This window comes from Phalangium opilio, unplaced genomic scaffold (assembly GCF_054372755.1).
Source record: "Phalangium opilio isolate 3A_F unplaced genomic scaffold, DU_Popi_V2 ptg000073l_1, whole genome shotgun sequence".
NCBI classification, from domain to species: domain Eukaryota; kingdom Metazoa; phylum Arthropoda; class Arachnida; order Opiliones; family Phalangiidae; genus Phalangium; species Phalangium opilio.
In genome coordinates this window covers 1,092,574-1,164,662 of record NW_028324183.1, presented here as the reverse complement: position 1 = coordinate 1,164,662, position 72,089 = coordinate 1,092,574, and the positions used below count along the sequence as shown (strand labels likewise).

The 72,089-nt window shown below is 42.2% G+C and overlaps 11 non-coding genes across 11 annotated transcripts; all 11 read right to left on the bottom strand.

The window, feature by feature from the left end:
• Window positions 1–35,719: 35,719 nt before the first annotated feature.
• TRNAS-GCU (transfer RNA serine (anticodon GCU)) lies at window positions 35,720–35,792 on the bottom strand. The gene has a single exon. It is a non-coding gene; the product is annotated as a tRNA-Ser (tRNA).
• A 75-nt stretch (window positions 35,793–35,867) lies between these two features.
• TRNAS-GCU (transfer RNA serine (anticodon GCU)) lies at window positions 35,868–35,940 on the bottom strand. Its single transcript has one exon. It is a non-coding gene; the product is annotated as a tRNA-Ser (tRNA).
• Window positions 35,941–36,389: 449 nt separating this feature from the next.
• Window positions 36,390–36,462, bottom strand: TRNAS-GCU (transfer RNA serine (anticodon GCU)). The gene has a single exon. It is a non-coding gene; the product is annotated as a tRNA-Ser (tRNA).
• A 75-nt stretch (window positions 36,463–36,537) lies between these two features.
• On the bottom strand, window positions 36,538–36,610 carry TRNAS-GCU (transfer RNA serine (anticodon GCU)). Its single transcript has one exon. It is a non-coding gene; the product is annotated as a tRNA-Ser (tRNA).
• A 449-nt stretch (window positions 36,611–37,059) lies between these two features.
• Window positions 37,060–37,132, bottom strand: TRNAS-GCU (transfer RNA serine (anticodon GCU)). The gene has a single exon. It is a non-coding gene; the product is annotated as a tRNA-Ser (tRNA).
• A 652-nt stretch (window positions 37,133–37,784) lies between these two features.
• On the bottom strand, window positions 37,785–37,857 carry TRNAS-GCU (transfer RNA serine (anticodon GCU)). Its single transcript has one exon. It is a non-coding gene; the product is annotated as a tRNA-Ser (tRNA).
• A 26,343-nt stretch (window positions 37,858–64,200) lies between these two features.
• Window positions 64,201–64,273, bottom strand: TRNAY-GUA (transfer RNA tyrosine (anticodon GUA)). Its single transcript has one exon. It is a non-coding gene; the product is annotated as a tRNA-Tyr (tRNA).
• A 2,127-nt stretch (window positions 64,274–66,400) lies between these two features.
• Window positions 66,401–66,473, bottom strand: TRNAS-GCU (transfer RNA serine (anticodon GCU)). The gene has a single exon. It is a non-coding gene; the product is annotated as a tRNA-Ser (tRNA).
• Window positions 66,474–67,280: 807 nt separating this feature from the next.
• Window positions 67,281–67,353, bottom strand: TRNAI-AAU (transfer RNA isoleucine (anticodon AAU)). The gene has a single exon. It is a non-coding gene; the product is annotated as a tRNA-Ile (tRNA).
• A 3,112-nt stretch (window positions 67,354–70,465) lies between these two features.
• TRNAK-UUU (transfer RNA lysine (anticodon UUU)) lies at window positions 70,466–70,538 on the bottom strand. The gene has a single exon. It is a non-coding gene; the product is annotated as a tRNA-Lys (tRNA).
• A 1,238-nt stretch (window positions 70,539–71,776) lies between these two features.
• Window positions 71,777–71,849, bottom strand: TRNAI-AAU (transfer RNA isoleucine (anticodon AAU)). Its single transcript has one exon. It is a non-coding gene; the product is annotated as a tRNA-Ile (tRNA).
• Window positions 71,850–72,089: the final 240 nt, after the last annotated feature.

The following is a 72,089-nucleotide window of genomic DNA, read 5'->3' as shown; positions in this document are numbered from 1 at the left end:
TCCCTTAGAGGTTTCTACGTCAGAGTCGGCTAATTAAACTTAAATTTATGTTAATTAGAAAGGCAAAAAGACGTTGGAAAAAAGGAAAAGTGAAAAAACGGGCTGCGTTTCGGGACGTTTAATGGCGTGGTTAATTAACGGTTAGTCGTAGAGAGACGCGACTAGCACCATCGGAATCAGGAGGTTTTAATCATTCAGAATAAGTGTATTGAATTTAATTAATTAAGTTAATTTCGATGGGAAATTAAAAACAACAGAAAATTGAAATTGCGAAAATTTCTCTCTCATTTCGCGTTTCAACCGCGGGAGATGAAAAAAAAAGATTACGTTGGAATTTTTACTCACCAGTTGTTTGGACGCGGCTAACCAGACAGCACTATCAAGCGCAGGGAGGAATAAGGGCGACTAATGTGTTCACTTTTAAGTTGAGTTGACGTTGTACCTCTACCTTGAAGAGGCATTACAATGGAACGGGTTTCGCCATCTATATGTAGAAAAATGAACTGCATTAGGGTTAATTAAAACTTTGTAGTTTCAAAGAGTTAATTGCATAGTTAATTTTGCCTATGTAAGCTATATTCTATTTTGTAATTAAAATAATTAAACATTGTAGTTTTAAATTCATATAATATTTGAGCTTGTATTGTATAGATGTCGCCACACTATTAACGCAGAGGAATTTTTTGAAATTTGAGATCAGGAAAGCCTTATTTTGCTTCTAATTACGTTAACTATCATTCAAATTTAATGACAATTACAGATAATAATCTCCATTAAGTCGTCTATTTAAATCTGCGTCCAAATTAGCTCTATCTTTTACGGTTTAAAAGATATAGCGGATTTAAGAACATTTTGCTTAATTACTCGGCCCCTGTTTGTCGTAGCTCTAAGTTTTAAATATCCTTGGAAAGGGGACAAATTGGACTATAACATACGCAAAGGACATCCCGCTATCTCTTGTAGAACCAGAGTTAAAAGGTGTTATGTAAAATAAGTCCGTGTTAATCCTATGGAGCGAATGTTTTTGAATATTTTCGGTAATTTCTTGGCCCCTGATTGGTGGAACCTTACGTTTTTAGTATGCTTAGATGGGGGACAATTAGGAATATAACATACTCAAAGGACATCCCCGTATCTCTAATAGAACCAGAGTTACGAGCCTCGAAAGTTGAGTGTGACGCAAATCCTGTGGAGGAGACGAACATTTTGCTTAATTACTGGGCCAAGTTAGAGAATAGAGACGCGAGGCCAAGAGGGAGAAAGGGGAGTCCAGTCCTTACCCGATGGAGGTGGAGGAGGCTTCCTTCCTCGAGTTGGGCGGAGACGCGCAGCAGTTTATATTGGGTGGCCTTCAGTCGCTCTTTCAGACCTCGATCACTTTTCTTCGGATCTTCGATCAGCCTGTAACCGCGCGCGCTTTCCACTAATAAACCGAAACCAGACACGACTACGTCATTAAATTAATCAAATGTATTTATTAGAACATAAATCCGCTTAATTAAATACACAATCCGTTAGTAAACAAGTAAACAGAGTCAATCAAATACTGTTATATGATTCTGATGCCGTTACTCCACCCCAACTGCCCCAATTCCCGGGCTACCTTCGAATCCTGGCCCTCCTCTCGTTCTTGGCCGATTCCAAGCGGATTCTTCGCTCAGCGTCCTCCACCTACCAACGAGACGGACAGACGTCGCTTTAGACCGCGGCGGACGGTAAAACTGACCACTTGATGGACTCGGTGGCGCCAAGAACCGAGACGATTGGAAGCGGGCGACATCGCTTCTTTATTGACTGAAAGAAATTTTGTAAAAGAGGTGAAAATAATCACGGGTCAATCTACAAACCTTTATCGGTGGAAGCGGCGCTTGATCTAGTTCCCATTATAATATCTGGCAAATCGTCATCGCTGTCCAACTGGCAAATCGTCATCGCTGTCTAACTGGCAAATCGTCATCGCTGTCCAACTGGCAAATCGTCATCGCTGTCCAACTGGCAAATCGTCATCGCTGTCCAACTGGCAAATCGTCATCGCTGTCCCAATCGACGCTTGATCTAGTTTCCATTATAATCTCTGGCAAATCGTCATCGCTGTCCCAATCGACGCTTGACCTAGTTTCCATTATAATCTCTGGCAAATCGTCATCGCTGTCCAAATCGACGCTTGATCAAGTTTCCATTATAATCTCTGGCAAATCGTCATCGCTGTCCAAATCGACGCTTGATCTAGTTTCCATTATAATCTCTGGCAAATCGTCATCGCTGTCCCAATCGACGCTTGATCTAGTTTCCATTATAATCTCTGGCAAATCGTCATCGCTGTCCCAATCGACGCTTGATCTAGTTTCCATTATAATCTCTGGCAAATGGTCATCGCTGTCCAAATCGACGCTTGATCTAGTTTCCATTATAATCTCTGGCAAATCGTCATCGCTGTCCAAATCGACGCTCAATTTCTCAGTCAAAATGATCGGTTCAATCTCAGCTTTGGCATCACCAACTTATTGGCGCCTCTCGATGGAGCCGAGAGCGACTTCTTGGACCGACGATGATGACCAGAAAAATTTCTCTAAAGCTAATAAAGAAAACACAATTCATTAAAAGAGAGACGCGAATCATTAAAATGTCGCTATTCTTATCTTAATTACAATTAAAATGAAAGAAATTTTAGCAAGTGCTACTTTGAAGGTTCCTTTTTTAAGGGAAACCTCATTGGAAGGCTGCGGCGGCTCCTCCACATTGAGCTTGATCGACCTCAGAGAGCGCCGACTAGAATCTCCGGAGGAATGACCGAGAAAGTGAATATCGTCATTCAAAGAAGTATAACTGGCGGGGGCGGAGGCGGCGACTTCTTGGACCGACGATGATGACCAGACAAATTTCTAATTAAGCAAAATGTTCATAAACACTCGCTCAACAGGATTAAGACGGACTTATTTTACAAAACACCCATTAACTCTGGTTCTGTTAGAGATACCCGGATGTCCTTTGAGTATGTCATAGTCCTATTTGTCCCCCATCTAAGCATACTAAAAACATAGGGCTACGACAAACAGGGGCCGAGGAATTAAGCAAAATGTTCATAAACATTCACTCAATTGAATTAAGACGGACTTATTTCACACAACACCCATTAACTCTAGTTCAATTATAGATACCCGGATGTCCTTTGAGTATGTCATAGTCCTATTTGTCCCCTTTCCAAGGATACTTAAAACATAAGGCTACGACAAACGAGGTATTTTATAGGGTTTCATAGATCACTCGGGGTTAGATGCAAGTTTAGAAGTGGCGCATGCGTATTTCAGTGAAAAACAATTCAAAGTTAGAAGATGATATAATTTCACCTGACTGACGGTGTTATCACCAAACCGGTGGATCCACACACCGTTTGGTTTTGATTCAGGGTGACCAGTGTCCGGCCTCTTGATTACCATCCCAGGCCACCAGGAATCTATTGCAAACGATGTGTCCATGCCCAGAGTCCGGAGTCTAAAGTAAATAAATAAATAAATAAATAAATGAATAAATAAATAAGTAAATAAATAAGTAAATAAATAAATAAGTAAATGAATAAATGAATAAATAAGTAAATAAATAAATGAATAAGTAAATAAGTAAATAAATAAATGAATAAATAAATCAGTAAATAAATAAATAAGTAAATAAATAAATGAATAAATAAATAAGTAAATAAATAAATGAATAAATAAATAAATAAGTAAATAAATAAGTAAATAAATAAATAAATAAATGAATAAATAAGTAAGTAAATAAATAAGTAAATAAATAAATAAGTTAATAAATAAAAGAAATAAATAAAATCATTAATGGAGAAAACAATCCCCTTTAATAATAATAATAATATTGTCGCTCTTAATTCACTCTTAGTAATTTAAGTAATCAAATAAATTAAACATTTTAATTAATAGTTAATTGCCAGAGGAGTCGGAAAAATAACTCAGTTAGGGAAAAAGAACTGACCACAGTCATAAACGAACGACAAGTTTGATGCTTACAAACTTTAACACTAAACTAAAGACACAAACACGAGCCAAATATATAAGGCAAAGAAAATCCACGAATTGCATAAAGTATAATTTACATTACTGGTTTTCAGGAAGTCTGCTTTTAATCAGTTCTAAGGAAAAGGAAAAAGGTGGGCGCCCAAGGATACAAGATAAAATAGTACGCCCCTCTTTTTTCTTACTTATCTTTCAGAGGAAACCAAGGCTAGAATTTATACCTTATCTTTTTAGTTTCCTCAACACGCCAATATTACACTTTCACTCCCACTTTATCATAGGTTAATAATTTTCTCTATAAGTTTCTAAGAAGGACCTACTGTCGCCTAAGCTTAATATCTCGGCCCCTGTTAGTCGTAGTCCTATGTTCTTAGTATGGTTGGATGGGGGACAACTAGGACTATGATATACTCAAAGGACATCCCCGTATCTCTAATAGAACCAGAGTTAATAGGTGTTATGTAAAATAAGTACGTCTTAATTCAATGGAGCGAATGTTTATTAACATTTTGCTTAATTACTTGGCCCCTGTTTGTCGTATGGCTACGTTTATAGTATGGTTGGAAAGGGGGCAAATAGGACTATTACATACTCAAAGGACATCCCCGTATCTCTAATAGACACAAAGTTACGAGCCTCGAAAGTTGGATGTGACGCAAATCCTGTGGAGGAGACGAACATTTTGCTTAATATCTCGTCCCATGTTTGACGCAACCCCAAGGTTTTGGTATAGTAGGATGTGGGGCAAATAGGACTATAACATACTCAAAGGACATCCCACTAACTCTAGTACAATCAGAGTTATAGGCCTCGAAGGTTGAGTGAACCGCGCCTTTCCTATGGAGGGAGTTAAGTTTGTTTACGTTTTCCTTAATTACTCTGCCCCTGTTTGTCATAGCCCTACGTTCTTAGTATGGTTGGATGGGGGACAAATGGGACTATGACATACTCAAAGGACATCCCCGTATCTCTAATAAAAACAAAGTTACGAGCCTCGAAAGTTGGATGTGACGCAAATCCTGTGGAGGAGACGAACATTTTGCTTAATATCTCGGCCCCTGTTTGTCGTAGCCTTATGTTTTTAGTATCGTTGGGGGGAGAGGGGGAGAGAGAGAGGGGGGAGAGAGAAAAGGAGAGAGAGGGGGGAGAGAGAGGGGGGAAACGATTCCGCGGATGAGGAATCACTAATTTCCCGCTCAAGTTTGGCGACAGACCGCCCGCCCAAACTATCAAAGCAAAGCGCGACACCGGATCTACTTTTCCCGGATGACTTTTAGCATTCGCATCAAATAGGTCCGTTTTGGGAGGAAGGCTTAGGCGCTCCTCCTCCTCAAGGTTCGACTCGGAGACACTGGCCGAAAGAAATTGGCGGTAACCGCATCGGCCCGCTCCTGGGGGGCCTTTCCTAACTTGATGACCATTGGGCGCGTCCTTGATTTAGAGACGGCGTCGGGGGCGGCGCTCATTTGGGAAACCGCTCGAGTTTTTGGCACTTTAGGAGTTGACGAGTGGCCGAAATATTCAGCTTGACCTATATTTTTCGGCCGTTTCTCGGCTCGACGCCTTTCCTTCGACGCGACATTGAAAATTGAGCCGCCGTCGTCATCTTCGGATTGTTGAAGAGGCGTGACTTGATGGACTCGGTGGCGCCAAGAACCGAGACGATTGGAAGCGGGCGACATCGCTTCTCTCTTGACTGAAAGAAATTTTGTAAAAGAGGTGAAAATAATCACGGCTCAATCTACAAACCTTTATCGGTGTCCGAAGCGGCGCTTGATCTAGTTTCCATTGTAATCTCTGGCAAATCGTCATCGCTGTCCCAATCGACGCTTGATCTAGTTTCCATTATAATCTCTGGCAAATGGTCATCGCTGTCCCAATCGACGCTTGATCTAGTTTCCATTATAATCTCTGGCAAATGGTCATCGCTTTCCCAATCGACGCTTGATCTAGTTTCCATTATAATCTCTGGCAAATCGTCATCGCTGTCCAAATCGACGCTTGATCTAGTTTCCATTATAATCTCTGGCAAATGGTCATCGCTGTCCAAATCGACGCTTGATCTAGTTTCCATTATAATCTCTGGCAAATGGTCATCGCTGTCCAAATCGACGCTTGATCTAGTTTCCATTATAATCTCTGGCAAATGGTCATCGCTGTTATAGGCCTCAAAGGTTGAGTGAACCGCGCCTTTCCTATGGAGGGAGTTAAGTTTGTTTACGTTTTCCTTAATTACTCTGCCCCTGTTTGTCATAGCCCTACGTTCTTAGTATGGTTGGATGAAGGACAAATGGGACTATAACATACTCAAAGGACATCCCCGTATCTCTAATAGACACAAAGTTACGAGCCTCGAAAGTTGGATGTGACGCAAATCCTGTGGAGGAGACGAACATTTTGCTTAATATCTCGGCCCCTGTTTGTCGTAGCCCTATGTTTTTAGTATCGTTGGATGGGGGACGAATTGTACTATGACACACTCAAAGGACATCACCGTATATCTAGTAGAAACAAAGTTACGAGCCTTTAAAGTTGGGTGTGACGCAAATCCTGTGGAGGAGACGAACATTTCGCTTATTTACTGGGCCAAGTAAGAGATTAGAGACGCGAGGCCAAGAGGGAGAAAGGGGAGTCCAGTCCTTACCCGATGGAGGTGGAGGAGGCTTCCTTCCTCGAGTTGGGCGGAGACGCGCTCCAGTTTATATTGGGTGGCCTTCAGTCTTGCTTTCAGACGTCGATCACTTTTCTTCGGATCTTCGATCAGCCAGTAACCGCGCGCGCTTTCCACTAATTAACCGAAACCACACACGACTACGTCATTAAGTTAATCAAATGTATTTATTAGAACATAAACCCGCTTAATTAAATACACAATCCGTTAGTAAACAAGTAAACAGAGTCTATTGAATACTGTTATCTGATTCTCATGCCGTTACTCCACCCCAACTGCCCTGATTCCCGGGCTACTTTCGAATCCTGGCCCTCCTCTCGTTCTTGGCCGATTCCAAGCGGATTCTTCGCTCAGCGTCCTTTACCTACCAACGAGACGGACAGACGTCGCTTTAGACCGCGGCGGACGGTAAAACTGACCACCGATTTTTCCGGATGTTGAATATAAGTCTCCCGGATTATTTTTTCATCGGCTGGAATTGCAACGTCATGGGTGTCGTCTCGCAGATGACCATGAAACATCAAGTCGTGATGGCTGACGCCAAAGACGCCTTCCAGACGTTGTAACTGGCCAATGTGTCGGTCTACAGCGGGCGAGGGTCAGATTGTAGGCGGGGTTTATATTCCCGCGACAAGATGTTTTTTTTCTAGTTTGAACTGCAGTGGCACTTAAGGCGCCACTTCGGGACTATTTGACATTATACATAAAATTAGTATAAAAAATAGAAAATGGGTTAAGCATCCTTTCGCCCAAAGAAAAGTCGTCTGCTGCGGCTCTCTTGTTCCCAATCCGCTGAGTCTTGAGCAGGCGGCGAGGAGGGCCTCTTGGCCTCGGCAGCAGTCTTCCCTCGCCGCTAATTCTCGCGATGGCGAAGTCCATGGGCTGCGTCAAAACGTTATGTTGCGTTCCGAACAGTCTCCCATGGTTCTCGCGAGATTGCTTGACGGGCAAAATTAAAATCACACGAAGTCACATCGGTGATTCCATGCACGCGTAAAAATGCGGCAACGTCTGGTCGAGACCGGAGAGTCTTATGCGGATATTGTTTTGAAGGATGAAAGTAAATGTCCATTTCCGGACCTCCAGGCTTAGGATTCTTCCTCAGCACTATCTCACGTTTCCATCCTTTACGAAAAGGATTGACGAATCTCATGGGATGGACGGGAACAGGGTTGGACAATTCCGTATCGTCTTCCTCGGATTCACTGAAATCGTCAGGGTGAGATAAAGGAATGAATGAATGAATGATTTATTGACCCTTGAAAAATTACAATCCCTTTTGTAACAGGGAGGAACCCTCTTATTTGGGTTCACAGGTCCGGAAAAAATTTAAATAAAGGAGAGGGTAGAGGGAGAGACTTCTCCCTCGAGCTCCTATCAGGAGAGGAAGGAGGAGAGGTTGAAGGGAGAGACTTCTCCCTCGAGCTCCTATCAGGAGAGGAAGGTGGAGAAAGGTCTGGCGGCATCCGATTCACTCGGAAGACCGCGGGAGGATCTGAGAATAAGGCGAATGCGTCTGGCTCAGATTCCTCAGGTAGTTCAGAGACTTCTGGGAAGGACTCTGGAACTTCTTCCGACGGGGAATAAGAGGATCCACTAGTGGATGAAGATGAGGTTTGATTTCTCCTCGTTTCTTCTCCAGACGACTCAGTTTGCGCTTCTTGGTCTTTCAACAGTCGTTGTCTTCGTTCTCGTCGAGTCTCACGACGTTCGTCACCAGTACTGACTCCAGCGTCCTGAAGTACAGGTATGAACTTTGACGAGGTAGAACTTGAAGAGGAACTGCTTGAAGTTGAGGATGACTGGCTTCCGTCCGGTTGGCAGACATCTTTATTTGACCAATACAGCTTTAAATGAGCGATATTCTCGATTCCTTTCTTTTCTCCGGTTTCTGGGTCTTCTAATTGATATCGCAATCTGTCGATCTTCTTAGCGATTTTGTAGGGACCATCCCAATTGGGACATAGTTTAGCGGCGACATCACGTGCCGCTTGAGACAAGGGATGCCTCTCCTTCCAGACAAGCGCACCAACGGGAAATTCAATTCCTTCCCGCCTTTGATCGTAGTAGCGCTTCTGGTGTGCTTGCGCTTTCTTGGCAAGTTCTTTAGACAAAGCAAGTTGCTTTGCTAAAGCTGAGAGCGATGCGGACCTTTCAACAAAGTCCGCTACTGGCATACCCACGTCCAAGTCCCAAGGAAATCTCGGTTCCCTACCCATGTTAAGGTAGAAAGGAGTTCTTCCTGTTATGGTATGTGTAGTCGAGTTGATGGCGAACTGGATAAATGGTAAGTTCTCGTCCCATCTTCGGTGATCTCGAACATCGAAATGATTTCGCCCAGAACTCTGTTTGTGCGTTCCACGATGTTACTCTGAGGATGATACGGAGTGATGTATCGTGGTTTTACTTTGAACATCTTGAGAATGTCCTTCCAAAGTTGAGATGTGTCCCATTGTCGCTTACGACGGCTTTCGGACATCCGTAGCGAACTATCATGGAGACGAGTTTCTTCGCACACGTTCTGGCGGTGATGTACTTCATCGTGCACAGTTCGACAAATTTGGTAGCATAGTCCGTGAAAACCAGGAGGTATTTGTGATGGTGACGGCTTCTTGGTAGAGGTCCCATTATGTCCACTCCCAGCAAATCAAAAGGCTCAGTAATGGCCGTAGGCTGCATGAGACCTGGACGTTTTCTATTGCGGGCCTTGTGCATCTGACACAAAGGACATCCGCGGACGTACTCGGTAACGTCCTGCCGGAACGATGGCCACCAGTATCTGGCTCGTACCTTGTCGCAGGTACGATCTCGACCTCGATGTCCAGACAGAGGGTGGTCGTGGAATAGCGGATGGCGTCCCGCCGGAACCGCTGTGGCAAATAGATCTTCGCTGGTTGTATACCATAGGCCTTTCGATACAGGACATCGTTCTTCAGTTCTAGTACCGATGTCTTTGAGGATTATCTCCTGATAACTGGACTATGATGTCATTGGTTTTTTGTTCATCTTGTTGGGCTTTCCGCACTTCTTCCAGCGTGAAGGAGTGGTACAATGCGTGATTGGCGGGAGGAGCTAATCCGCTACTGGTTGAGGACGAGGTCGACGTCATTGACGAGGATTCCGCTGGACTGGAATCTTCTGACGAGGACGGTGAAGTCATGTCTTCCAATGACATGGCTAATAGAGAGACAGGCGCTCTTGATAATGCGTCCGCAACCTTGTTCTCAACTCCCTTCTTGTGTATGATCTTGAAGTCATACGTCTGTAGGTACATTGCCCAACGAACAAGTCGAGAATTTGGTTCCTTCAAGGTGAATAACCACTGGAGAGCTTTGTGATCGGTGATCACAGTGAACGGTATGTTCTCCAAGTATGGCCTGAACTTTACAACTCCCCAATAGATGGCAAAACATTCCTTTTCCGTCGTGGTATATCTTCTCTGGACGTCGGTCAGCTGTTTACTGGCATAGGCAATAGGTACCTCGACGTCATCTTGGATTTGCGACAGGAAAGCTCCAAGTCCGGCGTCGCTAGCATCCGTTGTCAGGATACACGGCAACTTAGGGTTGTAAGCCGCTAAAGGAGGCGCCATACAGATCGCATCCTTGATGGCCTGGAACGCTTCCTGCTGTTCTTCCTTCCACTGGAACGGAACGTCTTTCTTTTTCAGATGATTTAACGGGGCAACGATCTTGGAATACTGCGGGATGAATCGTGAGTGCCATCCCGCCATGCCCAGAAATCTTTGGATTTCTTTCACGTTCTTGGGGACGGGAAAGTTTACTATAGCCCTAGTCTTGGAGGGATCAATATGAATCCCTCGTTCATTAACTATATGCCCTAACACGGTCGCTTCGCTTTGCGCAAAGCGACATTTCTTCGTCTGAAGCGTAAGTCCTGCTTCAGACAGTCGGTGAAAGACATATTCCAACGCTTGCAACTGGTCTGCCCAAGTACTGGATGGAATGACGATGTCGTCCAGATAGACACATATGGAAAAGTGATGTCCATCCCTGAAGACTTCATCGATGAGTCGTTGAAACGACGACGGCGCATTGCATAGACCGAACGGAAGTACTTCGAATTCGTACTTTCCCGCATGCGTGATGAAAGCGGTCTTCGCTTTCGCTTGCGGATGGACATCTATCTGCCAATTGCCGCTCTTTAAGTCCAGTGCTGTGATGAACTTCGGGGCTACCATTTTTCCTAATAGTTCTTCTATTCGCGGTAGCGGATACGGATCTTTCACGGTCACTTTATTTAAAGCGCGATAGTCTACGCAGAAACATATCTTTCCGCATTTCTGGTGGACAAGTACCACAGGCGACGCGTAAGGACTAACGGATGGCTTCACGATTCAGTCGCGGATCATTTCGTGAAGATGATCTTCAATTTTCCGTTTTTTCTCGTCGCTAACACGATACGCGCGTTGACTAACGGGAACATCGGTAGTAGTGTGTATCTCGTGATAAACTAAGCTAGTACGTCCCGCTTTTTCCGAAAATAGTTTTGGAAATCGAAGTAATATAGTTTTTAAGTCTTACTTCTGTTTAGGACTCAGTGTAGGCGACGCGACAGCTTGTTCAATATCCTCTATAATCTGAGGTGTTATAGTCCTTAACCCCTGGAGATTTAACACAAATGGAAACGTTGTTCCGTCAATCTGACACGTTTTTGTACCAAAATCCAAAATCGCCCGATGTTTATGCAGGAAATTTTTTCCCAGAATAAAATCGTTCGGTAGTGAGGGAACTACGTGAAATTCCTGCTTTAGTTTCAACTGTCCTAAGCGGAAGTCTATTCGCGCGCGTCCCTTTGTGAAGGTATAACGTCCATCGCCTAAAACTATGCATTGAGTCTCTTCTTCTTCCGGATGCACTAAGTCTGGTTTCAAAGTTCTGACTAAATTTCGCCACTGATATAAGCTGATAAAACATGCATCAGCGCCTGAATCTAGTCTAGTCGCGAAAGTCCCATGCGAATACACGTCTTCTATGGCCACGGGAGGATCAACCTCACAGCGACGCACATCCATAGAGCCAATTTCCATAAGGGGCTTTATTTTCTTCGCGCGGCGGGAAGACGTTCCCCTTTTGGTCTTCCCGCTTTCGCGTTTTCCGAAGCCGGCTTAACCTGCGTAGGAGTCTTTGATCTATTGGCATTACTTTGGTGTCGCAACCTTTGATGTCGCAACCTTTGATGTCGCACCTCCCCCCGGCGGTGGGAGAATTTCTTCTCCCACTGGATTTACGCGGGGTAGACTTTGCACTGTCTCTAGGATAGAATGAGCTAGAGGGGGTCGCTCGTAAAATTTCTTCTGTTACGCGGCCCTTCTTTATAAAACTGCGCATTGTCCTTATGTTGTCGTTGACGACATGGATGCGTATTTCGGGGAGGATATTTCGCTAGCAAATACCGACCAGTTCAGAGTCAGTATACTGAACGCGTAGGTTCTGATTCATCGCGGTGATACTCGCGATGTACGCGTCAAAAGACACACCGGAGGGTTGTATAAACTGCGCTATTTCAAGGCGGAGGGATTCCTCCGCTCTACCCGAAAAGAAATAGTCTCTAAACGCGCCTTTTACTGGACGCCACATTAGTGTCTGATTTGGCCTATTCAAGTCTCTAAACCAGATTAATGCACGACCCCTTAATATTTGGGGTAGAAGCGCGATAATGTCATCTCCTGTCATGCTGTGATAATCAGCGAATTCCGGCGCGCTTTCACCTTCGACACCACTAAATTTCAAGTGAGGGGCGGTTTTGGCCTACTTTTGGGGGCTGGTCTAGTGCCTACATTTGCTAACGTAGTTGCTAGAGTTTGAATAGTTTGTAGCCAAGTATTTGACGCTGCACCTTGCGGTGGCGGCGGTGGAGGTGGGATTCCTCCAGCCGCTTGTCCTTGCGAAGGACTAGTACCGAGGCTTGGAGGGGGAGTGATCCCCCTCGGGGGAGTATGGGATCCCGGTAACTGCGCGTTAATCGCGGCGATTAAAGCATGCGGATCGGCAGGATTCATGACGCGACAGTTAATTAGTCAAGCAATGGCACAAGTAATTGTCACAAGTACGCTTTAAAGCACAAATGGTAATGTCAGTCTTAACGGGTCCTGGCAAGCTCGCCACTTTATGTAACCGTAAAATTTAAATGTAGGAAAGGGGGCCTAATTTCACGGCTCACAAAGAAATTAAATTAAAACTAGAAAGTTCCCAGGTCACCCGTTTAAAGGACTTATTGTCCATGACTAACTTATATTTACCAAATGATCCATGGCGAAGTAAAGACAGACTTAGAGTTGAATGCAAATGAACTTTTATTAAACGTTCGAGACAAATACCCGGACTAGACTGCCCCTGACAGATTGTAGGCGGGGGTTTTTATTCCCGCCACAAGATGTTTTTTTTCTAGTTTGGACTGCAGTGGCGCTTAAGGCGCCACTTTGGGACTATTTGACATTATACATAAAATTAGTATAAAAAATAGAAAATGGGTTAAGCAGACGACGCGGTTTTTCCCCAGGCAAGGAGGTGCTTGGTGTGGACGGTTACAGTATTAACTCGTACTGAGAAAATAAAAGCTGTTACAGTGAACGTTTACGTCATGATAAACTTTTGGAACATGACATACATTTATTTGTCTATATTTTAACGTACATGAACTTACAATATTAAAACCAGTGATAAACATTGAGTAAAGTTAGTCGTGACTTAAAATTTTGTACCGTTTAGTCTAGAGGGGAAAACTAATTTACAACAATCGCAAGTCCTTTATGAAAAAGAACCTTAACGTCTCGATTTCATTTCGTTAACAAGAAATAAGATGCATGGTGGTATATTATTCACATCAGTTTCTTAATGTGATTCTATAATTGTAATACAAATTGGTTTGAAACTGAACCTTGCCAACAGCATTTAATCTTTATTATATTTTAATTACGACTGATAATTCACTCGTTCACTGCTAAGCTCACTGGTACGTTCACTAGCCTAGAATGCCCTTTCTATTTGCCAGACATTATCATTTTATCTAATTTCAAGTCAATGTTTTATATGTATTGGAATTTTTAAGCATTTGAAAAATTGCTTCCAAATCGGTTACAATTAAATTTTAGAATTATTATTTTCCATAGCGCGAATAGATAGTTTTCTTTATTTACATGCAATAGTCAACTTTAAGAGATTAGGATCGTAAATCCTAACTGTAACTCGAGTAGTCCAGATTAATAAAATTATATTTAATTTACAGCTTTAAACATTTCACGCGATAGATATTATCAAAACTGCACATGAGCAGAGCAAGTATTTCAACGGTAGATCCCTTAAACCAGATTGTAGTATTAGCGTTGTAAACTCTACACGTGAGTCTGTAGTAAATTTCTATTGTTATCGTAGTTAAGAATGTTAAATTTAACTTTAATATCGGTGTACCAAGCTAACTTTATACATAAATACTTATCAGTAGGCTAACCCATGAGGAAAAACACCATTAAACTTTATCTTTAAACAGGTCAGATCAAAGAACTACAACTCAACAAACGTTTAAGCTAAGTATCTACGATTAGATATTTAGACTAAGCCTCTGTGGCTTAATCACAGGTGGGTCCTCCTTTTCAATTCATAGAGGGGAGGCTAGCCTGTTCTGCCACAACTAAATGTGAACATTCTATACTTACTATTAGTGTTAACCTTGGCTAAATTTATGAGCCTTAGTGTGTTTTATTGGAGATATAAAATATATCGGTGTAAATAATAAATCACATTCTTTCACACAAATAATAATAGTCTACAACTTTGAAACGTCAAGTTATTGCATATTTAGAAATATTTACAGATGCCCTGGAGTTTAAAGTAAATTTACCTTCATTTAAGGATGCGAAATACTCCACTTTATTTTATAAAGAACCCAAACATTAAATTAAAATTATTAAGTCTTAGACTGTGTGCCACAAAATACAAATTTTTCAAGTCGAAATGCCTCAAAGCTCTGCTTTTGTGTATTCAGATAAAGCCAATTATGAGGCTTCCTGAAGATTAAGTTTTCAACGTGGTAGATAAATTTAAGTTTAACCTTGTTATCAATATAAAGGCCAACGCAATTGTCCGGCAAATACGTCACCTTGAAGTTTCCAAAATGTAAAATCGAGTTGCTCCCACGAGCCTAGAGGGTTATCTAATATTAAATAATGGGTATCGTGAAATACCTTTCATATTAAATTACCTATTATTTGTAAAGCACATTGAAATAAATTAAGAATATAAGAACGCAAAGCACGTGTTGACTTTTCTATCACATATCTTATATAAACATTTGTTGATCATAATAGAGTATATATAACAGCTAGGATATAATCTACTTCAAATTTAAATTTCCGCAAGGTTTTATAAAAGTACAACGATAAAATTATTGAAGAAAACCGGTAACGATAAGATTTAATGTCTAAATTAAGTGAAACAACTATGTATAACATTTTTTCTTTTTAAAGTTAATGAAAAACTGAATTGTCTCAAGATACAGATATTCAAATTTTCAAATTTAAAGAGGCGGATATAAATTACAAATAACTTGAGAAGTATGAACTATGTATGTAATATTACTTAATGTAATAGTGTAATATAACTGAACTGTACGTTTCAGTTTTTTTTGTTAAGAAATAGCAGGTTTCGGATAAAAGATATGAATGGAATCATAATCCAAAATCTGATCGAGATCCCGTCAATAAAAAGGGATCATAAAATGACATTGATTTAGTGACCAGATTAGTGAATTCAGATTAAAACACGTCGGCATATTTTATCGACGCTCGAAAAGACATTCATGTATCTTCTTTCGCTTCGACAAGCGAGTGAAATTGATGATTATTTCGCAAACCAGCACGACCGATGACAAAGAGAGTCCCCAAAGAATGATCATGAAACATTCTGTTAGAAATCCAATAGACAGTGGTCCATATTCTTGAAGCTGAGATTTTCCTTGAAGCATTTTTCCCACGCGCCAAACCCTCAGTCTTTCTCTTGGTTCCGTTAGTCTCGACTCAACAAATCTTAAAATTCTGAAAGAGCATGGAAATTATTTTTATACACACAGTAAGTTTCATGGTTTCGAATATTGGATTCTTCCTGAGTTGAAATTTATGCTACGTGAAGTGAAAATTATGTTTTTAATATTACAGCCGAACGACAAGAATAACATTCCTTCAGTGCGTTTTCGTGTATACTATTTTGACTCTTACTTGTTGGCATCGCATTACTATAGATTGAATTGTTCAATTAATTTAACTCACAGATAGTCCACTCGTTTGAGAACTTTGTCAGGAAGCCGTTTGTTGAAATAAAAATATTCATATGTTTCTGCATAAGCCTTTTTCCCAATGTGTGTTTTTCGGTTCAGTTTTTCTAATTGTTCTTTGTTTTCCCACAGAGTTTTAGATATCGACTCATCACCGACAAAGAGTGCTCCACTCCCATTAACGAAAAGGTCATAAATATCCTCGTAATAGTGGAAGTAAATTCCATTCTTTTTCATACGGTGTGAAAGCCGGGAATATTCTACAGTTACTTTGTCCTTGAAAAACATCACGAGAAAACCAAAGGCATTATTTTGACGTTTTGGTAAAGCGTGTATGATAGGCCTAAGTATTAATTCGACGTTAGTTTAAAGTTAATTTAAGAAAATACTTAATGCAAATGGAACGGCCTATGAGTTACTCAAATTAACTGACGCTCTAGCGGGATGAAGTGATTTACAGAGTGAGGAAATAGGTTTGGATAGTGTGAAAACACTTATGTGTTGTAAAACGAGATACCTAAAATAGTACTAGTTCATTTGATCGCCGCTTTTGTCTCAAGAATCCCGCGGCATTTTCCGTAGGAAAAATATGATCACTTGTTCAGCCACCATTTACTGTGAAGATTTTTTTTCTTCATAGCTAAATCGAGTGTACTGTGGTTCTGGTAACTGATAATCGCCTTATTCATAGTTTAGAGACTTAGAGGGCACAATTTAAAATTACGCAGCGTCTATGCCGTATTCTTTGAGTTTTTATTAGTTTCCTTCACTTTTCGAAACTAAGGCTCCCATTTTAGTTAAATTGTAGTTGAATTTAAGCCAATTTATGTTCTCCACAAACAAACAGGTATCGTTTACGAGTGATCTTTGTCCGAAAACGGAATGCAAAGCATCAGACAATTACACCAGAAAATACTGGCACAAGGGTCTCGTAGCATTGCACCTCCGAAAATGGCGCTAGGTTTCGTTGCCTTAAATTGAGTGACCGCCAAAGCGGCGGCGTTACTACAATACAGGTCACAAATATGGACAATTCTCTTCAGTAGGTCGAGATACATTGGAAAGTGCATATTTTATCGCAGAAATGCATATGCAACCTCTTTGAGTCTGTAGGCCTTCGCAAATAAGAACCCACACCCTCTCGTAATTTTGAAAAACACAAATCACGAAAAATAATATTTTCTTATAAGCTAGGTGTGGATTTTAATTAATTAAACTAGGTTAGCGATCAAAGGTAATTAAACTAGGCTAGCGATCAAAGGTAATTAAACTAGGTTAGCGATCAAAGGTAATTAAACTAGGTTAGCGATCAAAGGTAATTAAACTAGGTTAGCGATCAAAGGTAATTAAACTAGGTTAGCGATCAAAGGCGATCACAGGTAATTAAACTAGGTTAGCGATCACAAGTAATTAAACTAGGTCAGCGATCAAAGGTAATTAAACTAGGTCAGCGATCAAAGGCGATCACAGGTAATTAAACTAGGTTAGCGATCACAAGTAATTAAACTAGGTTAGCGATCACAAGTAATTAAACTAGGGCAGCGATCAAAGGTAATTAAACTAGGTCAGCGATCAAAGGTAATTAAACTAGGTCAGCGATCAAAGGTAATTAAACTAGGTCAGCGATCAAAGGTAATTAAACTAGGTCAGCGATCAAAGGTAATTAAACTAGGTCAGCGATCAAAGGTAATTAAACTAGGTCAGCGATCAAAGGTAATTAAACTAGGTCAGCGATCAAAGGTAATTAAACTAGGTTAGCGATCACAAGTAATTAAACTAGGTCAGCGATCAAAGGTAATTAAACTAGGTCAGCGATCAAAAGTAATTAAACTAGGTCAGCGATCAAAGGTAATTAAACTAGGTCAGCGATCAAAGGTAATTAAACTAGGTCAGCGATCAAAGGCGATCACAGGTAATTAAACTAGGTCAGCGATCAAAGGTAATTAAACTTGGTCAGCGATCAAAGGTAATTAAACTAGGTCAGCGATCAAAGGTAATTAAACTAGGTCAGCGATCAAAGGTAATTAAACTAGGTCAGCGATCAAGGTAATTAAACTAGGTTAGCGATCAAAGGTAATTAAACTAGGTCAGCGATCAAAGGTAATTAAACTAGGCCAGCGATCAAAGGTAATTAAACTAGGTCAGCGATCAAAGGTAATTAAACTACGTTAGCGATCAAAGTTAATTAAACTACGTTAGCGATCAAAGGTAATTAAATTAGGTTAGCGACCAAAGGTAATTAAAATAGGATAGCGATCAAAGGTAATAATTTAGGTTAGCGACCAAAGGTAATTAAAATAGGTTAGCGATCAAAGGTAATTAAATTAGGTTAGCGAGTAAAGGTAATTAAATTAGGTTAGCGATCAAAGGTAATTAAATTCGGTTAGCGATCAAAGGTAATTAAACTAGGTCACGTATGGTTATAAGGCACAATTTCAAGAGCACAAGTCTGACATTAAATCACAGGTTTATGGGATCTGTTTGTGCACGGGTCTAAGACACATGTATAAGCACAGGTCTAGGTTGACTCGTACGCCAAAATTTTCCCTTTTGGGAGAGAAACGGGTATTGGCTGAAAATGAACGCTCTATCTCTAAATGGACCACAAAACGGCCCCTTCCACTGTAATAACAAACCCTTTCTTGCATAGCATCAGGAGAAGCGATGAAGATCATGAATATGGGAACAGTAAAGGCAATTCTTCATAAACATATTGGAAAAAGACTGTTTCCGTTCCTTTTTTAATTATTTTTCTAAAGCAAAGGTGCTACATCTACATCGTTTTCCGGTTCTTTTAGACATCCAGCGTTCATGGGCTGAAGAAGTCAAGAATCTCGTGATGAAAGAGAGGAGCTCGAGATTTCTAACAGTCTTAAGAAAGGGGGAAAAACAAACACCCATCCATGAAGTTAAAAGTAGTTCTTAGACCAGCAGAGACGTACGTTTTACCAGATATTGTAATTTTTTACTTCCTAGGCAGATTAAATCATAACTTGGTAAAAAGTTGTTTCGAAGTCTTGTATCAATTATATTATAGCTATACTTACTCTTAGCAGGGAGTCCAACCAAATGTTTTTCAATATCATGGGTATTAGTTTAGGTTGCTTTAGGAGGTCATCGATATTGTTGACGTATTTTGAATTGTCAGTTAGCAATTCGCTCTTGAGTGCAGAGGAATACAATTTTAAGAATAACATGGAAAAGAATAGCCAGCCACATTTTAAAAAAATGGATCGGTTGTCAAAGCCATTAGTATCTGTAAAATTTTAGATTTAATCAACAAGTTCCTTTACGACTTAACTAGAAACAGTAAGGGATTTATAAACCAGGAAATAAATTCAGTCCAATTAATCGCGAGATTTCTTCCACGGTATAGGTTTGTCGAAGATACCATCAATTCTGACGCCGAGCTAATGAATACTTTGAAACATTCCCTCAAACCGTTGAGAGCCCAAATTGAAGAAAATAAATAATCACAGCCGTGTCTGTGTCGTGTCTGAGTATTTAGAAATTTATTTCTCTAATATGAATCTGTTGCTTTATTATCTTCTGCTTCAGAGTAAGTAAAAGGAGGCAATATATCTAGGCGTTATGGTAAACCTTTCTGCTTTCTCTCACATTTTAATTTTTCGGAGCTTGCTCAGTATGAACCCTATCATATTAGCCATTAAGAAGATGTTAGCAATGTTACATTTATCAATATAATTGTATTTTCCAAGTTTCTAACACTTAAAACTCCTGTCTATTTAGCTTAGCCTAGGCCTATATCATTTCTATACTTACGAGTCTTCGCACTTGAGGGTGCTCTATTGCAGTCCCTGTGCTCCCTTTTGTGTGGATACTGGATAGGCCGAATTAGAGATAAGCTAAACCTAGTCAAGGAGATATAGAGCTAGTCAAGTTAATAAGTTAGTAGTGAGAGTGCTTTGTTAGGTGGAACAACTTGGAGTACCCGTTATTTGAACATCTCCTTTTCGACGAGGTTGAGGGTTGGGTATTCTCGGCCCATAAGCAAACACAAGTTTAGTTCTCGGGTATTACCGTTTATGTAGTCTAGACATGCTTTGCTTGTTAAGAACATAAACCAGAACACAGTACGGCTCTTCATACCTCGGTAAGTGCAAAATTTGTGATTTTGAAGAATCCCTATGGCGCTAAACTAAAATGACTTTGGCATTGAAAATATATAGTTATATCATATAATACTAACATAGCATAATTAAGTCTCTATATATCTGTATAACTAAAGGAATTACTAACGACCAGAGCAAAATAAACTAAGAACTTAAGTACTAAAAGTTCATTCTTGAGTTCTCTACTCCTACCTTGTAAGCCTGCTTTTTAGTGTAATCGGTTACAACCTATATGTTTTCCAGAGTTCAATTGAAGTACTATTTATTCCCGTAATGCAACCCTAGATCTTTTTAAATACCGGATGGACGTGCATCTTTTTTATTGAAAAACTATATGTTAACTCAGATCTGCTATAACGAATTAAACTAGGAAGAAAATGTTATGAAGGACCTGGGACCAATCCATCACTGTCTCGGAATGGAATTTCACCAAGATCTAAAACAAAATACCTTCCGGATTTCCCAAGCTAAGTATGCAGAAACGGTCCTGAAACATTTTTAACATGCAAGACTCCAAAGCAATAGCGACTCCAATGGATGCCATCAACAAGATGCAAAATCCAGAACACCCAGTAGCAGAAGACATCAGTCGTATTCCGAATCAATCTCTGGTCGGCTCTCTCATGTACCTGGTTGTGTCTTCACGACCGGATATGACGTATTCAGTCAGCGCATTGAGGCAGTTAAACACAAGTTATGACGAAACTCATTGGATTGCCGGGAATAGAGTTACGAGATACCTGAAGGGAACTCTTCATCATGGGTTGCTTTATCGGAAGACCGGATTGCCAATCCAGAGTTTCGTTGACGCAGACTATGGTGGCTGTCCGAAAGATAGAAAGTCATATACTGGATCTCTTCAAACTAGCCGACGCTGCAGTATCCTGGGAAGCACGGAAACAGCGAACCGTTGCCTTGTCCAGTACAGAAGCAGAATATATGGCAATGTCCGACGCAACCAAAGAAGCCATATATCTCAAAGGACTTCTCAACGAACTTGGAATATCAGTTCAGGCGATCGAGCTGTACAACGACAACCAGGGTGCCCATAAACTCGTTAAGAATACTGTTTTTCATGCCAGAACTAAGCTTATTGATATCCGGCACCACTTCATTCGAGACACCTACGACCAGGGACATATAGCCTTGCGGTATCTACCAACAGAGGAAATGCCAGCTGACATCTGTACGAAGAGCCTGTTCCGTCTGAAGCACCTCTTCTGCGTCAAAGCCCTGGGACTGGAAATAATTAAATGACCACCCCCTGGATAGAAGATTGAAACCACCGATCTTAAGAGGGACTGTTGCAATTTAGAGATAATAACGGTTGTTTTTTTATCTATATCCAAGATGTCTGTTGTCAGTTGCCGGTCAGTGTTCAGTCAGTAGTGTTCCCGGAAATTAACTTAAATGCTTTAAATAAATTAATAAAGAGTTTGTACCCAGTTAGTCCCAGAGTCGTTCTTGCGTCAAACAACAACAGAAAATAATAAAATTCTGCTAAAACAATGAAATTAAGTTTGTTTTTTAAATTTTAAATATGCTGTTAAGTTTACACTTATTGTCCTTTAAGACAGTACTATTTTGGTAAGTATTACTCAAGGCTTCCCACTTCGATTTCTTACGAAAGATTTTTTGCTGTTTTGCCCATCCATGTATTAAAGTATAAGTGATATAATATTAATTTAATGTAATGGTCTACACAATATTTCGCATGCCCATACCAATGGTTGTCGATATTATTTACGTATATATTAATCACTTCTGGTAACGTGGATGGTATTATAACTCCTAGATATTTTTACCAACTATTCATGCTGAAAAAAAAGACTGTACAACCCAGCCTATATAGCGATATATTTGTTCTGTGGCCAGCCCCTTGATTTGGCATCATTTGCAATACATTAGTTCCAGAAATGTTTAAAACATATATTCCCATATATTTTTCCACTAACTGAATTATCTAAAGGTGGGTGATAAAGTGGATCTTTAAAATAAGTTTAACATGGATAGTTCTTAAATTAGGTTTATTCACACGAAACAATTCGCGTAGTACACGGTCAAAACAATCAAAATTAACACTGACAATCTTATCGTTCACAATCTCTTATGAAAACTCTTTCTCAGTAGGAGTTTTTACAATAGCGTCTAAAACAGTTTTCTTTTATCTTTATAAAAATCAATAAAACATTTGTCTAATAAGCCAAGACATTCAGTTTTGCTGATTAGCTTTTCTATAATATAATGTTTTATCTCAATTTTCTACATCCTCCCACCAAATGAGTTTAAACTCATTTTTCCTAAGTTTCAACTAATCTGTAATACTTCCATAGGATATAATAGCTGCAGACCTCGCTTAATAATATGCCCATTAACAGTTTTGATAGAACATGCCCGAATCTTTTCGTCACGTCCTGGATTCGTCCCATTTTCCATAAGTGTCTGGGTAACTCTTTGTCTTTAATGATGATTAAGTCTTCGACATTGGCCTCAGATTGCTCATTTTTGGATATTGTGACTTTTTGTGCTGTACGAAGGTCGAGCGGGTTCAAAAACGGTTGATCAGCTCCTGTCTGTACTTCCATTGCTTAGTCGGGTCTTTTCTATGGGATGTGACTTCTAATAATTTAAACTTCTTGTGTTTTTGAAACTTGAAGAGAAGGCCTAGGAGGTTAACGTTTAGCGTAGACCCAGCGTGGTGACAGTCATTCAAGGATGGTGAACAAATTGCATGCGACGATGCGTCGAAAAATACTCTGGTTTTGGTTGTAGTCCGATCTCTTTCAACTACCTCACGATGAGGTGGGTAAAACGTTCGTCCTGGTAAACCTTCTCCGTAGGCCGGTTCGGCAACTCCAGCATCCAGGCATCCTTTTATGTTTTCATCGGGGCTAGTATCATATGATTCACTATAAGAAATATCCGACATTTTCCTTCTATCTAGGCCTACACGTAAGATATGCTGGCGGCAAAGTATCTATTGACCGTTTAAAATTGAAACAGGAGCAAAAACATTTTTGTGGAACGCATATAGTGTATTAGGAAGTCGTCTTTAATGGGAAATCCTGAACTAAAAAAAGGCCATAATAATAAAAATGTTTTATCCGTTTTTGTAGTTAATAGAAATTTTTGTTTTTAATTATATTTCGAACCGGGAACACCACACAAATTCATATGAAAACGAGTTTCATCTCAGTACAGCATTGCCTAAATAGACGGTTTAATTTTAAAGTTTCTCCTTTTAGCGACAAACAATTTTCAACGTTGAACACGACTCAAATTCAAATAAAAATGACGTACTGTACATCTCAGTACAGCATTGCCTAAATAGATGGTTTCATTTAAAACTCTATCCTTTTAGAGACACTCCACCCGTAGACGAAAGCAAAGTAAAATGTAACAAAAATTTATTTATTTCCCTCAAGCAAACGGAGACATTTCTCTAGAGCATCGAGGGAATTTTAAATGTTATGAAAGTTCACTTGCAAAAACGGTTTTTACGCTCATTTAATGTACTTTTTCTTCCAACAAGCAAACGGAAACGTTTTTCTAGAGCTTCGAGGGAATTTTAAATGATCTGTAAGTTCACTTGCAAGAACGGTTTTCACACTCATTGTACGTATTTTTTCTTCACCCAAGCGAAACGAAAAGTTTTTTAGATCGTCGACTTAATTTTAAATGTTCTGTAAGTTCACTTGCAAGCAAACGGAAATATTCATCTAAAGCGTCGAGGAAATTTTAAATGTTCTGTATTGTCACTTCCGAGAATCTTTTTACTCTCATTAAACGTACTTTTTTGTTCCACCAAGCAATCGAAAGCATTTTTATAGAGCGTCAAGCAGGAGTTCATAATAACCCGAAGTACGAAACTGGTTAAAAAGCCCGTAACAACAAAGTTTCGCCTTAAAGCTCAGCGGATTCATACACCGCTTAGCTCCCAAAGAAATAGTTACCCCATTTTTTAGCGCCCACGCGCATTAACTTACACACTTCCGGTTTAGCACTATTTTTATCTTGTGATTTTGAGAGCGAAAATGGCTCGCGTCTGCTTCTGTCGGAACAGTGTAAATTAAGCCTAGGCTAAGAAGTTAGCTTTTAGTCGGGGTTTCTAGTTTAACATTTAAACTATCGTCAATAATGTTTTGTTGTGATATGTGTGATTGAGAATTCCGTGGTTAAATTAAAACGGTTTGGAAAAATTTATTCGCAGTATTTTTAATATAAGAATTGCAACGTGTTTCTACGTCCACCATATCCCTATTTTTCTTTTCGACGGAAATCCAGCCAACGGAAGTTTTGGAACGAAAACCAAGGAGCATAGATACCACTACGATATACTGTATGGTTGTATGTCCATAAACAGGCTAATCCTTTCTATGCGCAACGACAGAATCTTGTTGTTCGCAATTTTTACCATTAGCTCTATGGCCAGTTTCATACTCCCCCCGAAGGGGGGTTATTATGAACTCCTGCGTCAAGGGAATTTTAAATGTTCTGTAAATTTACTTGCAAGAAAGGTTTCACACTTATTTAATGTACTTTTTCTTCCACCAAGTAAAAGGAAACATTTTCTAGGGCGTCGAGGGAATATTAAATGTTCTGTATGATCACTTGGAAGAACGGTTTTCACACTCATTTAATGTACTTTTCTTTTCACCTTGCAAACGGAAACATTTTTCTAGAGCGTGAGAGAATTAAAAAGATCAGTAAGTTCAATTGCAAGAACGGTTTTCACACCCATTTTAAAGTCCTTTTTTCCACCAAGCAAACGGAAACATTTTTCTAGAGCGTCAAGCAAATTTTAGAGAAAATTTTCACTCCAATTGAGGTACAAAGGTCAATAGCTACGTCAAGCAAAACCTTCCATAGAATTTGCAAATTTAATCGGATGAAAGACTTCTTTTCGTTATTAAATGATAATTTTCAAGTTTAAATAATTGATTGAATTGATTTTTGGTGGAATGTTCTGACTTACAAATTTTTAACTATTTTCTTTTCAGTACACCTCCAACCCGTGGTCTCTAATGCTACCAAAACCTTCCCATGACCAGTTCTGTCATCACTTGAGTTGACGCAAATCTATTAGTCTCATCTGCGTCATCTACATCGACTTGACTCATCGCTAGATAAAAGATTTTTAAACTGAGAAAACACCTAAGAAAACGCTGCCAGTCGGTGCTTCTTTGTGCTCCCTTACTTCTTTCTTCAAATTTTCAATTTCCTTCAGAACACTGATGTCAGCTTGCGAGGACTCTTTCTACGGAGGCGTTTGAAATATTACGAGCCTGATTGCCTTTCGATGGTCGTTAATGATTGATTGTCTTTGAAAGAGCGCATTCCAACGAATTGACGAAACCGATTCTCGGCACGATCTTGAGCGCGAACGCGTTCGAAGCGCTGTAACAGATCCAAATTTAGCATTCACTATTTTCGTTTTCTATGTGATCGAGACGGGTGCGTTCTGAACGTTCTTTTTGACTGACTCTCGCCCGGCCAATAATGTCTTCACGTATTAGTTGAAGAAGTTCTAGCGTACTAGGGGAGTTCGTTAGAGAGTAGTTCTGAATGGCTCAAACTTTCCGTAGACTTGGTAACAGACGAGAGATCAGCGAAGCCAGGAGAAGCGTCGAGACAAGACCTGGGGAAGCTGGTTAGATCAAAGAGTCTCATTTCGTGGGTATGAAGAGGGTCGGAAGTTGTTTTGAAAAAAAAAGGATGAAAACTGAAAAAAAAACTATATTTTCAGGAACCAACATATAATAACGATGGCTTATATCCAAAGCCAAATGAACGGATTGCAACCACCTGTTTTAGGGAGTTTCACAGCTGATCGAGAATATGAAAACACTGAAATTCCAAGGAAAAAGGACACTATTGTAGTTCCAATGTCTTTTCATTACAAGAAACGACATGGGTTTTTTTGTCGTTTCTGGAGGGTCCACTTCCAAGAAAGCAAAGTGGCCGATTTGCTTGGCATGTTCAAGATAACCAAGAACTTCAACATAGTGAAAGGTGGGTTGCAAAAAAGGTGTAGGTTATATGTAATTTGCAAGAATTTTCGAGGTCATTACAATATCCCGACTAGCATATTGTTGGAAATGTTTATGTTTCCCGCTTTAATAGCCATTGGCTCTACCGACTAGCGTTATAGTAATGAAATTCAACGAACTAGGGTATGTGAGATGTTAATTTTCCTCTTAATTTATAGAATTGAAAGAATTCAATGTTTAAGCGTATTAATTATAATATAATGTAAAACTTAACAGTTTTCGAAGAAACAGGAAGTGAACTCCCAGAGAATTTCGAAGAAGGTTGTCAACTTTGATTGAAGCATTGTTTTGGTACGGTCTTCAAGAAGCGAGACTAAAGCCACTGCCAGGATAGACGTGATCACAATAAGCCAAGTAGTTGCATCGAAGCCTTGAATCAGTAAACGTTCAGCATCGTGGTTATTAAGAGCACTCAAGGTCGTCATTATATAATCTTGTGAAGTACTTGCGAGAGGTGATATGTGGACTGATTTGCAAGTGATTTCCCTGGGAACGTAATAGCTCACAGAAAAATCGGTAACCTGTGGTAAAAAAAGGTCTATTTTTAAAATAGTAATATTAATAATAATAATTATTATAAAAATAATACTTATGTTTGTTCAAACAAACACCTAAGGATATGGCATGCAAATATTTTCGCCGGAGGTAGGTGTTTAGTGCTGAGGAGTATTTCGGGTGGAAATTCGAATAGACCTTAAAATACTCGACAAGTGTTAAGAGGGATGCCTCAAAACCAATCACTAGAGAGATCTGAAATCAATGATTGGGGGTGGCTTTTCCAAAGTATAATAAAATTTAAAGGTCCGCAGATAGCTTTACAGTCGTTGGGTAAGTTGAATGACTTATGACGGTACTTTCGTATAATAATATTAAACTTGAAATTGTAACGACTTTTTATATTAATTAACCAACGTTTCCCTATCCCTTTAAAATATGTTCATCATCTCTTTAAAATATTTATTTCCCTGATTATTCATAGTTCCTGAAATATAAATTCCCCTTTGACCCTTAACGCTGGTCGGTGGCTGACAAAGAAAAGGTCATCTGCCCTTAGCTTGATTTGTTTAGGCCAGGAGAAAAGCGATGCTACATCCAAATTATTAAACCCGTGAAGTTACCCCCCATGTTTATCTACTGGGTTCATAGCGTCTCCCGAAAAGCATATTATTCTTAAACACCGTATTGAGAGTTAGCAAGTGTATTTGTGTAAAGTGTATTTAGTACAGTCGAGATACAGTTTGACCTCAAACAAATTGCAAGAGAATTGTTCTTTTTTGATTATTAATGAAACAAATGCGCTGATTTAGAAAAAAATTTTTTTTCGGTGTAACTCGCTTCCTTTCCCCACTTTTACCCCCCTTTTGGGGGTAAAAATGACTAATTAATTAATAACTTCTGTTCTAATTATCCGATTACCATTTTATGATAACAGAATTGTAGCTATTGTTATCCTCAACAAAACATGTACAGACATTGGTTTACGATTAAACAGCGGTTATTTAGATATTCAGGGTTGAGTAACACCCCCTAAACAAAGTTTTGTCCGAAGAGAAAATACTGACTATATATGAGCCCCTAAACATCGCGGTTAGATGAAGACGTAAATCTAGGGTGATTTTCCGATGATGCTTGCGTTTTTCTCATTGGCCATGGCTATATCACGTGGTATGCTAAAAACCATAAAAAGTATTTTCCCACGAGTGTGAAATTTTAGTTTTATTTTCAAAGTAATGGCTGAAAATAATAGTCGAGTATTAGTAGTTTTAACCTTAAAATGGATCGCAATATTTGTGTTTTTTGCAATTTGCATGTCGTGACTGATTCAATTTCTAGTTGCTTGACAGAGAAAGGCATACTCAGTATTATAAATGCTTGTAAGATGAGAAATGCACCTAATTATGATTTAGAAGTGGGACAAAAAATTCACAATAACTGCCGGTCAAATTTTACGAATCCCGTGAAAATAAAACAAACCCAGAAAATGGCTTCCGCTTCGTCGCGCAAAGAATTACGCTCTACAATTAGTCATTTCGTTTTCAAAGAAAACTGCTTGTTTTGGGGTCAACGGGTCTCGAAAACGGATCTCGTTGGGTGATTTCGCCAGCGAACACATGTTGTTTACGCACGCCTTTTTGGGATGCGATACCACTTCAAGATTTTTTGGTATTGGTAAAGCAGATTGATTAAAACTCATAAAAAATAATAAAACTTTTGAAAGCCCAAGCCAAAATATTTCAGACAAATAATTTAAATCATAGGGAAATAATTGGAGCTGGGGAAAAAGCCATGATAGAAGTATATCATGGTCGCTCTGACGAAAACATTAATGAGCTAAGATATCGTTTGTTTTCCGAAAAAGTTAGAAAATTTAAAAATGAAGTTAAACCAGAAGCATTACCACCAACAAATGACAAGTTCAAAACTGGCTAGGGTGCAAATTGAATCCTACTGAATGGGGATGGAAAAATGAAAATTACAAGCTATAGTCTGTCAAACGAAAGAAGAGCCCTGAGAAATTTGTCCAAATTGGTGTCGCCACCGTCGACCCCATAGTACTTTATCAACTTGTTTTGTTTTGTCAGTAGTCGTCTTTAGTATAGTCTGCTATAAACAGATAGGCTTAATCGCAATAGAACCAATACATTTTGCAATATATTTTTAATATGTTTATGTTTCATGGTTTTTTACGGTCATCGAGCCTTAAAGAATATAAAACAAAATTAACGACAAGACACCAGTTTTATCTTTGTTGAACTAGCATTGCAATATATTTTAATGACATAAGTTAAAGTACTTGTCCATAAGTAGTTCAGCATCAAAGTGTCTTCAGTCCACGTCTTCATCGGAGTCCTCGCTGTCTTCTTCAATTGTGGTTTCGATGATAAGATCACTTTCGCAATACTCATGCATTATATTTTCGACGTGCTCTATTGCCTTACGCCAATTTTCTGGTGTCAAACGTTCACTTGTACCCATATCAGATCAATCGGATTAAACTGGCAATGGTACGGTGGAATCCTCACTACCGTGTGACCTCTACTTTTAGCAACCTCGTCAATTTCGTACTTCATTGTTCTGGACCTGTGACGCTTTATTATTTCATGAAGTTCAAGTCGAGAATATAATGCATGAGTATTGGGAAAAAGATTCCATCATCGAAACCACAATTGAACCTCTTAAAGTTAATATGCAAGAAGATAGCGAAGACTGATGAAGACGTGGACTGAAGACGCTTTGATGCTGAACTACTTAGACTTATGGACAAGTACTTTAACTTATGTCATTAAAATATATTGCAATGCTAGTTCAACAAAGATAAAACTGGTGTCTTGTCGTTAACTTTGTTTTATATTCTTTAATACTCGATGATCGTAAAAAACCATGAAACATAAACATATTAAGTATATATTGCAAAATGTATTGGTGCGATTAAGCCTATCTGTTTACAGCAGACTATATTGCAGACGACTATTAACAAAACAAAACAATTTGATAAAGTACTATGGGGTCGATGGTGGCGACATCAATTTGGACAAATTTCTCAGGGCTCTTCTTTCATTTGACAGACTGTAGTCCCCATCAAAATGAATCATCCTCCAGCTTCAGAGTACTTTTTAAAAAAATACGTTGTGGATGCAAGACAGGTTGCTTAAACAATCGATGTTTTTGTAATAAAAACAAATATGGAATGTACTGTCGCATGCAGTAATTGCAAAGGCATTTGCCAAAACACTTTAGTTATTGATATGTAAGTTAGTTTACTTCATTGAAATTAAAATATAACTATAATAACCAGTTTTATCATTTAATTCTTCGTGCAAATTTCATTCACTTAGATTTTTTGTTTAGGGGGTGTTACTCAACCCTGAATATCAAAATAACCGCTGCTTAATCGTAAACCAATGTCTGTACATGTTTTGTGGAGGATAATAATAGCTACAATTCTGTTATCGTAAAATGGTAATCGGATAATTAGAACAGAAGTTATTAATTAATTAGTCATTTTTACCCCCACCGACCAGCGTTAAGGCCTTTACAAAAGGGTCAAAGGGGAATTTATATTTCAGGAACTATGAATAATCAGGGAAATAAATATTTTAAAGAGATTATGAACATATTTTAAAGGGATAGGGAAACGTTGGTTATTTAATATAAAAAGTCGTTACAATTTCAAGTTTAATATTATTATACGTAAGTACCGTCCTAAGTCATTCAACTTACTCAACGACTGTAAAGCTATCTGCGGACCCTAAAATTTTATTATACTTTGGAAAAGCCACCCCCAATCATTGATTTCAGATCTCTCTAGTGATTGGTTTTGAGCCATGTCTTGCAATAACTTTTCAAGCAACGAACTCATGACGCAGGAAGTCCAATTAAATGCCTTCAGAGATTTTCTTATCAAGAAAAAGGGTCCGATAATTTGGTTTCCAAGAATGCCCTCCCAAAAATGCACATTAAGGATTAAGGTACCATCCCTAAATAGCTTCGTCAGAGAACAGTAACTTTCTAAAAAATGATGGATCGGCTTCAATTTGTTCACGCAAAGGTTTTGCCGTCTTAGGTAATCCTCGTAAACATTGACAGTTTTTTGGTGAAACATAGAGTAGTTTTGATAAATTTACCTAAAATTTGTCTTATCATTTTTAATATTTTGAAATGTTTTTCAAAAAACTCGTTTTCTGTCAGTAAAATGTAACCTAAATGACTAATTTCGTGTCGGTGATTTATACAATTTCCCGTGTATTCCTATGGGATTTTAGGAATTGTAAATTATCGAATTCGTATCGATGAAATGTAATATAAATGATCAATAACGTTTCGATGGATTTTTACTTCTAACACGATATGCGGTGTTACATTAACGTTTTACGTTTTCCACAAATTTTTGATTACGCGGCCGATCCTTTTAATAAAAATAGTAAGTATTACCCGTACAAAAATTTTAAGCTGTAATTCATCTGCATACGCGCTTTTTTATCGCTACCACGCTGTAATATGTATACATTAAGGCTAAATTTTCAGCAGGTCGAAAAACGCGAAAATTTCACAGCAATTCCAGAACTGCAAATTGTCTGCCGTTTCTACATTTTCTGTTTATTAACTGTTAATTGTCTATACTGACAGAAATATGCAGCGCGATTCTGCAAACGCGATGCAAAAGTAGAAATAACAGCTGCTAGTTTAAAACTGTAATTTGACCACAGTTATAGACATGTTACAGGTCTGCAAAAGTGATGAAAAAGTAGACATACCAGCTACTAGTTTAAAACTGCAACTTGACCACATTTATAGACATGTTACAGGCCTGCAAATGTGATGCAAAAGTAGAATTCCAGCTGCCAATTTAAAACTGCAATTTGACTATATTTATTGACATGTTACAGGTCTGCAAAAGTGATGGAAAAGTAGAAATCCAGCTGCCTTTTTAAAACTGTAATTTGATGATATTTATAGACATTTTACAGGTCTACAAAACTTATGGAAAAGTAGAAATACCAGATGCTAGTTTAGAACTGTAATTTGACTACATTTATAGACATGTTACGAGTCTGAAAAAGGATCAAAAAGTAGAATTCTAGATGTCAATTTAAAACTGTAATTTGACCATTTTTATAGACATGTTTTAGGTCTGCAAAAGTGATGGAAAAGTTTAAATCTAGCTTAAAATTTAAAACTGTAGCTATTCCACCCTTATAGACATATTGCTGGTATTCAATTCAAGAAAAATATCCTACTTTTGAATACCTGAAATATGGGTCTAAATTTGGTCAAATTACAGTTTCAAATTAGCAGCTGGATGTCTACTTTTCCATCACTCTTTCAGACCTGTAACATGTCTATAAATGTGTTCAAATTGCAGTATTAAATTAGCAGCTGGATTTCTACTTTTCTAACACTTTTGCAGACCTGTAACATGTCTATAAATGTGGTCAAATTGCAGTTTTAAATTAGCAGCTGGATTTCTACTTTTGTATCACTTTTGCAGGCCTGTAACATGTCTATAAAAATGGTCAAATTACAGTTCTAAACTAGCAGTTGCATTTCTACTTTTCCATCACTTTTGCAGACCTGAAACATGTCTATAAAAATGGTCAAATTACAGTTCTAAATTAGCAGCTGGATTTCTACATTTCCATCACTTATGCAGACCTGTAACATGTCTATAAGAACGAACAAATTACACTTTTAAACAGCAGCTGGTAATTCTACTTTTGCATAGCGTTTGCAGAATTGCGCTGCATATTTCTGCCAGGCTTGACAGTTAACAGTTAACAAAATGAAATTGTAAAAACGGTAGTCAATTTGCAGTTCTATAAATGCTGTGAATTTTTCCCGTTTTTTGAGCTGCAGAAAATCTAGCCTTAATGTATACATATTACAGCGTGGTAGCGATAAAATAGCGTGTATTCAGATGAATTACAGCAAAATATTTTTGTAAGGGATGAGTACAAGTTGGGAATCCAAAATAAACCTCTCCAAGTCGAGACGCAATTTAGAGGCTATTTTTAAATATTTAAATAAATATATTTGATATTTATTAATTTAATCGTCATTAATTTACCTTAATTCTAGTTAAATCGTTTTAAGAAACTTTATTCCTAAAATCATATTAAACATAGCTATTGTTGACGTTTGAACTCAAGCGTAAGCCTCTTAAACAATTTTTGGAAATTATGGGTAGATATGGCGACTGATGCACAATAATTGATAAGAAAACCCGCAATGACCCTGCAAAGCATCTGAAACGCGCCTTCAATGATCCTGCAAAGTATCTGAAACGCGCCTGCAATGATCCTGCAAAGTATCTGAAACGCGCCTGCAATGATCCTGCAAATTTTCTGAAACGCGCCAGGAATGACCCTACAAAGTATCTGAAACGCACCTGCTATGATCCTACAAAGTATCTGAAACGCACTTGCAATGATCCTACAAAGAATCTGAAACGCACCTGCAACTACCCTACAAAGTATCTGAAACGCGCCTGCAATTATTCTAAAAAGTATCTGAAACGCACCTGCAATGATCCTGCAAAGTATCTGAAACGCGCCTGCAATGATCCTGCGAAGTATCTGAAACACATCTGCAATTACCCTACAAAGTATCTGAAACGCGCCTGCAATTATTCTAAAAAGTATCTGAAACGCACCTGCAATGATCCTGCAAAGTATCTCAAAAGCACCTGCAATGATCCTGCGAAGTATCTGATACACATCTGCAATTATCCTACAAAGTATCTGAAACGCGCCTGCAATGATCCTGCAAAGTATCTGAAACGCGACTACAATTATCCCACATTGTATCTGAAACGCGCCTGCAACTTTCCTACAAAGTATCTGAAACGCGTCTGCAATTATCCTACAAAGTATCTGAAACGCGCCTGCAACTACCCTACAAAGTATCTGAAACGCGCCTGCAACTACCCTACAAAGTATCTGAAACGCGCCTGCAACTACCCTACAAAGTATCTGAAACGCGAGAGAGTAAGGATAGCCTTATAACCCAGGTTTTACCCCCCTTCTTTCCCCCCTTTCAGGGGGGGGGGTAAAACCTGGGTTATAAAGCCATCCCTGGGGTGGGGGGGAGATGGGGGGGAATTGATGACGTCACGTGATGGTGTTGGAGGAGGGGGGGAAATGGGGGTTGAATTGATGACTTCACGTGATGTTGGCGGGAAATTTGAATTGATGAGCCACCCCTTTAGGGGGGAAATTGATGACGTCACGTGATGGTGTTGGGGGGGAGATGGGGGGATTGATGACGTCACGTGATGGTGTTGGCGGGAAATTTGAATTGGTGGTGGTTTTCTTGATGACGTCACGGCTAATTTTTGATGACGTCACGTGGCTGGTACCTATAGGGATAGGCTTATTCTATGATAGATCCTGAAAAAGATAGGCTTATGCTAGGCTTATTCTATGGTAGATCCTGGTAGGCTTATGCTAGGCTATTCTATGGAATATCTTGAAAGATAGACTTATGCTAGGCTTTTTCTATGTTAGATCCTGGGTGGTTTATGCAATTATAGATGTTGAAATATAGGTTTATGATAGGCTTATTCTATGGTAATCTTGAAAGATAGGCTTATGCTATATTAGATCATGAAAAAGATAGACTTATTATATGGTAGATCCTGGCAGGCTTATGCTGTATTAGATTCTTTGGTAAATGCTACAAAAATATACTCTTATGCTAGGTTATTCTATGGTAGATCCTAGGCGTTTTACAATAGCTTCGTACATGCATTTTATAACTTGATCATTCAAAAGGTTGTAGTGAAATTTCATAAAACTAAATTTCTCGTTCAGTTTCCCTGCCACGGCCTTTGTTAGAGTGAAGACGCTACCCTCGTTGAATACTATCTTCCCCTACATAAAGGTTACTTTTATTTTCAAGTTTAAGTAACGACAATTACCCAATTCGCCAGTTTCCAACCCTGAATAGATCTCCGTCCACTTCTCCATAAATTCCTTCAAAACGTCTTCCAAGATGCTAACAATGGTTCCAACCATCCTTTTTATTGTCAAAAGTAGGCTTAGCTCGTATCACCCCGAAAACGGCATAACATTCATGCCCATAGTCTAACGAGTGCATTTGCGCGGTTTTCTTCAGAGTACGGGTTGATATTTAGCCTGAGGGTATATTGACTGATGCTTGTCTTTTTTTATTGTCCTTTATTGGCTACATACAAGGTGGTTTAGGACCTTAAAAGGGGGCGTGGCTAAAGCGTAAGGAATGGAATTTATCCTAATCGGCATTTTATTTATAGGTAAACACGACCAGACGAGTTTTAATGACGTCACGTGTCTAAATCTTAGGCTTATGCTATAGTAATTCTTGAAACATAGGCTTTTGCTAGGTTTATTCTTGGTAAATGCTGAAAAATATAGTCTTATGCTAAGTTAGATCCTGGAAAAGATAGGCTTATGCTAGGTTATTTTAGTTGTATAGGCGGAAGAATTAGAGTTTGTATTAGATTTAGAACATTTAATGAGCACAAAAATCTGATTTTTCATAGAAATATTAATACAGTTTTTTTCATTCGAATACTACTAAAATACCCATGAATATTGATTAAAATACTGGCATTTATATAATTCTACCTAAAAAACACCAATTTTACCCTGCACAAGTTCCTTATTATATACTAATACTGATTTTCATACGAATAATACTAAATTACACGTGATTTATATAAAATACATGCAACGGTTATAGCTGACTACTAGTAAAATAACCATGAATATTAATTAAAATACGAGCATTTATATCAAACAACCTAAAAAACATCAATTTTACGTTACTTCTAAGACGTCAAAACAACGCTCCCGGGTGGGCTCGAACCACCAACCTTTCGGTTAACAGCCGAACGCGCTAACCATTGCGCCACGGAAGCTTTGAAAAAGACTGATTGCCACGTATTGTGGAAAAATTTTGCCTTTTTACGTTACTTCTAAAACTTCAAAACAACGCTCCCGGGTGGGCTCGAACCACCAACCTTTTGTGGAAAAATTTTGCCTTTTTACGTTACTTCTAAGACTTAAAAAACAACGCTCCCGGGTGGGCTCGAACGACCTCCCTTTCGGTTAGCAGCCGAACGCGCTAACCATTGCGCCACGGAAGCTTAGAAAAACATTGATTGTCACGTATTGTGGAAAAATTTTGCCTTTTTAAGTTACTTCTAAGACTTAAAAAACAACGCTACCGGGTGGGCTCGAACGACCTCCCTTTCGGTTAGCAGCCGAACGCGCTAACCATTGCGCCACGGAAGCTTAGAAAAACATTGATTGTCACGTATTGTGGAAAAATTTTGCCTTTTTACGTTATTTCTAAGACTTCAAAACAAGGCTCCCGGGTGGGCCCGAACGACCAACCTTTCGGTTAACAGCCGAAAGCGCTAACCATTGCGCCACGGAAGCTTTGAAAAAGACTGATTGCCACGTATTGTGGAAAAATTTTGCCTTTTTACGTTACTTCTAAAACTTCAAAACAACGCTCCCGGATGGGCTCGAACCACCAACCTTTCGGTTAACAGCCGAACGCGCTAACCATTGCGCCACGGAAGCTTTGAAAAAGACTGATTGCCACGTATTGTGGAAAAATTTTGCCTTTTTACGTTACTTCTAAAACTTCAAAACAACGCTCCCGGGTGGGCTCGAACCACCAACCTTTTGTGGAAAAATTTTGCCTTTTTACGTTACTTCTAAGACTTAAAAAACAACGCTCCCGGGTGGGCTCGAACGACCTCCCTTTCGGTTAGCAGCCGAACGCGCTAACCATTGCGCCACGGAAGCTTAGAAAAACATTGATTGTCACGTATTGTGGAAAAATTTTGCCTTTTTAAGTTACTTCTAAGACTTAAAAAACAACGCTACCGGGTGGGCTCGAACGACCTCCCTTTCGGTTAGCAGCCGAACGCGCTAACCATTGCGCCACGGAAGCTTAGAAAAACATTGATTGTCACGTATTGTGGAAAAGTTTTGCCTTTTTACGTTATTTCTAAGACTTCAAAACAAGGCTCCCGGGTGGGCCCGAACGACCAACCTTTCGGTTAACAGCCGAAAGCGCTAACCATTGCGCCACGGAAGCTTTGAAAAAGACTGATTGCCACGTATTGTGGAAAAATTTTGCCTTTTTACGTTACTTCTAAAACTTCAAAACAACGCTCCCGGATGGGCTCGAACCACCAACCTTTCGGTTAACAGCCGAACGCGCTAACCATTGCGCCACGGAAGCTTTGAAAAAGACTGATTGCCACGTATTGTGGAACAATTTTGCCTTTTTACGTTACTTCTAAAACTTCAAAACAACGCTCCCGGGTGGGCTCGAACCACCAACCTTTTGTGGAAAAATTTTGCCTTTTTACGTTACTTCTAAGACTTAAAAAACAACGCTCCCGGGTGGGCTCGAACGACCTCCCTTTCGGTTAGCAGCCGAACGCGCCAACCATTGCGCCACGGAAGCTTAGAAAAACATTGATTGTCACGTATTGTGGAAAAATTTTGCCTTTTTAAGTTACTTCTAAGACTTAAAAAACAACGCTACCGGGTGGGCTCGAACGACCTCCCTTTCGGTTAGCAGCCTAACGCGCTAACCATTGCGCCACGGAAGCTTAGAAAAACATTGATTGTCACGTATTGTGGAAAAGTTTTGCCTTTTTACGTTATTTCTAAGACTTCAAAACAACGCTCCCGGATGGGCTCGAACCACCAACCTTTCGGTTAACAGCCGAACGCGCTAACCATTGCGCCACGGAAGCTTAGAGAAATATTGATTTTCACGTATCGGGCCTTTTTACGTTACTTCTAAGACTTCCAAACAACGCTCGCGGTTGGGCTCGAACCACCAACCTTTCGGTTAACAGCCGAACGAGCTAAGCATTGCGCCACGGAAGCTAAGAGAATGATTGATTGTCAGGTATTGCGGAAAAATTGTGACTTTTTACGTTACTTCTAAGACTTCAAAACAACGCTCAGTGGTAGGCTCGAACCACCAACCTTTCGGTTAACAGCCGAACGCGCTAACCATTGCGCCACGGATGCTTAGAAAAACATTGATTGTCACGTATTGTGGAAAATTTTGCCTTTTTACGTTACTTCTAAGACTTAAAAAACAACGCTCCCGGGTGGGCTCGAACGACCTCCCTTTCGGTTAGCAGCCGAACGCGCTAACCATTGCGCCACGGAAGCTTAGAAAATCATTGATTGTCACGTATTGTGGAAAAATTTTGCCTTTTTACGTTATTTCTAAGACTTCAAAACAAGGCTCCCGGGTGGGCCCGAACGACCAACCTTTCGGTTAACAGCCGAAAGCGCTAACCATTGCGCCACGGAAGCTTTGAAAAAGACTGATTGCCACGTATTGTGGAAAAATTTTGCCTTTTTACGTTACTTCTAAAACTTCAAAACAACGCTCCCGGATGGGCTCGAACCACCAACCTTTCGGTTAACAGCCGAACGCGCTAACCATTGCGCCACGGAAGCTAAGAGAAATATTGATTTTCACGTATCGGGCCTTTTTACGTTACTTCTAAGACTTCCAAACAACGCTCGCGGTTGGGCTCGAAGCACCAACCTTTCGGTTAACAGCCGAACGAGCTAAGCATTGCGCCACGGAAGCTAAGAGAATGATTGATTGTCAGGTATTGCGGAAAAATTGTGACTTTTTACGTTACTTCTAAGACTTCAAAACAACGCTCAGTGGTAGGCTCGAACCACCAACCTTTCGGTTAACAGCCGAACGCGCTAACCATTGTGCCAAGGAAGCTTAGAAAAACATTGATTGTCACGTATTGTGGAAAATTTTGCTTTTTTACGTTACTTCTAAGACGTCAAAACAACGCTCCCGGGTGGGCTCGAACCACCAACCTTTCGGTTAACAGCCGAACACGCTAACCATTGCGCCACGGAAGCTTAGAAAATGATTGATTGTCAGGTATTGCGGAAAAATTTTGCCTTTTTACGTTACTTCTAAGACGTCAAAACAACGCTCCCGGGTGGACTCGAACCACCATTCTTTCGGTTAACAGCCGAACGCGCTAACCATTGCGCCACGGAAGCTTAGAAAAAGATTGATTGCCGCGTATTGTGGAAAAATTTTGCCTTTTTACGTTATTTCTAAGACTTCAAAACAACGCTCAGTGGAAGGCTCAAACCACTAACCTTTCTGTTATTACCCGAACGCGCTAACCATTGCGCCACGGAAGCTTAGCATAACATTGATTGTCACGTATTGTGGAAAAATTTTGCCTTTTTACGTTACTTCTAAGACTTCAAAACAACGCTCCCGGATGGGTTCGAACAACCAACCTTTCGGTTAACAGCCGAACGCGCTAACCATTACGCCATGGAAGCTTAGAAAAACATTGATTGTCACGTATTGTGGAAAAATTTTGCCTTTTTACGTTATTTCTAAGACTTCAAAACAAGGCTCCCGGGTGGGCTCGAACGACCAACCTTTCGGTTAACAGCCGAAAGCGCTAACCATTGCGCCACGGAAGCTTAGAAAAACATTGATTGTCTCGTATTGTGGAAAAATTTTGCCTTTTTACGTTACTTCTAAGACTTCAAAACAACGCTCCCGGATGGGTTCGAACCACCAACCTTTCGGTTAACAGCCGAACGCGCTAACCATTACGCCATGGAAGCTTAGAAAAACATTGATTGTCACGTATTGTGGAAAAATTTTGCCTTTTTACGTTATTTCTAAGACTTCAAAACAAGGCTCCCGGGTGGGCTCGAACCACCAACCTTTCGGTTAACAGCCGAAAGCGCTAACCATTGCGCCACGGACGCTTTGAAAAAGTCTGATTGCCACGTATTGCGGAAAAATTTTGCCTTTTTACGTTACTTCTAAAACTTCAAAACAACGCTCCCGGGTGGGCTCGAACCACCAACCTTTCGGTTAACAGCCGAAAGCGCTAACCATTGCGCTACGGAAGCTTTGAAAAAGACTGATTGCCACGTATTGTGGAAAAATTTTGCCTTTTTACGTTACTTCTAAAACTTCAAAACAACGCTCCCGGGTGGGCTCGAACCACCAACCATTCGGTTAACAGCTGAAAGCGCTAACCATTGCGCCACGGACGCTTTGAAAAAGACTGATTGCCACGTATTGTGGAAAAATTTTGCCTTTTTACGTTACTTCTAAAACTTCAAAACAACGCTCCCGGGTGGGCTCGAACCACCAACCTTTCGGTTAACAGCCGAAAGCGCTAACCATTGCGCCACGGAAGCTTTGAAAAAGACTGATTGCCACGTATTGTGGAAAAATTTTGCCTTTTTACGTTACTTCTAAGACGTCAAAACAACGCTCCCGGGTGGGCTCGAACCACCATTCTTTCGGTTAACAGCCGAACGCGCTAACCATTGCGCCACGGAAGCTTAGAAAAAGATTGATTGCCGCGTATTGTGGAAAAATTTTGCCTTTTTACGTTATTTCTAAGACTTCAAAACAACGCTCAGTGGAAGGCTCAAACCACTAACCTTTCTGTTATTACCCGAACGCGCTAACCATTGCGCCACGGAAGCTTAGCATAACATTGATTGTCACGTATTGTGGAAAAATTTTGCCTTTTTACGTTACTTCTAAGACTTCAAAACAACGCTCCCGGATGGGTTCGAACCACCAACCTTTCGGTTAACAGCCGAACGCGCTAACCATTACGCCATGGAAGCTTAGAAAAACATTGATTGTCACGTATTGTGGAAAAATTTTGCCTTTTTACGTTATTTCTAAGACTTCAAAACAAGGCTCCCGGGTGGGCTCGAACCACCAACCATTCGGTTAACAGCCGAAAGCGCTAACCATTACGCCACGGAAGCTTAGAAAACATTGATTGTCACGTATTGTGGAAAAAGTTTGCCTTTTTACGTTATTTCTAAGACTTCAAAACAAGGCTCCCGGGTGGGCTCGAACGACCAACCTTTCGGTTAACAGCCGAAAGCGCTAACCATTGCGCCACGGAAGCTTAGAAAAACATTGATTGTCACGTATTGTGGAAAAATTTTGCCTTTTTACGTTATTTCTAAGACTTCAAAACAAGGCTCCCGGGTGGGCTCGAACGACCAACCTTTCGGTTAACAGCCGAACGCGCTAACCATTGCGCTACGGAAGCTTTGAAAAAGTCTGATTGCCACGTATTGCGGAAAAATTTTGCCTTTTTACGTTACTTCTAAAACTTCAAAACAACGCTCCCGGGTGGGCTCGAACCACCAACCTTTCGGTTAACAGCCGAAAGCGCTAACCATTGCGCTACGGAAGCTTTGAAAAAGACTGATTGCCACGTATTGTGGAAAAATTTTGCCTTTTTACGTTACTTCTAAGACGTCAAAACAACGCTCCCGGGTGGGCTCGAACCACCATTCTTTCGGTTAACAGCCGAACGCGCTAACCATTGCGCCACGGAAGCTTAGAAAAAGATTGATTGCCGCGTATTGTGGAAAAATTTTGCCTTTTTACGTTATTTCTAAGACTTCAAAACAACGCTCAGTGGAAGGCTCAAACCACTAACCTTTCTGTTATTACCCGAACGCGCTAACCATTGCGCCACGGAAGCTTAGCATAACATTGATTGTCACGTATTGTGGAAAAATTTTGCCTTTTTACGTTATTTCTAAGACTTCAAAACAACGCTCCCGGATGGGTTCGAACCACCAACTTTTCGGTTAACAGCCGAACGCGCTAACCATTACGCCATGGAAGCTTAGAAAAACATTGATTGTCACGTATTGTGGAAAAATTTTGCCTTTTTACGTTATTTCTAAGACTTCAAAACAATGCTCCCGGGTGGGCTCGAACCACCAACCATTCGGTTAACAGCCGAAAGCGCTAACCATTACGCCACGGAAGCTTAGGAAACATTGATTGTCACGTATTGTGGAAAAAGTTTGCCTTTTTACGTTATTTCTAAGACTTCAAAACAAGGCTCCCGGGTGGGCTCGAACGACCAACCTTTCGGTTAACAGCCGAAAGCGCTAACCATTGCGCCACGGAAGCTTAGAAAAACATTGATTGTCACGTATTGTGGAAAAATTTTGCCTTTTTACGTTATTTCCAAGACTTCAAAACAAGGCTCCCGGGTGGGCTCGAACGACCAACCTTTCGGTTAACAGCCGAAAGCGCTAACCATTGCGCCACGGACGCTTTGAAAAAGACTGATTGCCACGTATTGTGGAAAAATTTTGCCTTTTTACGTTACTTCTAAAACTTCAAAACAACGCTCCCGAGTGGGCTCGAACCACCAACCTTCCGGTTAACAGCCGAACGCGCTAACCATTGCGCCACGGAATCTTAGAGAAATATTGATTTTCACGTATCGTGCCTTTTTACGTTACTTCTAAGACTTCCAAGCAACGCTCGCGGTTGGGCTCGAACCACCAACCTTTCGGTTAACAGCCGAACGCGCTAACCATTGTGCCACGGAAGCTTAGAAAATGGATGATTGTCAGGTATTGTGGAAAATTTTGCCTTTTTACGTTACTTTTAAGACGTCAAAACAACGCTCCCGGGTGGGCTCGAACGACCAACCTTTCGGTTAACAGCCGAAGGCGCTAACCATTGCGCCACGGAAGCTTAGAAAAACATTGATTGTCACGTATTGTGGAAAATTTTGCCTTTTTACGTTACTTTTAAGACGTCAAAACAACGCTCCCGGGTGGGCTCGAACCACCAACCTTTCGGTTAACAGCCGAACGCGCTAACCATTGCGCCACGGAAGCTTAGAAAATGATTGATTGTCAGGTATTGCGGAAAAATTTTGCCTTTTTACGTTACTTCTAAGACGTCAAAACAACGCTCCCGGGTGGGCTCGAACCACCAACCATTCGGTTAACAGCCGAAAGCGCTAACCATTGCGCCACGGAAGCTTTGAAAAAGACTGATTGCCACGTATTGTGGAAAAATTTTGCCTTTTTACGTTACTTCTAAAACTTCAAAACAACGCTCCCGGGTGGGCTCGAACCACCAACCTTTCGGTTAACAGCCGAAAGCGCTAACCATTGCGCCACGGAACCTTTGAAAAAGACTGATTGCCACGTATTGTGGAAAAATTTTGCCTTTTTACATTACTTCTAAAACTTCAAAACAACGCTCCCGGGTGGGCTCGAACCACCAACCTTTCGGTTAACAGCCGAACTCGCTAACCATTGCGCCACGGAAGCTTAGAGAAATATTGATTTTCACGTATCGTGCCTTTTTACGTTATTTCTAAGACTTCAAAACAAGGCTCCCGGGTGGGCTCGAACCACCAACCATTCGGTTAACAGCCGAAAGCGCTAACCATTGCGCCACGGAAGCTTTGAAAAAGACTGATTGCCACGTATTGTGGAAAAATTTTGCCTTTTTACGTTACTTCTAAAACTTCAAAACAACGCTCCCGGGTGGGCTCGAACCACCAACCTTTCGGTTAACAGCCGAAAGCGCTAACCATTGCGCCACGGAAGCTTTGAAAAAGACTGATTGCCACGTATTGTGGAAAAATTTTGCCTTTTTACGTTACTTCTAAAACTTCAAAACAACGCTCCCGGGTGGGCTCGAACCACCAACCTTTCGGTTAACAGCCGAAAGCGCTAACCATTGCGCCACGGAACCTTTGAAAAAGACTGATTGCCACGTATTGTGGAAAAATTTTGCCTTTTTACGTTACTTCTAAAACTTCAAAACAACGCTCCCGGGTGGGCTCGAACCACCAACCTTTCGGTTAACAGCCGAACGCGCTAACCATTGCGCCACGGAAGCTTAGAGAAATATTGATTTTCACGTATCGTGCCTTTTTACGTTACTTCTAAGACTTCCAAACAACGCTCGCGGTTGGGCTCGAACCACCAACCTTTCGGTTAAAAGCCGAACGCGCTAACCATTACGCCACGGAAGCTTAGCATAACATTGATTGTCACGTATTGTGGAAAAATTTTGCCTTTTTACGTTACCTCTAAGACTTCAAAACAACGCTCCCGGGTGGGCTCGAACCACCAACCTTTCGGTTAACAGCCGAACGCGCTAACCATTACGCCACGGAAGCTTCGAAAAACATTGATTGTCACGTATTGTGGAAAAATTTTGCCTTTTTACGTTATTTCTAAGACTTCAAAACAAGGCTCCCGGGTGGGCTCGAACGACCAACCTTTCGGTTAACAGCCGAAAGCGCTAACCATTGCGCCACGGAAGCTTTGAAAAAGACTGATTGCCACGTATTGTGGAAAAATTTTGCCTTTTTACATTACTTCTAAAACTTCAAAACAACGCTCCCGGGTGGGCTCGAACCACCAACCTTTCGGTTAACAGCCGAACTCGCTAACCATTGCGCCACGGAAGCTTAGAGAAATATTGATTTTCACGTATCGTGCCTTTTTACGTTACTTCTAAGACTTCCAAACAACGCTCGCGGTTGGGCTCGAACCACCAACCTTTCGGTTAACAGCCGAACGCGCTAACCATTGCGCCACGGAAGCTAAGAGAATGATTGATTGTCAGGTATTGCGGAAAAATTGTGACTTTTTACGTTACTTCTAAGACTTCAAAACAACGCTCCCGGGTGGGCTCGAACCACCAACCTTTCGGTTAACAGCCGAACTCGCTAACCATTGCGCCACGGAAGCTTAGAGAAATATTGATTTTCACGTATCGTGCCTTTTTACGTTATTTCTAAGACTTCAAAACAAGGCTCCCGGGTGGGCTCGAACCACCAACCCTTCGGTTAACAGCCGAAAGCGCTAACCATTGCGCCACGGAAGCTTTGAAAAAGACTGATTGCCACGTATTGTGGAAAAATTTTGCCTTTTTACGTTACTTCTAAAACTTCAAAACAACGCTCCCGGGTGGGCTCGAACCACCAACCTTTCGGTTAACAGCCGAAAGCGCTAACCATTGCGCCACGGAACCTTTGAAAAAGACTGATTGCCACGTATTGTGGAAAAATTTTGCCTTTTTACGTTACTTCTAAAACTTCAAAACAACGCTCCCGGGTGGGCTCGAACCACCAACCTTTCGGTTAACAGCCGAACGCGCTAACCATTGCGCCACGGAAGCTTAGAGAAATATTGATTTTCACGTATCGTGCCTTTTTACGTTACTTCTAAGACTTCCAAACAACGCTCGCGGTTGGGCTCGAACCACCAACCTTTCGGTTAAAAGCCGAACGCGCTAACCATTACGCCACGGAAGCTTAGCATAACATTGATTGTCACGTATTGTGGAAAAATTTTGCATTTTTACGTTACCTCTAAGACTTCAAAACAACGCTCCCGGGTGGGCTCGAACCACCAACCTTTCGTTTAACAGCCGAACGCGCTAACCATTACGCCACGGAAGCTTCGAAAAACATTGATTGTCACGTATTGTGGAAAAATTTTGCCTTTTTACGTTATTTCTAAGACTTCAAAACAAGGCTCCCGGGTGGGCTCGAACGACCAACCTTTCGGTTAACAGCCGAAAGCGCTAACCATTGCGCCACGGAAGCTTTGAAAAAGACTGATTGCCACGTATTGTGGAAAAATTTTGCCTTTTTACGTTACTTCTAAAACTTCAAAACAACGCTCCCGGGTGGGCTCGAACCACCAACCTTTCGGTTAACAGCCGAAAGCGCTAACCATTGCGCCACGGAAGCTTTGAAAAAGACTGATTGCCACGTATTGTGGAAAAATTTTGCCTTTTTACGTTACTTCTAAAACTTCAAAACAACGCTCCCGGGTGGGCTCGAACCACCAACCTTTCGGTTAAAAGCCGAAAGCGCTAACCATTGCGCCACGGAACCTTTGAAAAAGACTGATTCCCACGTATTGTGGAAAAATTTTGCCTTTTTACGTTACTTCTAAAACTTCAAAACAACGCTCCCGGGTGGGCTCGAACCACCAACCTTTCGGTTAACAGCCGAACGCGCTAACCATTGCGCCACGGAAGCTTAGAGAAATATTGATTTTCACGTATCGTGCCTTTTTACGTTACTTCTAAGACTTCCAAACAACGCTCGCGGTTGGGCTCGAACCACCAACCTTTCGGTTAAAAGCCGAACGCGCTAACCATTACGCCACGGAAGCTTAGCATAACATTGATTGTCACGTATTGTGGAAAAATTTTGCCTTTTTACGTTACCTCTAAGACTTCAAAACAACGCTCCCGGGTGGGCTCGAACCACCAACCTTTCGGTTAACAGCCGAACGCGCTAACCATTACGCCACGGAAGCTTCGAAAAACATTGATTGTCACGTATTGTGGAAAAATTTTGCCTTTTTACGTTATTTCTAAGACTTCAAAACAAGGCTCCCGGGTGGGCTCGAACGACCAACCTTTCGGTTAACAGCCGAACTCGCTAACCATTGCGCCACGGAAGCTTAGAGAAATATTGATTTTCACGTATCGTGCCTTTTTACGTTACTTCTAAGACTTCCAAACAACGCTCGCGGTTGGGCTCGAACCACCAACCTTTCGGTTAACAGCCGAACGCGCTAACCATTGCGCCACGGAAGCTAAGAGAATGATTGATTGTCAGGTATTGCGGAAAAATTGTGACTTTTTACGTTACTTCTAAGACTTCAAAACAACGCTCAGTGGTAGGCTCGAACCACCAACCTTTCGGTTAACAGCCGAACGCGCTAACCATTGTGCCACGGAAGCTTAGAAAATGGATGATTGTCAGGTATTGTGGAAAAATTTTGCCTTTTTACGTTACTTCTAAGACTTCAAAACAACGCTCCCGGGTGGGCTCGAACGACCTCCCTTTCGGTTAACAGCCGAACGCGCTAACCATTGCGCCACGGAAGCTTAGAAAAACATTGATTGTCACGTATTGTGGAAAATTTTGCCTTTTTACGTTACTTTTAAGACGTCAAAACAACGCTCCCGGGTGGGCTCGAACCACCAACCTTTCGGTTAACAGCCGAAGGCGCTAACCATTGCGCCACGGAAGCTTAGAAAAACATTGATTGCCGCGTATTGTGGAAAAATTTTGCCTTTTTACGTTATTTCAAAGACTTCAAAACAACGCTCAGTGGAAGGCTCGAACCACTAACCTTTCTGTTATTACCCGAACGCGCTAACCATTGCGCCACGGAAGCTTAGCATAACATTGATTGTCACGTATTGTGGAAAAATTTTGCCTTTTTACGTTACTTCTAACACTTTAAAACAACGCTTCCGGGTGGGCTCGAACCACCAACCTTTCGGTTAACAGCCGAACGCGCTAACCATTACGCCACGGAAGCTTAGAGAAACATTGATTGTCACGTATTGTGGAAAAATTTTGTCTTTTTACGTTATTTCTAAGACTTCAGAACAAGGCTCCCGGGTGGGCTCGAACGACCAACCTATCGGTTAACAGCCGAAAGCGCTAACCATTGCGCCACGGAAGCTTTGAAAAAGACTGATTGCCACCTATTGTGGAAAAATTTTGCCTTTTTACGTTACTTCTAAAACTTCAAAACAACGCTCCCGGGTGGGCTCGAACCACCAACCTTTCGGTTAACAGCCGAACGCGCTAACCATTGCGCCACGGAAGCTTAGAAATTGGATGATTGTCAGGTATTGTGGAAAAATGTTTTTCTTTTTACGTTACTTCTAAGACTTCAAAACAACGCTCCCGGGTGGGCTCGAACCACCAACCTTTCGGTTAACAGCCGAACGCGCTAACCATTGCGCCACGGAAGCTTAGAAAATGATTGATTGTCAGGTATTGCGGAAAAATTTTGCCTTTTTACGTTACTTCTAAAACTTCTAAACAACGCTCCCGGGTGGGCTCGAACTACCAACCTTTCGGTTAACAGCCGAACGCGCTAACCATTGCGCCACGGAAGCTTAGAAAAAGATTAATTGCCGCGTATTGTGGATAAATTTTGCCTTTTTACGTTACTTCTAAGACTTCAAATCAACGCTGCCGGGTGGGCTCGAACCACCAACCTTTCGGTTAACAGCCGAACGCGCTAACCATTGCGCCAATGAAGCTGAGAAAAACACTGATTGTCACGTATTGTGGGAAAAGTTTGCCTTTTTACGTTACTTCTAAGACTTCAAAACAACGCTCCCGGGTGGGCTCGAACCACCACAACCTCTCAGTTAACAGCCGAACGCGCTAACCATTGCGCCACGGAAGCTTAGAAAAAGACTGATTGCCGCGTATTGTGGAAAAATTTTGCCTTTTTACGTTATTTCTAAGACTTCAAAACAACGCTCAGTGGAAGGTTCGAACCACTAACCTTTCTGTTATTACCCGAACGCGCTAACCACTGCGCCACGGAAGCTTAGCATAACATTGATTGTCACGTATTGTGGAAAAATTTTGCCTTTTTACGTTATTTCTAAGACTTCAAAACAAGGCTCCCGGGTGGGCTCGAACCACCAACCTTTCGGTTAACAGCCGAAAGCGCTAACCATTGCGCCACGGAAGCTTTGAAAAAGACTGATTGCCACGTATTGTTGAAAAATTTTGCCTTTTTACGTTACTTCTAAAACTTCAAAACAACGCTCCCGGGTAGGCCCGAACCACCAACCTTTCGGTTAACAGCCGAAGGCGCTAACCATTGCGCCACGGAAGCTTAGAAAAACATTGATTGTCACGTATTGTGGAAAATTTTGCCTTTTTACGTTACTTTTAAGACGTCAAAACAACGCTCCCGGGTGGGCTCGAACCACCAACGTTTCGGTTAACAGCCGAACGCGCTAACCATTGCGCCACGGAAGCTTGGAAAATGATTGATTGTCAGGTATTGCGGAAAAATTTTGCCTTTTTACGTTACTTCTAAGACGTCAAAACAACGCTCCCGGGTGGGCTCGAACCACCATTCTTTCGGTTAACAGCCGAACGCGCTAAGCATTGCGCCACGGAAGCTTAGAAAAAGATTGATTGCCGCGTATTGTGATAAATTTTGCCTTTTTACGTTATTTCTAAGACTTCAAAACAACGCTCAGTGAAAGGCTCAAACCACTATCCTTTCTGTTATTACCCGAACGCGCTAACCATTGCGCCACGGAAGCTTAGCATAACATTGATTGTCACGTATTGTGGAAAAATTTTGCCTTTTTACGTTATTTCTAAGACTTCAAAACAAGGCTCCCGGGTGGGCTCGAACCACCAACCATTCGGTTAACAGCCGAACGCGCTAACCATTGCGCCACGGAAGCTTAGAGAAATATTGATTTTCACGTATCGTGCCTTTTTACGTTACTTCTAAGACTTCCAAACAACGCTCGCGGTTGGGCTCGAACCACCAACCTTTCGGTTAACAGCCGAACGCGCTAACCATTGCGCCACGGAAGCTAAGAGAATGATTGATTGTCAGGTATTGCGGAAAAATTGTGACTTTTTACGTTACTTCTAAGACTTCAAAACAACGCTCAGTGGTAGGCTCGAACCACCAACCTTTCGGTTAACAGCCGAACGCGCTAACCATTGTGCCACGGAAGCTTAGAAAATGGATGATTGTCAGGTATTGTGGAAAAATTTTGCCTTTTTACGTTACTTCTAAGACTTCAAAACAACGCTCCCGGGTGGGCTCGAACGACCCCCCTTTCGGTTAACAGCCGAACGCGCTAACCATTGCGCCACGGAAGCTTAGAAAAACATTGATTGTCACGTATTGTGGAAAATTTTGCCTTTTTACGTTACTTTTAAGACGTCAAAACAACGCTCCCGGGTGGGCTCGAACCACCAACCTTTCGGTTAACAGCCGAAGGCGCTAACCATTGCGCCACGGAAGCTTAGAAAAACATTGATTGCCGCGTATTGTGGAAAAATTTTGCCTTTTTACGTTATTTCAAAGACTTCAAAACAACGCTCAGTGGAAGGCTCGAACCACTAACCTTTCTGTTATTACCCGAACGCGCTAACCATTGCGCCACGGAAGCTTAGCATAACATTGATTGTCACGTATTGTGGAAAAATTTTGCCTTTTTACGTTACTTCTAACACTTTAAAACAACGCTCCCGGGTGGGCTCGAACCACCAACCTTTCGGTTAACAGCCGAACGCGCTAACCATTACGCCACGGAAGCTTAGAGAAACATTGATTGTCACGTATTGTGGAAAAATTTTGTCTTTTTACGTTATTTCTAAGACTTCAGAACAAGGCTCCCGGGTGGGCTCGAACGACCAACCTATCGGTTAACAGCCGAAAGCGCTAACCATTGCGCCACGGAAGCTTGGAAAAAGACTGATTGCCACCTATTGTGGAAAAATTTTGCCTTTTTACGTTACTTCTAAAACTTCAAAACAACGCTCCCGGGTGGGCTCGAACCACCAACCTTTCGGTTAACAGCCGAACGCGCTAACCATTGCGCCACGGAAGCTTAGAAATTGGATGATTGTCAGGTATTGTGGAAAAATGTTTTTCTTTTTACGTTACTTCTAAGACTTCAAAACAACGCTCCCGGGTGGGCTCGAACCACCAACCTTTCGGTTAACAGCCGAACGCGCTAACCATTGCGCCACGGAAGCTTAGAAAATGATTGATTGTCAGGTATTGCGGAAAAATTTTGCCTTTTTACGTTACTTCTAAAACTTCTAAACAACGCTCCCGGGTGGGCTCGAACTACCAACCTTTCGGTTAACAGCCGAACGCGCTAACCATTGCGCCACGGAAGCTTAGAAAAAGATTAATTGCCGCGTATTGTGGATAAATTTTGCCTTTTTACGTTACTTCTAAGACTACAAAACAACGCTCCCGGGTAGGCCCGAACCACCAACCTTTCGGTTAACAGCCGAACGCGCTAACCATTGCGCCACGGAAGCTTAGTAAAACATTGATTTTCACGTATTGTGGAAAGATTTTGCCTTTTTACGTTACTTCTAAGACTTCAAATCAACGCTGCCGGGTGGGCTCGAACCACCAACCTTTCGGTTAACAGCCGAACGCGCTAACCATTGCGCCACGGAAGCTTAGAAAAACACTGATTGTCACGTATTGTGGGAAAAGTTTGCCTTTTTACGTTACTTCTAAGACTTCAAAACAACGCTCCCGGGTGGGCTCGAACCACCACAACCTCTCAGTTAACAGCCGAACGCGCTAACCATTGCGCCACGGAAGCTTAGAAAAAGACTGATTGCCGCGTATTGTGGAAAAATTTTGCCTTTTTACGTTACTTCTAAGACTTCAAATCAACGCTGCCGGGTGGGCTCGAACCACCAACCTTTCGGTTAACAGCCGAACGCGCTAACCATTGCGCCACGGAAGCTTGGAAAATGATTGATTGTCAGGTATTGCGGAAAAATTTTGCCTTTTTACGTTACTTCTAAGACGTCAAAACAACGCTCCCGGGTGGGCTCGAACCACCATTCTTTCGGTTAACAGCCGAACGCGCTAAGCATTGCGCCACGGAAGCTTAGAAAAAGATTGATTGCCGCGTATTGTGATAAATTTTGCCTTTTTACGTTATTTCTAAGACTTCAAAACAACGCTCAGTGAAAGGCTCAAACCACTATCCTTTCTGTTATTACCCGAACGCGCTAACCATTGCGCCACGGAAGCTTAGCATAACATTGATTGTCACGTATTGTGGAAAAATTTTGCCTTTTTACGTTATTTCTAAGACTTCAAAACAAGGCTCCCGGGTGGGCTCGAACCACCAACCATTCGGTTAACAGCCGAACGCGCTAACCATTGCGCCACGGAAGCTTAGAGAAATATTGATTTTCACGTATCGTGCCTTTTTACGTTACTTCTAAGACTTCCAAACAACGCTCGCGGTTGGGCTCGAACCACCAACCTTTCGGTTAACAGCCGAACGCGCTAACCATTGCGCCACGGAAGCTAAGAGAATGATTGATTGTCAGGTATTGCGGAAAAATTGTGACTTTTTACGTTACTTCTAAGACTTCAAAACAACGCTCAGTGGTAGGCTCGAACCACCAACCTTTCGGTTAACAGCCGAACGCGCTAACCATTGTGCCACGGAAGCTTAGAAAATGGATGATTGTCAGGTATTGTGGAAAAATTTTGCCTTTTTACGTTACTTCTAAGACTTCAAAACAACGCTCCCGGGTGGGCTCGAACGACCCCCCTTTCGGTTAACAGCCGAACGCGCTAACCATTGCGCCACGGAAGCTTAGAAAAACATTGATTGTCACGTATTGTGGAAAATTTTGCCTTTTTACGTTACTTTTAAGACGTCAAAACAACGCTCCCGGGTGGGCTCGAACCACCAACCTTTCGGTTAACAGCCGAAGGCGCTAACCATTGCGCCACGGAAGCTTAGAAAAACATTGATTGCCGCGTATTGTGGAAAAATTTTGCCTTTTTACGTTATTTCAAAGACTTCAAAACAACGCTCAGTGGAAGGCTCGAACCACTAACCTTTCTGTTATTACCCGAACGCGCTAACCATTGCGCCACGGAAGCTTAGCATAACATTGATTGTCACGTATTGTGGAAAAATTTTGCCTTTTTACGTTACTTCTAACACTTTAAAACAACGCTCCCGGGTGGGCTCGAACCACCAACCTTTCGGTTAACAGCCGAACGCGCTAACCATTACGCCACGGAAGCTTAGAGAAACATTGATTGTCACGTATTGTGGAAAAATTTTGTCTTTTTACGTTATTTCTAAGACTTCAGAACAAGGCTCCCGGGTGGGCTCGAACGACCAACCTATCGGTTAACAGCCGAAAGCGCTAACCATTGCGCCACGGAAGCTTGGAAAAAGACTGATTGCCACCTATTGTGGAAAAATTTTGCCTTTTTACGTTACTTCTAAAACTTCAAAACAACGCTCCCGGGTGGGCTCGAACCACCAACCTTTCGGTTAACAGCCGAACGCGCTAACCATTGCGCCACGGAAGCTTAGAAATTGGATGATTGTCAGGTATTGTGGAAAAATGTTTTTCTTTTTACGTTACTTCTAAGACTTCAAAACAACGCTCCCGGGTGGGCTCGAACCACCAACCTTTCGGTTAACAGCCGAACGCGCTAACCATTGCGCCACGGAAGCTTAGAAAATGATTGATTGTCAGGTATTGCGGAAAAATTTTGCCTTTTTACGTTACTTCTAAAACTTCTAAACAACGCTCCCGGGTGGGCTCGAACTACCAACCTTTCGGTTAACAGCCGAACGCGCTAACCATTGCGCCACGGAAGCTTAGAAAAAGATTAATTGCCGCGTATTGTGGATAAATTTTGCCTTTTTACGTTACTTCTAAGACTACAAAACAACGCTCCCGGGTAGGCCCGAACCACCAACCTTTCGGTTAACAGCCGAACGCGCTAACCATTGCGCCACGGAAGCTTAGTAAAACATTGATTTTCACGTATTGTGGAAAGATTTTGCCTTTTTACGTTACTTCTAAGACTTCAAATCAACGCTGCCGGGTGGGCTCGAACCACCAACCTTTCGGTTAACAGCCGAACGCGCTAACCATTGCGCCACGGAAGCTTAGAAAAACACTGATTGTCACGTATTGTGGGAAAAGTTTGCCTTTTTACGTTACTTCTAAGACTTCAAAACAACGCTCCCGGGTGGGCTCGAACCACCACAACCTCTCAGTTAACAGCCGAACGCGCTAACCATTGCGCCACGGAAGCTTAGAAAAAGACTGATTGCCGCGTATTGTGGAAAAATTTTGCCTTTTTACGTTATTTCTAAGACTTCAAAACAACGCTCAGTGGAAGGTTCGAACCACTAACCTTTCTGTTATTACCCGAACGCGCTAACCATTGCGCCACGGAAGCTTAGCATAACATTGATTGTCACGTATTGTGGAAAAATTTTGCCTTTTTACGTTATTTCTAAGACTTCAAAACAAGGCTCCCGGGTGGGCTCGAACCACCAACCTTTCGGTTAACAGCCGAAAGCGCTAACCATTGCGCCACGGAAGCTTTGAAAAAGACTGATTGCCACGTATTGTTGAAAAATTTTGCCTTTTTACGTTACTTCTAAAACTTCAAAACAACGCTCCCGGGTAGGCCCGAACCACCAACCTTTCGGTTAACAGCCGAAGGCGCTAACCATTGCGCCACGGAAGCTTAGAAAAACATTGATTGTCACGTATTGTGGAAAATTTTGCCTTTTTACGTTACTTTTAAGACGTCAAAACAACGCTCCCGGGTGGGCTCGAACCACCAACGTTTCGGTTAACAGCCGAACGCGCTAACCATTGCGCCACGGAAGCTTGGAAAATGATTGATTGTCAGGTATTGCGGAAAAATTTTGCCTTTTTACGTTACTTCTAAGACGTCAAAACAACGCTCCCGGGTGGGCTCGAACCACCATTCTTTCGGTTAACAGCCGAACGCGCTAAGCATTGCGCCACGGAAGCTTAGAAAAAGATTGATTGCCGCGTATTGTGATAAATTTTGCCTTTTTACGTTATTTCTAAGACTTCAAAACAACGCTCAGTGGAAGGCTCAAACCACTATCCTTTCTGTTATTACCCGAACGCGCTAACCATTGCGCCACGGAAGCTTAGCATAACATTGATTGTCACGTATTGTGGAAAAATTTTGCCTTTTTACGTTATTTCTAAGACTTCAAAACAAGGCTCCCGGGTGGGCTCGAACCACCAACCATTCGGTTAACAGCCGAAAGCGCTAACCATTGCGCCACGGAAGCTTTGAAAAAGACTGATTGCCACGTATTGTGGAAAAATTTTGCCTTTTTACGTTACTTCTAAAACTTCAAAACAACGCTCCCGGGTGGGCTCGAACCACCAACCTTTCGGTTAACAGCCGAAAGCGCTAACCATTGCGCCACGGAAGCTTTGAAAAAGACTGATTGCCACGTATTGTGGAAAAATTTTGCCTTTTTACGTTACTTCTAAAACTTCAAAACAACGCTCCCGGGTGGGCTCGAACCACCAACCTTTCGGTTAACAGCCGAAAGCGCTAACCATTGCGCCACGGAAGTTTTGAAAAAGACTGATTGCCACGTATTGTGGAAAAATTTCGCCTTTTTACGTTACTTCTAAAACTTCAAAACAACGCTCCCGGGTGGGCTCGAACCACCAACCTTTCGGTTAACAGCCGACCGCGCTAACCATTGCGCCACGGAAGCTTAGAGAAATATTGATTTTCACGTATCGTGCCTTTTTACGTTACTTCTAAGACTTCCAAACAACGCTCGCGGTTGGGCTCGAACCACCAACCTTTCGGTTAAAAGCCGAACGCGCTAACCATTACGCCACGGAAGCTTAGCATAACATTGATTGTCACGTATTGTGGAAAAATTTTGCCTTTTTACGTTACCTCTAAGACTTCAAAACAACGCTCAGTGGAAGGTTCGAACCACTAACCTTTCTGTTATTACCCGAACGCGCTAACCATTGCGCCACGGAAGCTTAGCATAACATTGATTGTCACGTATTGTGGAAAAATTTTGCCTTTTTACGTTATTTCTAAGACTTCAAAACAAGGCTCCCGGGTGGGCTCGAACCACCAACCTTTCGGTTAACAGCCGAAAGCGCTAACCATTGCGCCACGGAAGCTTTGAAAAAGACTGATTGCCACGTATTGTTGAAAAATTTTGCCTTTTTACGTTACTTCTAAAACTTCAAAACAACGCTCCCGGGTAGGCCCGAACCACCAACCTTTCGGTTAACAGCCGAAGGCGCTAACCACTGCGCCACGGAAGCTTAGAAAAACATTGATTGTCACGTATTGTGGAAAATTTTGCCTTTTTACGTTACTTTTAAGACGTCAAAACAACGCTCCCGGGTGGGCTCGAACCACCAACCTTTCGGTTAACAGCCGAACGCGCTAACCATTGCGCCACGGAAGCTTAGAAAATGATTGATTGTCAGGTATTGCGGAAAAATTTTGCCTTTTTACGTTACTTCTAAGACGTCAAAACAACGCTCCCGGGTGGGCTCGAACCACCATTCTTTCGGTTAACAGCCGAACGCGCTAAGCATTGCGCCACGGAAGCTTAGAAAAAGATTGATTGCCGCGTATTGTGATAAATTTTGCCTTTTTACGTTATTTCTAAGACTTCAAAACAACGCTCAGTGGAAGGCTCAAACCACTATCCTTTCTGTTATTACCCGAACGCGCTAACCATTGCGCCACGGAAGCTTAGCATAACATTGATTGTCACGTATTGTGGAAAAATTTTGCCTTTTTACGTTATTTCTAAGACTTCAAAACAAGGCTCCCGGGTGGGCTCGAACCACCAACCATTCGGTTAACAGCCGAAAGCGCTAACCATTGCGCCACGGAAGCTTTGAAAAAGACTGATTGCCACGTATTGTGGAAAAATTTTGCCTTTTTACGTTACTTCTAAAACTTCAAAACAACGCTCCCGGGTGGGCTCGAACCACCAACCTTTCGGTTAACAGCCGAAAGCGCTAACCATTGCGCCACGGAAGCTTTGAAAAAGACTGATTGCCACGTATTGTGGAAAAATTTTGCCTTTTTACGTTACTTCTAAAACTTCAAAACAACGCTCCCGGGTGGGCTCGAACCACCAACCTTTCGGTTAACAGCCGAACGCGCTAACCATTGCGCCACGGAAGCTTAGAGAAATATTGATTTTCACGTATCGTGCCTTTTTACGTTACTTCTAAGACTTCCAAACAACGCTCGCGGTTGGGCTCGAACCACCAACCTTTCGGTTAAAAGCCGAACGCGCTAACCATTGCGCCACGGAAGCTAAGAAAATGATTGATTGTCAGGTATTGCGGAAAAATTTTGCCTTTTTACGTTACTTCTAAGACTTCAAAACAAGGCTCCCGGGTGGGGTCGAACGATCTCCCTTTCGGTTAACAGCCGAACGCGCTAACCATTGCGCCACGGAAGCTTAGAAAAAGATTGATTGTCATGTATTGTGGAAACATTTTGCCTTTTTACGTTACTACTAAGTCTTCAAAACAAGGCTCCCGGGTGGGCTCGAACGACCTCCCTTTCGGTTAAAAGCCGAACGCGCTAACCATTGCGCCACGGAAGCTTAGAAAAAGATTGATTGTCATGTTTGTGGAAAAATTTTGCCTTTTTACCTTACTTCTAAGACTTCAAATCAAAGCTCTTTGGTGGGCTCGAACCACCAACCTTTCGGTTAACAGCCGAACGCGCTAACCATTGCGCCACGGAAGCTTAGAATAAGATTGATTGCCGCGTATTGTGGAAAAATTTTGCCTTTTTACGTTATTTCTAAGACTTCAAAACAACGCTCAGTGGAAGGTTCGAACCACTAACCTTTCTGTTATTACCCGAACGCGCTAACCATTGCGCCACGGAAGCTTAGCATAACATTGATTGTCACGTATTGTGGAAAAATTTTGCCTTTTTACGTTATTTCTAAGACTTCAAAACAAGGCTCCCGGGTGGGCTCGAACCACCAACCTTTCGGTTAACAGCCGAAAGCGCTAACCATTGCGCCACGGAAGCTTTGAAAAAGACTGATTGCCACGTATTGTTGAAAAATTTTGCCTTTTTACGTTACTTCTAAAACTTCAAAACAACGCTCCCGGGTAGGCCCGAACCACCAACCTTTCGGTTAACAGCCGAAGGCGCTAACCATTGCGCCACGGAAGCTTAGAAAAACATTGATTGTCACGTATTGTGGAAAATTTTGCCTTTTTACGTTACTTTTAAGACGTCAAAACAACGCTCCCGGGTGGGCTCGAACCACCAACGTTTCGGTTAACAGCCGAACGCGCTAACCATTGCGCCACGGAAGCTTGGAAAATGATTGATTGTCAGGTATTGCGGAAAAATTTTGCCTTTTTACGTTACTTCTAAGACGTCAAAACAACGCTCCCGGGTGGGCTCGAACCACCATTCTTTCGGTTAACAGCCGAACGCGCTAAGCATTGCGCCACGGAAGCTTAGAAAAAGATTGATTGCCGCGTATTGTGATAAATTTTGCCTTTTTACGTTATTTCTAAGACTTCAAAACAACGCTCAGTGGAAGGCTCAAACCACTATCCTTTCTGTTATTACCCGAACGCGCTAACCATTGCGCCACGGAAGCTTTGAAAAAGACTGATTGCCACGTATTGTGGAAAAATTTTGCCTTTTTACGTTACTTCTAAAACTTCAAAACAACGCTCCCGGGTGGGCTCGAACCACCAACCTTTCGGTTAACAGCCGAAAGCGCTAACCATTGCGCCACGGAAGCTTTGAAAAAGACTGATTGCCACGTATTGTGGAAAAATTTTGCCTTTTTACGTTACTTCTAAAACTTCAAAACAACGCTCCCGGGTGGGCTCGAACCACCAACCTTTCGGTTAACAGCCGAAAGCGCTAACCATTGCGCCACGGAAGTTTTGAAAAAGACTGATTGCCACGTATTGTGGAAAAATTTCGCCTTTTTACGTTACTTCTAAAACTTCAAAACAACGCTCCCGGGTGGGCTCGAACCACCAACCTTTCGGTTAACAGCCGACCGCGCTAACCATTGCGCCACGGAAGCTTAGAGAAATATTGATTTTCACGTATCGTGCCTTTTTACGTTACTTCTAAGACTTCCAAACAACGCTCGCGGTTGGGCTCGAACCACCAACCTTTCGGTTAAAAGCCGAACGCGCTAACCATTACGCCACGGAAGCTTAGCATAACATTGATTGTCACGTATTGTGGAAAAATTTTGCCTTTTTACGTTACCTCTAAGACTTCAAAACAACGCTCAGTGGAAGGTTCGAACCACTAACCTTTCTGTTATTACCCGAACGCGCTAACCATTGCGCCACGGAAGCTTAGCATAACATTGATTGTCACGTATTGTGGAAAAATTTTGCCTTTTTACGTTATTTCTAAGACTTCAAAACAAGGCTCCCGGGTGGGCTCGAACCACCAACCTTTCGGTTAACAGCCGAAAGCGCTAACCATTGCGCCACGGAAGCTTTGAAAAAGACTGATTGCCACGTATTGTTGAAAAATTTTGCCTTTTTACGTTACTTCTAAAACTTCAAAACAACGCTCCCGGGTAGGCCCGAACCACCAACCTTTCGGTTAACAGCCGAAGGCGCTAACCATTGCGCCACGGAAGCTTAGAAAAACATTGATTGTCACGTATTGTGGAAAATTTTGCCTTTTTACGTTACTTTTAAGACGTCAAAACAACGCTCCCGGGTGGGCTCGAACCACCAACCTTTCGGTTAACAGCCGAACGCGCTAACCATTGCGCCACGGAAGCTTAGAAAATGATTGATTGTCAGGTATTGCGGAAAAATTTTGCCTTTTTACGTTACTTCTAAGACGTCAAAACAACGCTCCCGGGTGGGCTCGAACCACCATTCTTTCGGTTAACAGCCGAACGCGCTAAGCATTGCGCCACGGAAGCTTAGAAAAAGATTGATTGCCGCGTATTGTGATAAATTTTGCCTTTTTACGTTATTTCTAAGACTTCAAAACAACGCTCAGTGGAAGGCTCAAACCACTATCCTTTCTGTTATTACCCGAACGCGCTAACCATTGCGCCACGGAAGCTTAGCATAACATTGATTGTCACGTATTGTGGAAAAATTTTGCCTTTTTACGTTATTTCTAAGACTTCAAAACAAGGCTCCCGGGTGGGCTCGAACCACCAACCTTTCGGTTAACAGCCGAAAGCGCTAACCATTGCGCCACGGAAGCTTTGAAAAAGACTGATTGCCACGTATTGTGGAAAAATTTTGCCTTTTTACGTTACTTCTAAAACTTCAAAACAACGCTCCCGGGTGGGCTCGAACCACCAACCTTTCGGTTAACAGCCGAAAGCGCTAACCATTGCGCCACGGAAGCTTTGAAAAAGACTGATTGCCACGTATTGTGGAAAAATTTTGCCTTTTTACGTTACTTCTAAAACTTCAAAACAACGCTCCCGGGTGGGCTCGAACCACCAACCTTTCGGTTAACAGCCGAAAGCGCTAACCATTGCGCCACGGAAGCTTTGAAAAAGACTGATTGCCACGTATTGTGGAAAAATTTCGCCTTTTTACGTTACTTCTAAAACTTCAAAACAACGCTCCCGGGTGGGCTCGAACCACCAACCTTTCGGTTAACAGCCGAACGCGCTAACCATTGCGCCACGGAAGCTTAGAGAAATATTGATTTTCACGTATCGTGCCTTTTTACGTTACTTCTAAGACTTCCAAACAACGCTCGCGGTTGGGCTCGAACCACCAACCTTTCGGTTAAAAGCCGAACGCGCTAACCATTGCGCCACGGAAGCTAAGAAAATGATTGATTGTCAGGTATTGCGGAAAAATTTTGCCTTTTTACGTTACTTCTAAGACTTCAAAACAAGGCTCCCGGGTGGGGTCGAACGATCTCCCTTTCGGTTAACAGCCGAACGCGCTAACCATTGCGCCACGGAAGCTTAGAAAAAGATTGATTGTCATGTATTGTGGAAACATTTTGCCTTTTTACGTTACTACTAAGTCTTCAAAACAAGGCTCCCGGGTGGGCTCGAACGACCTCCCTTTCGGTTAAAAGCCGAACGCGCTAACCATTGCGCCACGGAAGCTTAGAAAAAGATTGATTGTCATGTTTGTGGAAAAATTTTGCCTTTTTACCTTACTTCTAAGACTTCAAATCAAAGCTCTTTGGTGGGCTCGAACCACCAACCTTTCGGTTAACAGCCGAACGCGCTAACCATTGCGCCACGGAAGCTTAGAAAATGATTGATTGTCAGGTATTGCGGAAAAATTTTGCCTTTTTACGTTACTTCTAAGACGTCAAAACAACGCTCCCGGGTGGGCTCGAACCACCAACCTTTCGGTTAACAGCCGAACGCGCTAACCATTGCGCCACGGAAGCTTAGAATAAGATTGATTGCCGCGTATTGTGGAAAAATTTTGCCTTTTTACGTTATTTCTAAGACTTCAAAACAACGCTCAGTGGAAGGCTCAAACCACTAACCTTTCTGTTATTACCCGAACGCGCTAACCATTGCGCCACGGAAGCTTAGCATAACATTGATTGTCACGTATTGTGGAAAAATTTTGCCTTTTTACGTTACTTCTAAGACTTCAAAACAACGCTCCCGGATGGGCTCGAACCACCAACCTTTCGGTTAACAGCCGAACGCGCTAACCATTACGCCACGGAAGCTTAGAAAAACATTGATTGTCACGTATTGTGGAAAAATTTTGCCTTTTTACGTTATTTCTAAGACTTCAAAACAAGGCTCCCGGGTGGGCTCGAACCACCAACCATTCGGTTAACAGCCGAAGCGCTAACCATTGCGCCACGGAAGCTTTGAAAACGACTGATTGCCACGTATTGTGGAAAAATTTTGCCTTTTTACGTTACTTCTAAAACTTCAAAACAACGCTCCCGGGTGGGCTCGAACCACCAACCTTTCGGTTAACAGCCGAAAGCGCTAACCATTGCGCCACGGAAGCTTTGAAAACGACTGATTGCCACGTATTGTGGAAAAATTTTGCCTTTTTACGTTACTTCTAAAACTTCAAAACAACGCTCCGGGGTGGGCTCGAACCACCAACCTTTCGGTTAACAGCCGAACGCGCTAACCATTGCGCCACGGAAGCTTTGAAAAAGACTGATTGCCACGTATTGTGGAAAAATTTTGCCTTTTTACGTTACTTCTAAAACTTCAAAACAACGCTCCCGGGTGGGCTCGAACCACCAACCTTTCGGTTAACAGCCGAACGCGCTAACCATTGCGCCACGGAAGCTAAGAAAATGAGTGATTGTCAGGTATTGCGGAAAAATTGTGACTTTTTACGTTACTTCTAAGACTTCAAAACAACGCTCAGTGGTAGGCTCGAACCACCAACCTTTCGGTTAACAGCCGAACGCGCTAACCATTGCGCCACGGAAGCTTAGAAAAACACTGATTGTCACGTATTGTGGGAAAAGTTTGCCTTTTTACGTTACTTCTAAGACTTCAAAACAACGCTCCCGGGTGGGCTCGAACCACCACAACCTTTCAGTTAACAGCCGAACGCGCTAACCATTGCGCCACGGAAGCTTAGAAAAAGATTGATTGCCGCGTATTGTGGAAAAATTTTGCCTTTTTACGTTATTTCTAAGACTTCAAAACAACGCTCAGTGGAAGGCTCGAACCACTAACCTTTCTGTTATTACCCGAACGCGCTAACCATTGCGCCACGGAAGCTTAGCATAACACTGATTGTCACGTATTGTGGAAAAATTTTGCCTTTTTACGTTATTTCTAAGACTTCAAAACAACGCTCCCGGGTGGGCTCGAACCACCAACCTTTCGGTTAACAGCCGAAAGCGCTAACCATTGCGCCACGGAAGCTTTGAAAAAGACTGATTGCCACGTATTGTTGAAAAATTTTGCCTTTTTACGTTACTTCTAAAACTTCGAAACAACGCTCCCGGGTTGGCTCGAACCACCAACCTTTCGGTTAACAGCCGAACGCGCTAACCATTGCGCCACGGAAGCTTAGAAAAACACTGATTGTCACGTATTGTGGGAAAAGTTTGCCTTTTTACGTTACTTCTAAGACTTCAAAACAACGCTTCCGGGTGGGCTCGAATCACCAACCTTTCAGTTAAAAGCCGAACGCGCTAACCAATGCGCCACGGAAGCTTTGAAAAAGATTGATTGCCACGTATTGTGGAAAAATTTTGCCTTTTTACGTTACTTCTAAAACTTCAAAACAACGCTCCCGGGTGGGCTCGAACCACCAACCTTTCGGTTAACAGCCGAAAGCGCTAACCATTGCGCCATGGAAGCGTAGAAAAGATTGATTGTCACGTATTGTGGAAAAATTTTGCCTTTTTACGTTACTTCTAAGACGTCACAACAACGCTCCCGGGTAGGCTCGAACTACCAACCTTTCGGTTAACAGCCGAACGCGCTAACCATTGCGCCACGGAAGCTTAGTAAAACATTGATTGTCACGTATTGTGGAAAAATTTTGCCTTTTTACGTTACTTCTAAGACTTCAAAACAACGCTCCCGGGTGGGCTCGAACCACCAACCTTTCGGTTAACAGCCGAACGCGCTAACCATTACGCCACGGAAGCTTAGAAAACATTGATTGTCACGTATTGTGGAAAAATTTTGCCTTTTTACGTTATTTCTAAGACTTCAAAACAAGGCTCCCGGGTGGGCTCGAACGACCAACCTTTCGGTTAACAGCCGAAAGCGCTAACCATTGCGCCACGGAAGCTTCGAAAAAGACTGATTGCCACGTATTGTGGAAAAATTTTGCCTTTTTACGTTACTTCTAAAACTTCAAAACAACGCTCCCGGGTGGGCTCGAACCACCAACCTTTCGGTTAACAGCCGAACGCGCTAACCATTGCGCCACGGAAGCTAAGAAAATGATTGATTGTCAGGTATTGCGGAAAAATTGTGACTTTTTACGTTACTTCTAAGACTTCAAAACAACGCTCAGTGGTAGGCTCGAACCACCAACCTTTCGGTTAACAGCCGAACGCGCTAACCATTGCGCCACGGAAGCTTAGTAAAACATTGATTGTCACGTATTGTGGAAAAATTTTGCCTTTTTACGTTACTTCTAAGACTTCAAAACAACGCTCCCGGGTGGGCTCGAACCACCAACCTTTCGGTTAACAGCCGAACGCGCTAACCATTACGCCACGGAAGCTTAGAAAACATTGATTGTCACGTATTGTGGAAAAATTTTGCCTTTTTACGTTACTTCTAAGACTTCAAAACAACGCTCAGTGGTAGGCTCGAACCACCAACCTTTCGGTTAACAGCCGAACGCGCTAACCATTGCGCCACGGAAGCTTAGTAAAACATTGATTGTCACGTATTGTGGAAAAATTTTGCCTTTTTACGTTACTTCTAAGACTTCAAAACAACGCTCCCGGGTGGGCTCGTACCACCAACCTTTCGGTTAACAGCCGAAAGCGCTAACCATTGCGCCACGGAAGCTTTGAAAAAGACTGATTGCCACGTATTGTTGAAAAATTTTGCCTTTTTACGTTACTTCTAAAACTTCAAAACAACGCTCCCGGGTGGGCTCGAACCACCAACCTTTCGGTTAACAGCCGAACGCGCTAACCATTGCGCCACGGAAGCTTAGAGTAATATTGATTTTCACGTATTGTGCCTTTTTACGTTACTTCTAAGACTTCCAAACAACGCTCGCGGTTGGGCTCGAACCACCAACCATTCGGTTAACAGCCGAACGCGCTAATCATTGCGCCACGGAAGCTAAGAAAATGATTGATTGTCAGGTATTGCGGAAAAATTTTGCCTTTTTACGTTACTTCTAAGACTTCAAAACAAGGCTCCCGGGTGGGCTCGAACGATCTCCCTTTCGGTTAACAGCCGAACGCGCTAACCATTGCGCCACGGAAGCTTAGAAAAAGATTGATTGTCATGTATTGTGGGAACATTTTGCCTTTTTACGTTACTACTAAGTCTTCAAAACAAGGCTCCCGGGTGGGCTCGAACGACCTCCCTTTCGGTTAAAAGCCGAACGCGCTAACCATTGCGCCACGGAAGCTTAGAAAAAGATTGATTGTCATGTTTGTGGAAAAATTTTGCCTTTTTACCTTACTTCTAAGACTTCAAATCAAAGCTCTTGGGTGGGCTCGACCCAAGAACCTTTCGGTTAACAGCCGAACGCGCTAACCATTGCGCCACGGAAGCTTAGAAAAACATTGATTGTCACGTATTGTGGAAAAATTTTGCCTTTTTACGTTACTTCTAAGACGTCAAAACAACGCTCCCGGGTGGGCTCGAACGACCAACCTTTCGGTTTACAGCCGAAAGCGCTAACCATTGCGCCACGGAAGCTTTGAAAAAGACTGATTGCCACGTATTGTGGAAAAATTTTGCCTTTTTACGTTACTTCTAAAACTTCAAAACGACGCTCCCGGTTGGGCTCGAACCACCAACCTTTCGGTTAACAGCCGAACGCGCTAACCATTGCGCCACGGAAGCTCAGCATAACATTGATTGTCACGTATTGTGGAAAAATTTTGTCTTTTTACGTTACTTCTAAGACTTCAAAACAACGCTCCCGGGTGGGCTCGAACCACCAACCTTTCGGTTAACAGCCGAACGCGCTAACCATTACGCCACGGAAGCTTAGAAAAACATTGATTGTCACGTATTGTGGAAAAAGTTTGCCTTTTTACGTTACTTCTAAGACGTCACAACAACGCTCCCGGGTAGGCTCGAACGAGCAACCTTTCGGTTAACAGCCGAAAGCGCTAACCATTGCGCCATGGAAGCTTAGAAAAGATTGATTGTCACGTATTGTGGAAAAATTTTGCCTTTTTACGTTACTTCTAAGACGTCACAACAACGCTCCCGGGTAGGCTCGAACTACCAACCTTTCGGTTAACAGCCGAACGCGCTAACCATTGCGCCACGGAAGCTTGGTAAAACATTGATTGTCACGTATTGTGGAAAAATTTTGCCTTTTTACGTTACTTCTAAAACTTCAAAACAACGCTCCCGGGTGGGCTCGAACCACCAACCTTTCGGTTAACAGCCGAACGCGCTAACCATTACGCCACGGAAGCTTAGAAATTATTGATTGTCACGTATTGTGGAAAAATTTTGCCTTTTTACGTTATTTCTAAGACTTCAAAACAAGGCTCCCGGGTGGGCTCGAACGACCAACCTTTCGGTTAACAGCCGAAAGCGCTAACCAATGCGCCACTGAAGCTTTGAAAAAGACTGATTGCCACGTATTGTGGAAAAATTTTGCCTTTTTACGTTACTTCTAAAACTTCAAAACAACGCTCCCGGGTAGGCTCGAACCACCAACCTTTCGGTTAACAGCCGAACGCGCTAACCATTGCGCCACGGAAGCTAAGAAAATGATTGATTGTCAGGTATTGCGGAAAAAGTTTGCCTTTTTACGTTACTTCTAAGACGTCACAACAACGCTCCCGGGTAGGCTCGAACGAGCAACCTTTCGGTTAACAGCCGAAAGCGCTAACCATTGCGCCATGGAAGCTTAGGAAAGATTGATTGTCACGTATTGTGGAAAAATTTTGCCTTTTTACGTTACTTCTAACACGTCACAACAACGCTCCCGTGTAGGCTCGAACTACCAACCTTTCGGTTAACAGCCGAACGCGCTAACCATTGCGCCACGGATGCTTGGTAAAACATTGATTGTCACGTATTGTGGAAAAATTTTGCCTTTTTACGTTACTTCTAAAACTTCAAAACAACGCTCCCGGGTGGGCTCGAACCACCAACCTTTCGGTTAACAGCCGAACGCGCTAACCATTACGCCACGGAAGCTTAGAAAACATTGATTGTCACGTATTGTGGAAAAATTTTGCCTTTTTACGTTATTTCTAAGACTTCAAAACAAGGCTCCCGGGTGGGCTCGAACGACCAACCTTTCGGTTAACAGCCGAAAGCGCTAACCATTGCGCCACTGAAGCTTTGAAAAAGACCGATTGCCACGTATTGTGGAAAAATTTTGCCTTTTTACGTTACTTCTAAAACTTCAAAACAACGCTCCCGGGTGGGCTCGAACCACCAACCTTTCGGTTAACAGCCGAACGCGCTAACCATTGCGCCACGGAAGCTAAGCAAATGATTGATTGTCAGGTATTGCGGAAAAATTGTGACTTTTTACGTTACTTCTAAGACTTCAAAACAACGCTCATTGGTAGGCTCGAACCACCAACCTTTCGGTTAACAGCCGAACGCGCTAACCATTGCGCCACGGAAGCTTAGTAAAACATTGATTGTCACGTATTGTGGAAAAATTTTGCCTTTTTACGTTACTTCTAAGACTTCAAAACAACGCTCCCGGGTGGGCTCGAACCACCAACCTTTCGGTTAACAGCCGAACGCGCTAACCATTACGCCACGGAAGCTTAGAAAACATTGATTGTCACGTATTGTGGAAAAATTTTGCCTTTTTACGTTTTTTCTAAGACTTCAAAACAAGGCTCCCGGGTGGGCTCGAACGACCAACCTTTCGATTAGCAGCCGAAAGCGCTAACCATTGCGCCACGGAAGCTTTGAAAAAGACTGATTGCCACGTATTGTGGAAAAATTTTGCCTTTTTACGTTACTTCTAAAACTTCAAAACAACGCCCCCGGGTGGGCTCGAACCACCAACCTTTCGGTTAACAGCCGAACGCGCTAACCATTGCGCCACGGAAGCTAACAAAATGATTGATTGTCATGTTTGTGGAAAAATTTTGCCTTTTTACCTTACTTCTAAGACTTCAAATCAAAGCTCTTGGGTGGGCTCGACCCACCAACCTTTCGGTTAACAGCCGAACGCGCTAACTATTGCGCCACGGAAGCTTAGAAAAGCATTGATTGTCACGTATTGTGGAAAAATTTTGTCTTTTTACGTTACTTCTAAGACTTCAAAACAACGCTCCCGGGTGGGCTCGAACCACCAACCTTTCGGTTAACAGCCGAACGCGCTAACCATTACGCCACGGAAGCTTAGCAAAACATTGATTGTCACGTATTGTGGAAAAATTTTGCCTTTTTACGTTACTTCTAAGACGTCACAACAACGCTCCCGGGTAGGCTCGAACGAGCAACCTTTCGGTTAACAGCCGAAAGCGCTAACCATTGCGCCATGGAAGCTTAGAAAAGATTGATTGTCACGTATTGTGGAAAAATTTTGCCTTTTTACGTTACTTCTAAGACGTCACGACAACGCTCCCGGGTAGGCTCGAACTACCAACCTTTCGGTTTTCAGCCGAACGCGCTAACCATTGCGCCAAGGAAGCTTAGTAAAACATTGATTGTCACGTATTGTGGAAAAATTTTGCCTTTTTACGTTACTTCTAAGACTTCAAAACAACGCTCCCGGGTGGGCTCGAACCACCAACCTTTCGGTTATTAGCCGAACGCGCTAACCATTGAGCCAGGGAAGCTTAGAGTAATATTGATTTTCACGTATTGTGCCTTTTTACGTTACTTCTAAGACTTCCAAACAACGCTCGCGGTTGGGCTCGAACCACCAACCTTTCGGTTAACAGCCGAACGCGCTAACCATTGCGCCACGGAAGCTAAGAAAATGATTGATTGTCAGGTATTGCGGAAAAATTTTGCCTTTTTACGTTACTTCTAAGACTTCAAAACAAGGCTCCCGGGTGGGATCGAACGATCTCCCTTTCGGTTAACAGCCGAACGCGCTAACCATTGCGCCACGGAAGCTTAGAAAAAGATTGATTGTCATGTATTGTGGAAACATTTTGCCTTTTTACGTTACTTCTAAGTCTTCAAAACAAGGCTCCCGGGTGGGCTCGAACGACCTCCCTTTCGGTTAAAAGCCGAACGCGCTAACCATTGCGCCATGGAAGCTTAGCATAACATTGATTGTCACGTATTGTGGAAAAATTTTGTCTTTTTACGTTACTTCTAAGACTTGAAAACAAGGCTCCCGGGTGGGCTCGAACGACCAACCTTTCGGTTAACAGCCGAAAGCGCTAACCATTGCGCCATGGAAGCTTAGAAAAGATTGATTGTCACGTATTGGGGAAAAATTTTGCCTTTTTACGTTACTTCTAAGACGTCACAACAACGCTCTCGGGTAGGCTCGAACTACCAACCTTTCGGTTAACAGCCGAACGCGCTAACCATTGCGCCACGGAAGCTTAGAAAAAGATTGATTGCCGCGTATTGTGGAAAAATTTTGCCTTTTTACGATACTTCTAAGACTTCAAAGCAACCCTCCCGGGTAGGCTCGAACCACCAACCTTTCGGTTAACAGCCGAACGCGCTAACCCTTGCGCCACGGAAGCTTAGAAAAAGATTGATTGCCGCGTATTGTGGAAAAGTTTTGCCTTTTTACGTTACTTCTAAAACTTCAAAACAACGCTCCCGGGTGGGCTCGAACCACCAACCTTTCGGTTAACAGCCGAACGCGCTAACATTGCGCCACGGAAGCTTAGAGAAATATTGATTTTCACGTATTGTGCCTTTTTACGTTACTTCTCAGACTTCCAAACAACGCTCGCGGTTGGGCTCGAACCACCAACCTTTCGGTTAACAGCCGAACGCGCTAACAATTGCGCCACGGAAGCTTAGAGAAATATTGATTTTCACGTATTGTGCCTTTTTACGTTACTTCTAAGACTTCCAAACAACGCTCGCGGTTGGGCTCGAACCACCAACCTTTCGGTTAACAGCCGAACGCGCTAACCATTGCGCCACGGAAGCTTATTACAACATTGATTTTCACGTATTATGGAAAGATTTTGCCTTTTAACGTTACTTCTAAGACTTCAAATCAACGCACCCGGGTGGGCTCAAACCACCAACCTTTCGGTTAACAGCCGAACGCGCTAACCATTGCGCCACGGAAGTTTAGAAAAACACTGATTGTCACGTATTGTGGGAAAAGTTTGCCTTTTTACGTTACTTCTAAGACTTCAAAACAACGCTCCCGGGTGGGCTCGAACCACCAACCTTTCAGTTAACAGCCGAACGCGCTAACCATTGCGCCACGGAAGCTTTGAAAAAGACTGATTGCCACGTATTGTGGAAAAATTTTGCCTTTTTACGTTACTTCTAAAACTTCAAAACAACGCTCCCGGGTGGGCTCGAACCACCAACCTTTCGGTTAACAGCCGAACGCGCTAACCATTGCGCCACGGAAGCTTAGAGTAATATTGATTTTCACGTATTGTGCCTTTTTACGTTACTTCTAAGACTTCCAAACAACGCTCGCGGTTGGGCTCGAACCACCAACCTTTCGGTTAACAGCCGAACGCGCTAACCATTGCGCCACGGAAGCTAAGAAAATGATTGATTGTCAGGTATTGCGGAAAAATTTTGCCTTTTTACGTTACTTCTAAGACTTCAAAACAAGGCTCCCGGGTGGGCTCGAACGATCTCCCTTTCGGTTAACAGCCGAACGCGCTAACCATTGCGCCACGGAAGCTTAGAAAAAGATTGATTGTCATGCATTGTGGAAACATTTTGCCTTTTTACGTTACTTCTAAGTCTTCAAAACAAGGGTCCCGGGTGGGCTCGAACGACCTCCCTTTCGGTTAAAAGCCGAACGCGCTAACCATTGCGCCACGGAAGCTTAGAAAAAGATTGATTGTCATGTTTGTTTAAAAATTTTGCCTTTTTACCTTACTTCTAAGACTTCAAATCAAAGCTCTTGGGTTGGCTCGACCCACCAACCTTTCGGTTAACAGCCGAACGCGCTAACCATTGCGCCACGGAAGCTTAGAAAATCATTGATTGTCACGTATTGTGGAAAAATTTTGCCTTTTTACGTTACTTCTAAGACGTCAAAACAACGCTCCCGGGTGGGCTCGAACCACCAACCTTTCGGTTAACAGCCGAACGCGCTAACCATTACGCCACGGAAGCTTAGAAAAAGATTGATTGCCGCGTATTGTGGAAAACGTTTGCCTTTTTACGTTATTTCTAAGACTTCAAAACAACGCTCAGTGGAAGGCTCGAACCACTAACCTTTCTATTTTTACCTGAACGCGCTAACCATTGCGCCATGGAAGCTTAGCATAACATTGATTGTCACGTATTGTGGAAAAATTTTGTCTTTTTACGTTACTTCTAAGACTTCAAAACAAGGCTCCCGGGTGGGCTCAAACGACCAACCTTTCGGTTAACAGCCGAAAGCGCTAACCATTGCGCCATGGAAGCTTAGAAAAGATTGATTGTCACGTATTGTGGAAAACTTTTGCCTTTTTACGTTACTTCTAAGACTTCAAAACAACGCTCAGTGGTAGGCTCGAACCACCAACCTTACGGTTAACAGCCGAACGCGCTAACCATTGCGCCACGGAAGCTTAGAAAAACATTGATTGTCACGTATTGTGGAAACTTTTGCCTTTTTACGTTACTTCTAAGACGTCAAAACAACGCTCCCGGGTGGGCTCGAACCACCAACCTTTCGGTTAACAGCCGAACGCGCTAACCATTGCGCCACGGAAGCTTAGAACAACATTGATTGTCACGTATTGTGGAAAAATTTTGCCTGTTTACGTTACTTCTAAGACTTCAAAACAACGCTCCCGGGTGGGCTCGAACCACCAACCTTTCAGTTAAAAGCCGAACGCGCTAACCATTGCGCCACGGAAGCTTTGAAAAATATTGATTGCCACGTATTGTGGAAAAATTTTGCCTTTTTACGTTACTTCTAAATCTTCAAAACAACGCTCCCGGGTGGGCTCGAACCACCAACCTTTCGGTTAACAGCCGAACGCGCTAACCATTGCGCCACGGAAGCTTAGAGAAATATTGATTTTCACGTATTGTGCCTTTTTACGTTACTTCTAAGACGTCAAAACAACGCTCCCGGGTGGGCTCGAACCACCAACCTTTCGGTTAACAGCCGAACGCGCTAACCATTGCGCCACGGAAGCTTAGAACAACATTGATTGTCACGTATTGTGGAAAAATTTTGCCTGTTTACGTTACTTCTAAGACTTCAAATCAAAGCTCTTGGGTGGGCTCGACCCACCAACCTTTCGGTTAACAGCCGAACGCGCTAACTATTGCGCCACGGAAGCTTAGAAAAGCATTGATTGTCACGTATTGTGGAAAAATTTTGCCTTTTTACGTTACTTCTAAGACGTCAAAACAACGCTCCCGGGTGGGCTCGAACCACCAACCTTTCGGTTAACAGCCGAACGCGCTAACCATTGCGCCACGGAAGCTTAGAAAAAGATTGATTGCCGCGTATTGTGGAAAAATTTTGCCTTTTTACGTTATTTCTAAGACTTCAAAACAACGCTCAGTGGAAGGCTCGAACCACTAACCTTTCTGTTATTACCCGAACGCGCTAACCATTGCGCCACGGAAGCTTAGCATAACATTGATTGTCACGTATTGTGGAAAAATTTTGTCTTTTTACGTTACTTCTAAGACTTCAAAACAACGCTCCCGGGTGGGCTCGAACCACCAACCTTTCGGTTAACAGCCGAACGCGCTAACCATTACGCCACGGAAGCTTAGCAAAACATTGATTGTCACGTATTGAGGAAAAATTTTGCCTTTTTACGTTACTTCTAAGACGTCACAACAACGCTCCCGGGTAGGCTCGAACGAGCAACCTTTCGGTTAACAGCCGAAAGCGCTAACCATTGCGCCATGGAAGCTTAGAAAAGATTGATTGTCACGTATTGTGGAAAAATTTTGCCTTTTTACGTTACTTCTAAGACGTCAAGACAACGCTCCCGGGTAGGCTCGAACTACCAACCTTTCGGTTTTCAGCCGAACGCGCTAACCATTGCGCCAAGGAAGCTTAGTAAAACATTGATTGTCACGTATTGTGGAAAAATTTTGCCTTTTTACGTTACTTCTAAGACTTCAAAACAACGCTCCCGGGTGGGCTCGAACCACCAACCTTTCGGTTATTAGCCGAACGCGCTAACCATTGAGCCAGGGAAGCTTAGAGTAATATTGATTTTCACGTATTGTGCCTTTTTACGTTACTTCTAAGACTTCCAAACAACGCTCGCGGTTGGGCTCGAACCACCAACCTTTCGGTTAACAGCCGAACGCGCTAACCATTGCGCCACGGAAGCTAAGAAAATGATTGATTGTCAGGTATTGCGGAAAAATTTTGCCTTTTTACGTTACTTCTAAGACTTCAAAACAAGGCTCCCGGGTGGGATCGAACGATCTCCCT